The 72089-nt window shown below is 42.4% G+C and overlaps 2 protein-coding genes across 5 annotated transcripts in view; one reads left to right on the forward strand and one right to left on the reverse strand.

The window, feature by feature from the left end:
• The window catches only part of dpys (dihydropyrimidinase), a 14165-nt gene extending 7664 nt beyond the window's left edge, over nt 1-6501 (reverse strand). Inside the window, exons 1-3 of the mRNA XM_062538920.1 lie at nt 6114-6501; nt 1986-2144; nt 1558-1737 (exon numbers count right to left, since the gene is read on the reverse strand). Coding sequence (XP_062394904.1) covers nt 1558-1737; nt 1986-2144; nt 6114-6365 — 591 coding nt within the window. The 5' untranslated portion in view covers nt 6366-6501. The remainder of the gene's footprint in view (nt 1-1557; nt 1738-1985; nt 2145-6113) is intronic.
• Nucleotides 6502-11718: 5217 nt separating this feature from the next.
• LOC134082098 (meprin A subunit beta-like) lies at nt 11719-36930 on the forward strand. 4 transcript variants are annotated; one of them, XM_062537739.1, is made up of 18 exons: nt 11719-11836; nt 12033-12093; nt 12188-12212; nt 12363-12402; nt 12495-12528; nt 25338-25416; nt 25523-25640; nt 25728-25903; nt 27086-27304; nt 27445-27582; nt 28784-29005; nt 29316-29753; nt 30271-30438; nt 30797-30854; nt 31026-31058; nt 32238-32309; nt 33413-33493; nt 36019-36930. In XM_062537739.1, exons 1-18 carry the CDS (start codon nt 11829-11831, stop codon nt 36089-36091), a joined length of 2043 nt encoding a protein of 680 aa, XP_062393723.1. In that variant the 5' UTR covers nt 11719-11828; the 3' UTR covers nt 36092-36930. The 4 variants fall into 4 exon arrangements, 3 of the variants coding, with proteins under 3 accessions (XP_062393723.1, XP_062393724.1, XP_062393725.1); XR_009939567.1 differs by lacking the exon at nt 30797-30854 and having other exon boundaries at nt 36019-36064; XM_062537740.1 differs by having other exon boundaries at nt 11803-11836; nt 12194-12402.
• Nucleotides 36931-72089: the final 35159 nt, after the last annotated feature.

Here is a 72089-nt window from a genome sequence, read left to right on the forward strand (position 1 = left end):
AATACACCCATATGCACCGATATCTGTTCGTGCAGAAAAATGTTTCTGAATGTCATGATGAACAGGAAAATCATTAATGTGAACAACTTAGTCACCAACCAACAAAAGAACATATATGTCCAAATGCACGCATCAAAAATGACTAAACCAATTATAAAGGCACTTCTGACACTTCTGTTTTTACATAACAATCGTGCCATGAGAACATTTTTGTAGAAGCAGCAGTAAGAGCAGGACATCCAGAGAAAAAGCTTTCGTAGAAAGTGTTCACTGAAGCATTCTTGTCTGGTTGCAATTGCAGCAGCATGTTAATTTGCTGCCCTCTTGTGGTAGTTTTGTCAAACTGAATTATGAAGAATAAGTTGGTTTCATACAGTGTTGGTAATTTAAATAATAGATTGAATTCATACATACATGAATGAGTGAGTGAAAACATTAATGACTGAGCACTGTACAGATAAACTGATCTTAATAAACAGACTTTAAAAGTTAAACATTAAAACAACACCAACAAACACACGGCACTAGGGCTACTCAGGTCAGTGAGTCACCTTGGAGGGTAGGGCAGGGCTAATTTTTCAGGGGGGGGGGGGGCAAATTAGAGCAAATACTCTGACTCTGAGATCTACCCTGAGATTTGAGCCAAGACTGAGAGATGTTGTAATGGGATATTATACTCTTATGTTTACTTTCAGTGGCCATGAACACGGATGGACGGACAGCCTAGACGGACCACTAGCCTACTCCTGATAAGGCTATGTGTCTTTGGTGGTACTTTGCCTGGCATTCATGAAACTGCCTGTTCAAAGGGCAAATTCCTGTGAAGACCTACCCACTAATCCATACTTTTAAAGATATATTTCCTTCACATTTACATTATCACGTTAATTGGGTTTGGCTTTAACTCGTCTTTCATGACTTATGTAGAACTGCTGGATCTGTAGATGTGTTCTGAGAGATCTGTGTGTTCTTGTTCAGGTGAATTTCCACTCTGATCAACACAGAAGTTAATGACTTACTATTGGATTCCATGACCTCACAAGCACTTTTGTGAAAGACCATCAAAATCAGGATGACACTGCACACTGACTTGTCTCATTTTGGCAGCTACAGATGAATAAATTACATCAAAATACACTCTAGTTTTGTAATGGCTGATGTGTGTAGAGAACCTGGTTTTATTACTTAGAATTTCACAATTATATGTGGTCTCTAACTCTGAGGATAACGAACAACAATGCATAACTGATTGATCAGTTAGGCTACTTATTGACCACCCAACTGATTTAATAACGGTAACCTAGACAACACACACACACAGGCAAACACCTGTGTACCTGCTACTATGTGTCTGTGGCCCCACAAAATGGAAAATATTTTGGATATCAAGACCATGTTCAGATTCAAATTTCAATTTCAATTGCATTTCCTTTTCACTTATAGAGTGCCAAAACATACTGTAACACGTCTCACTGTGCTTTACAGAGTGTAAAACATTCAGAGCGAGCCCATGAGCAACATGATATAAATAAATAAGTTAAATATAAATATTCTCACCTCAGCGATCAAGTCTCCATTCTCTGCATGGACCTGGGCTATGGCACCGATCTCTTTACACTGGGAGAAGGCTGAATACAGCTCATCGTCCTGAAGCATGAACACTCCCTTATAGGCCATGAACATTTTGAAAGAGTTGACACCTTTCTCGCGAACAAGTGTTTCCATTTCCTTTTTGACCTATAATACAAACATGCACATGCATGAGCAAAACTATGATGTCTGGACACAATGAAAATCACAGTGACCAAAGAACTGATCAATAAATTAAATATTGAGGTAAAAGTAAGTTAAATTGTGCAGCCTTACTGGTGTTTACATAATATGACCAGAGTGTGTGTGCGTGTGTGTGCGCGTGTGTGCGTGTGTGTGTGCGTGTGTGCGTGCGTGCGTGCGTGCGTGCGTGCGTGCGTGTGTCTGAGACATACAGACTCATCCCACCAGGTGACGGCCACATGGAGGGAGTAGTCGCAGCAGACTTTGGGGTCGGCCGTGCTTCTCCACTTCTCGTAGGCCTCCAGGAGAGAAGCTCCCTTCTGGGGGATGACAAAGTCCAGGATCATGGTGGTTCCCCCCGCCACAGCAGCCTAATAGAACGCAGCAAAAATAGGCCATTTAATCTAGGCCTAATGAAAAGTAACAGGATTGGATTGTACAGTATTAATCAGAATAGTATTAATGCAAAAAATATATATTTTTTAATACTGTATATTGTAAGGTTCTGAGAAGAGAAAGAGAAAGTTCTTGTCTTCTTCTAACCTTTGTTTTAATAGACGTGTGGTAGCCTTATGAAAGAGTGTAATGTCGTAGCCTTTCACAGCCATATGCAATTCTATTCAGAATTTTGTGGGCAGGGTTAAATTTGGGCTGGCTTCCAGGCCAGTAATTGCACACATCATGGGCAAAAATTTTTTGCTGATTTAAGCTATTCTGAATCATCCTAAAATGTCCATTCTCAGAAAGAAAGTATGTGATTGCAAACACCTGCAAATGCCAACATACAAATCACACTAACTAAGAATTTAATTAATGTAAATGTTTTTACGAGGATTGACTTTATCATTTAACCCAAAAGGGAACTGTGTTTTCTATGGCATTACAGAGTTGTACTTGCTGCAGTGCATGAAAATGCACTATACCGTTATCCGTCTTCTTCCTCTTCTTCTTCTGACCAAAATCTCTCTAATTCAACCGCTTAACATACTGTATCATCTTTGTTCAAACTTTGTAACATAGGTCTTGAATATGACGCCTGTGTAAAAACATCCATTAATCAATCTGCCTATCAACATCCATACACTGTTTACATTCAACTCTTAAACAATACTGTACTCACTCTCAGGCTTTAAGCATAATTTGGCTCTCTTAAGATTACAGATCATTTTAAACTATTTCCTCTGCCCACAACTGTTTCAAAATAAAAATCCTCACTACAATAATTCACTATTAGATCATTTAACCATTTAAACCACTCAACTATTTAACTGTTCAGCCATTCAAACTGTCAGTTATCATGAACTATGCATCCAGACTATATTAAACCACCACCACCTACAGTACCTACAACAAACATAGAAACCATTGAAATAAAGCATCTATGCCAGTTTCCAAAACCATTGTAACTATCTCCACATTATCCGTTTTAACACTGTATTTTACATTGTGTATTATGCAAATAGGCTATGTTTTGAATTACATTTCCTACTTTTTTTTCTCATTTTGAATTAAACACGTTTGTCACATACATCATCATGTTCTATTTCAATACTACATTACATCTATATTCTATAACATAGGGTTTGCATAATTCAACCATCCTTGTGAACCCACTCTAACTTCCTCTGTTGCTATAGAGAGATTTTGAGAGGGAGTTGCCTAAGACGTGTCAGGAACAGCTGCCAATGCAAAGTTTAATCTTGATTCTAGCACTAACCAGAAATACTAAACCACTACCAGTAATTATTTCATACAGTACCCTCCTGAATTATTGGCACCTTAAAGTTGACTAAAAACAAATAATATAATATTTTAGTGATTTATCGTAATCTCAAGTATGAGGGAAAATACAACCCTGAAAGGAAGCAAATTTATTCTGAGAAAAAGAAAAATCTCATAAATAAATAAATATGTTTAACAAAATCGAATATTGGCACCCTTGCTTGAAATAGCTTCTTATACCTCCCTTTGACAATGAAACAGTTCATAATATTCTCCTACGACACCCTGTGAAGTTGGTGTCGGAATAACTTTTAACCTTTAGTTAACCCTTAGGTAACCTTAGGTCACGAGTGCATGAGAACTGGTGTGCCTGGTACGTGTGGAAATGTACTGGTTGAAGGGATGAAGAGTTGCGTCTAATATCTGTGGTATGTCTTCTATGTCTCCTGAGGAGTGTCGAAACTTGTGTCTGGTTGTGTTGAGATAGTGTGAGGCCAGGGGAGAGAGCGGTCGTGGTTTCAGGACCATGGCCGGCGCCTCCCCAGTTATTGAGCTCAGGACTGGCCTGGAAAACATGCCACAGATAGCAGTTGTTTGGGATACAACCTTGTGGGTTAACTTAGTGACAACAGTATGGCATACCATAGGGGGAGATGTCATGGTCAAGCCTATAAGAAGTGTATCTTTTTATTGTATCATTAGACTGCGTCTGTAAGCCAAGCAACGTAGGTCTCCGGTGCCGTGAATAAAGCTCCCTGAGAATTCTGGCTAACTGCTGACTCTACCTGAGATGAATCCTGCAGTTTTGTTTGGAGGTATTTAAGATATTTAAGACAATTCGTCTATACAAAATTTCTCCAATTCATCCAGATTCCTAGGTCCACATTTGTGTAATCTACTCTTTGACTCGTCCCACTGGTTTTCTAAGGACTTTAAATCAGGGGACTGAGATGACAATGGCAGAAGCTTGATTTTGCGTTCAGTAACCCATTTTTATTTGGATCTGGACATTTATTTTGGTTCATTGATCAGATGAATGATCCAATCATGATCCACTTTTAGTGTCTTGGCAGACCTTGACAGATTTTCATTGAAAATGTTTTTCTTGGGGTTCATGATGCCATACAATTTAATAATGTTCCCAAGGCCCAAGGGAATAAACAGCCCCACAATATCACAGTCCCTCCACCATAGTTCTCATTAGGCATAGGGTTCTTTTCAGTATAATCATCCTCATGTACGCCAAACCAACCTCAAGTGTTTCTTGCCAAAGAGCACAATTTTCAATTCATTTGACAATAGACCACAATTCCAGGCAAAGTCATTGTACCATTCTGTAACTCCTGCCATTTACATTAAGTAAATGTCCTCTAAATAATCGATAAGCAGAGAGGTCACTTTTGAAGATTGGAGACTTGGTGACCCCCAAGATGATACCATTTTCCGCAACTCTCCAATGGTGGTTCTTATGGAATGTTTTGCTTTTTTGTTAAAACTATTTACTTCTTAGAGATTCCCCTTTTTCTCAGAAAAAAATTGCTTCCCCTCAAGGTTGTACTTTGCCTCATTGTGAGATCAAATCACCAAAATATTGTTTTTTTATGCCTGTACAGTACATCATTATGCATATTAGCAAGATATTAGCCAGAATAAACTAGAATGAGACTTGAGAAAACTAAATTGTGTTGCCTGCTTTACTGATAGGATGCATTCGTTCAAGTAAAGCAGCCAGGGAACTATTAGATTTAAATACATGTGTGTTGCAGAACAGGTTTTATGTGATGTTTGCTATCTTCCATGGTTAACTAGAGTAAAACTGTGAACCAGAGATATGATGTGGGAATGGCCTTGTGTGAAGCTGTTTTAACCTTTGGACGGTGGTTTCATGTCAATGTTCATAGTACTCATAGAAGTCTGAGGTGCAAGTTATCAATAACCACTGCAGTGTTCTAGACACAAAACGATTGCATTTAAGAAAGTATTTTAAACAGCAGTGTATAACAGTGTGTTTAAAATCAGAGACTGTTTAGATGAACTACATTAAAAATGCTGGACCCAGTCAGAACTCAATGCAATATAAGTCATAACTTTTTTTTATATATTCACCTTTATTTCTAAAGACAAATGCAGTCTTCCTCAAAATGATGATGACTACAGTATTACACAATTTGACTTTGCTGCTTTTTGTTGGATTGGTTATGTGGTTTACCTTTCTCGTCAAGATACCCCAGGGTTCGACCAGTATTCAAACGATCAACAAATGCGTCTGAATTGCACGAGCAATTAAAATTCCCATGTCACCTACCACATGATCTTCAAGGAACGTACTGTAAGTGGGTTTCATCAGGTCCCTTTCCACAATGACACAGATGTATAAAATCAAGCATCTAGATTACGAATGCAGACTGCATGGTGCGTGATCTGTGGAAAGGGACCTGATCAAACCCATGAATAGAAGATGCAACATAGGCTACATTGATTTAGTTCTACATGTTCAATCAAACTGGGATTTGACACAACTTCGAAAGTGAAAGGAAATTGTGTAAAGTGATTGAGCCCTATGATTTGAATATAGACCAAGCATAGACTTGCCATCAACCATTTTACTTTGCCTTTACCTTTGTCCCGATGTGAAAATCATCCACAGCTTTCGTACCCATAAATGCCAACTCCATATGAGTGTGAGTATCAATGCCACCGGGTAACACCAATTTGTCCCGGGCATCAATAACCCGCACATTGCCGGGTAAATGCAGATTTAATCCGACCGCCACAATCTTCCCGTCTTCAACATAGACATCAGCCAGCTGGCTCACTTCTTCGTTAACAATTTTTCCACCTTTGATAAGAATTCCATTTGGGCTAGCCATACTTCCTTGTTGTTAATTTAGCCAAACTATGTGATAACCTACGAAGTGTGGGTACGTGCGGAAGACTTGTATCAACTTGTTAGCTCATATGTTGGGTATGTGGAAAACAAACCACCAAGTTATTGCAAAACCTGCCCCTGCTCAAAGCATGTGGACATATAGCCCCAGGTGGTGCTGAAGCACTTTGACCTCTGACTGAAGTATAGGCTACCCTTTTTTACCAAATATAAAACATGGAGTTAAATTTTTCCTCTTTTATGAGCGAGCAGTAGAACAATTTGAGCGCAGAAAACAGTTTTAAACAAGTACATAACTTATATTTGAGGACAAATGAAATGTGACGTGAAAATGAAAACGACGTGATGAAAGTTAGTGTTAATTGAGCGAACAGGAATCTATGTTGTGCTCCACAAATGATTTTGTGTATTTGCTAAGATAGTAGCCTGTGTGGAAAAACAGCCCCCTTTCACTCAGTTTCACATTGGCTCATATTTAAAGCGTGTGCCACCGCTCGCTCTGGAGATCTCTCTTGCGCTCGTTCAACTTCATCTGTCCGCTCGCTCAAGACAGCAGGGGATTCATGGTTGAAAATGGTTGAAATCAGAATCTTAACAATAATCACGGTATGCAGTCATCTAAAAAAGGCTGCCCTGGCGGCTGAAGTCCGCAGCTGTCATTTACTGTCAGTGGCAAACCGGTTTGTCTGGTTTTGCGTGATTAGAACACAGAATAGTTAGGCTGGGTAAACCCTGCCTGATCTGCTGCCGGCGGTTTGGATTTCGCTCTGCAGCTCAGGCTGAAAACCTGCACATCTATCTCACCTGCTTCCTGTCCACGTTTGCAGAGTCCTTATCCAAAAGGGGCACCCGGATCGTTGGACTATCCAAATGCGTACAGTCATTTGAGCTATGCCCACTGATCTCACCTCTTGTGCAGTAGAATAATGTTCACTCTTAAAATATTGAGTTTAGTATGGTGATGATGATAACCAAACTAGGGAGAACCTCCACTCTTGAAATCAGGTTTCTGAACTGGTTGCAGTTTCTGTTCTGGTTCCACGTGGCGCTTGCGAGTAAGTGCAGAATGAAGTCTGTACCCCTCAAAATCCACTTTCAGATATATTTTTTTGTCTAGAAATTTGAAGGATTCATTTGAAAGAAGAGATGTTAACGATATATATGTGACTCCCCATGACCACAGCAACCCAAGAATGCGAATGCAAACTGAGCTCCCTACAAGCAACACCAGAGACTTTTTTAAATGTGAATACATTTAAGTGACTTCCAACCTGAGCTGGACCCAAAACACTACAGCCACAGTGAGAAAAGCCCAGCAAAGGCTCTATTTTATACGCATGTTAAAAAAAGCTGGCCTGAGTCACCGCCCCCTTACACAAGCATACAGAGGACTAGTTGAGAGCATCCTCTCCACAGGTATTACTGTCTGGTATGGCAACACCACACAGGCCGAGAGAAGGACTTTACAACGTGTCATAAAATCTGCAGAGAGGATTATTAGAACAAAACTTCCCTCTATGGAAAGCATGTATGAACAGCGCTGTCAGAAGAGGGCAGAGAGAATCATCAAAGACTCCTTACACCCAGCCCACTCACTTTTCAGACACAAACACTGCACATACAACCTGCGTCAGAGCAGAGCGGACAGCATCTCAACTAAGACGGTCAGACTCTTTAACAGCTTCTTTCCTGCTACAGTCAGACTGCTGTCAAAATTAAAATACTGACATAAAAGACACAATACTACTAACATAACATACACATGCCACTTGGAGGTTACTGCCTGGAAATATGGACACTGTGCAATATTTTACACTGTATTGTATATGGGACTATGGGCAATACTGAAACAAGGGGACAATGTGCAATATTAGGGTAAACTAGGGTAACTTAATGTGGGGAATATGTGCAATATTAACAAAGGGACAAAAGGTGCAATATTTTTGTGAAAGACTCTAATGGGACAATGTGCAATAAGGAGATCAGGTGCAATGCTATTTGTTGAATGTCTTGTATGTGTTACTCTTTGTCATGTCTGTTTTAAATACTTGTCATGTCTGTTCTTTTTTTAAAATACTTGACTTGTAGGGCCTGCACAAGAATTCCAATGTGTTATGCACAAATGGCCAATAAAGTACTTTGACTTTTGACATTGTGCCAATCATTAGGTGTGTTTTGAATGCACCGTGCCAATCATGTGTTGTGATCTCACCACTGGCGAAAGGTTGGTGTTGTAAAGCCTTACAAATGCACTTTTCTTCCTGAAATAGATGCCTAATAAGTGCCAAAATATGGCCACCGAGTGGATGGACTTGCCTAAAAGGACTTTGGCAACACCCACTCGAGAATGCTCATTGCAGCTGGGTGGAAAGTTGTCCTGTAAATGAGGCAACGTGGGCTTGCTGCAAGGCGTTTGAGCTATCGACGCGGTTCAAACACTAAAAAATCAGGCCCGATCCGGTGCAGGTTGCTTGTTAATGTCGGATGGCTGTCGGTTATCGTTTTTCCAGTATTCCCGTTTTTAGACCCATGTAGTTCCGCCATGCTCCACCAGAGGCGTTTCCCCACTGAAATGAATGGGGGACTGTTCAGGCGTTTACATCACTGCCCCCTGGTGAGCAAGCCCACTCTTGCAGCTCCTACACGGAGATGCACATTTCTAGTTCACCTTATTCCATGTGCCAATAGGGTGAGGAGCATCTTTGCCCGCTTTCCAAACATACTGTAGGCTAGTTGGTTACCAAACAGAAAAGATTTGTGAGTTACGAAGTTTCTGTAAGTAGCCTAATTGTTTTGGTTTCAGATAATGCATTTGGGTTTAGGTAAAAAAGCACTTCATTTGATATCATATTTCAAAGAACATATTATGACAATTATGTATTGACATACTGTGCGGAGAATGCTCAGTTGGTCTCTAAAGTATACAGTATCTCCATAAAATACGGTAGGCCACCGTCACATACCACCTACCACTCTATAGAGGTGAAGGGCCTTGAATGGCATTTTCCTCCCAAGTTAGCCTTACTAAAACCGATTGTACCGATAGTAGGCCTTACATCATGAAAAGAAAATGGTAGAATGTTAATGTTCAATATCCAATCACAATTTCAGCATTGGTTCTATAGAAGAGTAGTCCAATTAAAGCCTAAAGAATTAAAAAAAAAAAAATAACATCTATGTTCATTCAGGCCCATAAGTAGACTCAGTTATGTTTTCTAACTGAATCACATAAGGCAGTGTACTGTATATACTGGGGGGGCGGGGGGTTGTCACAGTTACTAAAACATAAAACTTGGAATTAAATAAGATCATGTTTTTTTTATTTTTTTTTATCAAATACTGTGTTATTACATTGAACTGACATAGAGCAAAGCAATGCATTCATCCTACAAAGTTTTTTCATTGCATTAGCCAAGTGTCAAGCATCTCAGAATATACTGCACATATCTGTGTAAGTGGGATTGTCTGGCCATGTACAGTAAGTACCATGATGGTGGGATACTCTGGCTAAGCAATTTACAAAAATGAATGTACTGACATAATAAATAGTCATCTTCTTGTGTCAGATTAAAATAGAAGCATGTTAAAGGAGAATTCCGGTGTGATATTGACTTAAAGTGTGTTGAAACATGATACCGAGTGTGAGCGTTTGTCTCAGAGCTGATCTCGACCTGCCCCCACTCAGAAATCTGCCGCTAGATCTTGTTATCAAGTCGCGATAAGCCGACTGACGAGCACGAACGAACAGGAAGGACAGGAACATATTGAAAAGTAATTCCATAGGAAATATATACTGTAGTTATAAAATCTACAAGAGCATGATGAGTACACGGTATCAACGAAGCTCAAAATGTTTGCAATATGTTCCCCTATCCTTCCTGTTCGTTCGTGCTCGTCAGTCGGCTTATCACAACTTGATTACAAGATAAAGTGTGGAGCTACTTTGAGCCTCATAAATGGTGTAAAACAGTGATTTATTTGCATGGCTAAACCGATGCCCGAGGCACCCCCATTGAAAACCTGTTGGTAGCATCGGCTAACTAGCGGCAGATTTCTGAGTGCAGGGGGCAGGTCGAGATCAGCTCTGAGACAAACGCTCACACTCGGTATCATGTTTCAACACACTTTAAGTCAATATCACACCGGAATTCTCCTTTAAACTATTGTTACGCTGCCAATGTTCGAAATGTGTAAGTTTGAAAAGGCTCATGGGATATAGTTAAAATATGTACACAGTAGGCATACCTTTTTTAGTCTAAAACTCGTTGTTCCAGACGTAGATTGGAGAAATGAATGGGAAACGTAGTGTACTTCCGGAAACTAAGCTCCGAGGAGGGGTGCGACTGTTGCTCTCTATTATCGTGACATTACTGATCATGAAGTATCTTGTTCCAGTAAAGCAAAGAGTGATTCACAGCAAATAAACAATGGCACACGCCAAAGTAAAGCAATGACACACCAAGTAAAACAAAGATATGCTCCGCATATCCGTCTCTTTTAATCATTAAAATGAGGGTGATGACTGGCGAAATTAATCAAACAACGTTTCAATAAACCATTGTTGAAATTAATGAAAATGGTTTTAGATAATCGCCTATAGGCCTATCAGAAGGAAATAGCCTTCAGTTCAACCTGAAAGACTCGATAGGCAACCTTAGATTAATTCATTCATTCATTACGATTACAAGACCGCATTTCCGTTAATAGGCTATTATTGTCAAGTCGAAGACAAAAGAGATGGACAAGATGGACATTTAGGCTACATTTATATGCTAGTAGGAATACTTAGAAATGTGTAGGCCTACGCTATTTTAAAACGGAGGCATGTTAATTTTAACCGGCGACGCTGGGTAGGCTACATGTACCCAGCACTTGTTATCACAGATTTTGTCCCCACCACTTTTGACAACTGAAAATAAAATGTATTTAACAGAAATCTCTTTAATACATGCCTATGCTTGTCACTTTACTTATAACTGTAGGCTACAATGGGAAACGTAGTGTACTTCCGGAAACTGAGCTCCGAGGAGGGGTGCGACTGTTGCTCTCTATTATCGTGATTACTGATCATGAAGTATCTTGTTCCACCTTAACAATCTTTGCTTAAAGCACATGAAGATCTTCTTCTGTATGTTTGTATGTCTTATATGTAGAGCATTACAGAGCCTATACGGCTCTGGTGCTTTACTGCCACCAATTGACGGTACAGTGGCACTTCAGAGGCTAATGAGATTCAGCTGGAGCCAGTGCCCCTGTACTGTGGCCCCGCCCCTAGAACCGCCACTGCGTTTAAATCAAAGAACTGCATCTTTTTAAAGAGAGATTGGTACAGTAGCTTCTGGACACACTGTGCATTGGGTCTGTTTTTTTTTCTTTTTTCCCCGGTGTGCTCTGGGCTGATTTTGGACTGCAAAAAATAGAAGGGCACACAGAGGCTACCAGAGGAATGCATGGGTGAGTCTTATTCATAACCTTACCAGATCTTTTAAGTGCCGGTCAGTCACCTGTTTCAAAATGATACGTTATCCTACAGTAGCTTGGCTAAAAAGGTAAATGATAAAACATGATCAGTGATTTATCATTTAATTTCAGGCAGTGTGTAACTGTAACAACATCAAATGGATTGTATTGTTAAAATGTGTTTATCCAGGAGGATGTACATGCATATCTGCCTTATAATGAGTGTGGGAGGCCCAGCAGTAATGGCAATCGTACGTATGTTTAACTCTAGAAGTCTTTTCTGTCATTTTCATCTAGCACATCAACAAGTAAATTAAATAAATCAGTTTTCCTTTTTGCTTTCAGCCACAGCCACATACTGAATACAGAGGTAACTTAAGGTCATCAAAATTCCAAAGGTGTTATGTCAGCAAGTTACCTGATGTTACAACAAAAGCATATGCTGGTATTGTAGTTTCTATTATATTCCACAGGCCATCCTTCTAATTCACATTGTACTTTAAATCTTTTCTTTTTGAAGACACGGAAGATCAAGAACTGGACATACTACAAATCAATAAAGGAAAGTTGCATGTATTTATTTATTTATGTATTTATTACATGATAAATTACATGAAATGTAGCATCTATTAAAAAAACTCTCTCTCTTTACAGATTTAAATCTACTTGAAGGTGACATCATGGAGGTAATATGTAAAATTAATGAAAAGAAAACTGTTTAACTATCTCATACAATGTGTTTACCTGTGAGGGATGCACCCACATCTGAATGTTGTATACATATAAGCACAAATAATGCTACGGATACTGAATCAACCTTTCATTCATTCAATATTCTAGCGATGTGGCATGACAGTATTCAATGGTAAATAAGTGACAACCACACTTAAACAATTAAGGTTAAAGCTTTTAGTGTGAAACACACCTTAGGAGCATCTGCTGTGAGTGTGAACTGCTAGCATACCCTACACTTTGGTGAGACAATGGCATTTTGCCCATTTTCTAATAAACGCAAATTGTAAACCATTAACCTACTGAATCGAATTGCAGAAAGATTATTATTATTGCTTAATAAATAAATGTGGTGGGGCAGTGGTAGTGTAGTGGTTAAGGAGCTGCCTTGAGCAAGGCACTTACAGCAAATTGCTCCAGGGACAATGTAATGACAATGTTATCCCTTGTGATATAGTTGACGAAAGTCACTTTGGACTAAAGGAATGTCATAGGTCAAAAATAAATCTAAAGGATCTTTTAAAGAGGAACTATGCAGGGGTGCGTTTCTAGAAAGCGTCGTTTGCTAACTTGCGTCGCAATCTTGGGAGTTCGCTCCGTCGTTCTTGAATTTGGTGTTTCTAGAAAAGGTAGTTCAAACTCTCAATCGCAAACAAGGACGCAAAGTTTGGTCGTTTGAACTACTGCCCCTGGGCAGTCGCACCTGTGTCGTACCTTGGGAGTTCCAGTTGGTGATGTCGTCAGTGCAAGATCGCCTGACCAAAAATCACAAGCGCCCAACCAAAAATCACTAAGTTGTTGTTTTCTCGTGACTCAATGATTGCGCTATACTGTAGGCTAATATAAAGTAAAATACCGTTGGGCTCATTCTTGCTACGTGTGTTACCTTGCGTTCATTTGTGTGTTGGTTTGCGTTTTGGTAGGCTACTGTTATGATATTGACAAACCCTCGAGTCAAGCACACCGTTCATTAGTATAATGGTTAAGGCAGGTGGCTTATCATCACAACATCGTAGGTTCTTTTCCCGTAGCCTATGCATCACACATGCTTTTGTTTCTGACTAGTGAAACGTGGAAATAACCCTAAGTAATGTCGTGGAACTATTAAACTGATGTCGTGTTCCTGGCCACTCGATGTAAAGCAATTAAATATATTTAGGGTCTAACCTATTGTGTGTGTGGTATGCCTGCTCTTACTCAAAAGTGACATGGAGAGGTAAGATGCGAACTTGGGCCGCGCGCGCAATGTACTGACATGCAACAGCTGAACCACCAGACACCGATTTAGTATTGTGATAATTTGTAATTAGTCTAGGCCATATATATTTTGTACAGATATTTTTTAGATATTTCACACAAATAAGTACATATATTGGACAGCTTAAGCAAACTGTTTCATGTGCTTGCATAGGTTTACGTTTTTTTCTGATAGCAATGATAATGCCAGCATGAATCACTTTGGGTTTAAATTAGACTCGTCGACACATAGTGGGTGCCTCTCAACATCCCTCCTCGATCCTCGGTCCTCTATCCCATTGTTGCCGCCCTATCATTCAGTGAGGACGAGGATCGAGGAAGGAAAGGAGAATCTATAAAATACAAGTGATAGGCATCCAGTGACGGAGCATTTCTAGTGGGTGGGGTATCATACGTTGACACCTTTTCCACCAATGAAATGTGCCGCTGGGTCCTCAACAACGTTGTTGGAACAACGGTGTTCGAACAACGGAGGTAGCGAATTGCGACACAGGTACGATGCTTTCTGGAAACAGGTGTAACACTGTCGTTGTTTGATAGCAAGTTGCGTCGCACCACGGTGGTTAAACAACGCTGTTGCTAACTTTTCTAGAAACGCACCCCAGGATTGGCGATTTCATCTCTGGTTTCGGTTTTGTTTTTCGTTTTCGCTCGTTTTATGCTTGCATATTTCTCTGCAGAGCTTCCCCGACAGCTTTAGCGTGTATATATATATAGGCTATATGTGACCTACAGCTAGAAAGTATCAAGCACGCAGGAAACAGTTCGAGACTGATACAAAAATATATATTTTATTATTCTCTTTTGTTGTTGTTAAGAGGTCCAGTTCAGAACAGAGTCTCCATTAAAACATTCAAATTTATTACTTCCAATATATAAAAAGCTCAAGGTCCAGGTATACAATCCAAGGGCCTCCACAAGGGCCAATCAGAACTGGCTACCTCACAAATAATGTGACACACACAAAAAAGAAAAGTAAGCAAAGAGTGATTCACAGCAAATAAAGAATGGCACAAGCCAAAGTAAAGCAATGACACACCAAGTAAAACAAAGATAAGCACAGCACAAAATCATAAGTGAGGAGGCCTACGTCATAACCTTATGTGGATGGACTTAGTTTGATCTCGAATCTTCTTCCACTGTTTAAGTAAGTCCAAGACTACTCTGGTTTCGGTGGCCCGTTCTTCAGCAGAAGGAGGTCGACCTCTCTGCCAATACACCAGGAAGGAGCGGATGACCGGGTCTGCTGCTTGCAACGCCACTAGGTCCACTGGTTGGTGCACCGGGAAAGCATCAATCAGAGAGATGGTGGTGGAACACTGTTGGCCAACAGATGACGGAACGGAGACTCCAGGTGCCACTTCCTCCATTGTGACCGGGGCCGGACAATCACGTTGGCGGGACAATGCATCAGCATTCTGGTTTACACGCCCAGGATGGTACTTGATGTCAAAGTTAAACAGGGCTAGTTGGGAGACCCAGCGCTGCCCAACAGCTCCTAGCTTGGCAGTCCGCAAATAGCTCAGGGGGTTATTGTCGGTGAAGATGGTAAACTTGGCCCCCAACAAGTATTCCCTGAACTTTTGACCGCCCATTTTAACCCGAGGAGTTCCAATTTCATTGAACTATAATTTTACATGTTCCATTCTGTTGCGTGCAGTCCTCGGCTGGCGTAGGCGACAGGTCTTTTCTTCCCCTCCTGTTCTTGGGAGAGCTCTGCACCCAATCCTGTGTGGCTTGCATCTATGTCTAAAACAAACGGTTTGGTGAAGTCAGCATAAGCTAGCACCGGTGTAGTCACCAATTTGTTTTTCAATGTGCAGAATGCTTGTTCACAGGCCTCATCCCACTTCCCTCCCAACATGGTGTTCCCTGGTCTCTTCTTGCTGCCTTGAAGCAGGGCCACAAACTTTGCAATTGGGCAGCGTGCTTTGCGAACTGATCTACAAATCTCCTATAATAGGAGGCGAAGCCAAGGAAAGATCTAAGTTCCTTCACCGTTACAGGGCGCTTCCACTCAGAAACAGCTCGGATTTTCTCAGGATCCGTTGCCATCCCAAGGGGCGAAATAACATGGCCCAGGTAACGAACCTCAATCTGAAAGAAGTGGCATTTGTCTAGCCTAAGCTTTAAGTTATGTTGTTGTAGTCTTCCCAGGACCATTTCCAAGCGTTGCAAGTGTGAAGAGAAAGAAGGAGAGAATATAACTATGTCGTCGAAGTATAATAACAGGGACTGGTACCGCTCATCTCCAAAGATGCTCTCCATCAACCGCTGGAATGAACTTGGAGCATTACAAAGGCCGAGGGGCATACGGTTGAACTCAAACAACCCAAATGGGGTGCAGAACGCTGTCTTTTGCTTATCTTTTTCTGCCATTGGAACTTGGTTGTATCCACTGGTTAGATCGAGAGTAGAAAAAAGCTTAGCACCAGCTAATGCATCCAAGGATTCTTCTATCCATGGTAAAGGCCAGGCGTCTTTCCTGGTCTTTGTGTTGAGTTGGCGGTAGTCTACACATAGGCGAATGGCCCCGTCCTTCTTTTGTACTACTACAATTGGGGCCGAGTAGGGACTGCAGCTCACCCTCACGATCTCTCTATCCAGCAGGTCCTGAATATGGGCTTTGACCTGTTCATACTGGGATGGCGGAAGGCAGCGGTAACGCTGACGGACTGGTGTATCATCTAACAGTGGGATCTCATGTTCTATTAAATCTGTGCACCCAACATCCCCCTCCCTTTGGCTAAAAACTGTGCTATAGCGTTGCAGAAGTGCTTTGCCATGTTTTTCCTGATGAGGAGCCAATGTTGGCCAGGACAAACTAGACAGGTCCAAGGTGTTACATTCTAGGCTTAGTGACTGTACTACTGCAATCCGTTCATTACCATCAGACTTTTCTTCAATTGTTATTTTCTGACTGCTTATCTGTTGCTCAACAATGGACAAGGTACCCAACAACATGCGCGCAGGTAGCCAGACCTCTCTCGTCTCCGCATTAACAACTGGTACCATTATCTGCCCTTGATAAGGAGAAAGAAAAGCTCTAGAAAGTAAAATGCCAGAAGGGAGTTCATTGTCAAAGGGCTCGAATAAGACAGACTGAACTGAAGGTGTCGAATGTTGATTGCTAGTTGTTTTGACCAATTTAAAAGAGCCTGCTGGGATACAAACAGATGTACGTCCTGCTACCCTCACCTTGCCCAAACAACCCGTTGGTGGCAAACAATCAAGATGATGACATTCAGTGAATGCTTGCTTCCAAACCTCCCCTGCCAATTTGACAAGAGGGGACTGAAACAGAGCAGATCCATGTTGCTGAAACAACTCATTGTAACACTGACTAATGACGTTCATGCCCAACAACCCCGCTACTCTGGATTTCTGTGTTCTAGTGTGGAGGTCAGAAGAGTCTCGAACAACCAGGACCCCCATTTTTGGTAGCAATCTACCTAAAACATGAATATCCACCTCCAAATATCCTAAGTATGGGACTTCTAAACCATTCGCTGCTCTGAGTTGAAGCCAGTGACAATGTTGGAGCTGATCTGACAAAGAGTAAAAATATTTGTGAAAAAATTCTTCTGTCACTTTAGTAACCATCGAACCAGTGTCTAATAAACATGGAACAGAAACTCCTTGCATTACAACTTCCACCAGCGGACACTTTCCCATGAGTTTAGACATGCATTCAGATGTTGCTATTGAGCCCTCATTACCCGCACCTGATGTTCGACTCGCTACATCAGAGGGCATTCGTTTCCCTGTGGCTCAGAAATGTAGGCTGTTCAGTTCTGTTAGCTGCACCATCCAACCCCCTCCCCACTCGACAAAACCTTGCAATATGTCCAGCTTGATTACAACGGTTACAAATAGGCTTTCCCGCCGCATCATACCGGTACGTTCTAGGTGGTCTACTCATAGCTGGTGTAGCAGTTGGTCGTTGGTTGGTATTCAAAGCAAAATGTTTCAATAAAAGATCTAACTGAGCTTGTTGCTTCCAGAAACATTCTTTCAATTCTGTCAAGTCATCAGTAGACTTAGTTACAACAGTCTGGCTGTCTACATTACACTCAACCACCACCTCTATCTGGGTATCACAGGAGTATGCACGGGTCCTTGGATTACCAGTATGATCACCTTCTTCCACCCAACGGATAGCTTCACTGCGAATAGTCAGAAAAGACACATCAGGATTTAGCCGTAAAGAACGTTTCAACTCTCTGCGGAGCATACTATCACAAACGTGTTCAATAAATTGATCACATACTAGGTGGTCAGCATTGGAAATGGCAGTAGGGCTTCTTCGCTTAATAACTTCCATTAGAGATAGTAAAGAATGTGAATACTCACACATAGATTCCCCTTCTAACTGTCTACGTTGAAAAAACTATTTTTGTGGGCCAATATATTGAGAACATCCATATATTTCACCCAAGATGATTAAAATTCTGTCAGGATTGCTTTTATCGGCTGGCGGGCGGAATTTTATTTCAGTTTTAGCTTCACCATCTAAATGATCATATATAAACAAAGCTTGCTCAGCACGGGACATATGACGGCTCTCCAAGGAACTGCGCATCTCCTCTACCCAATCTTCCACTGGTAAACTATCAGAGGATTTGCCAGAAAATCTAGAGCATTTTCTCTCTCTAGGCATAAACACAAATCGGTCTGGGACAGTACTAGGAGTGTCAGAAGTACTACCACGACTAGGATGTGGTGTGGGGTTGGAGCTAGCCCTTAACCGGTCATTGTCAGCCTGTAGCTGTTGTAAACGCTCTGTCAAGGTTTTAAGCTGTTCTTCCATGTCACTAGGTGAAAGGGACATAGCAATATACAGTACAAACAAGAAACAAAATCAGAAAAAAAACAACCTCACAAAGAATGTGACACACACAAAAAAGAAAAGTAAGCAAAGAGTGATTCACAGCAAATAAGGAATGGCACAAGCCAAAGTAAAGCAATGACACACCAAGTAAAACAAAGATAAGTGTAACCCTACAAGACTGAAGTTATTAAGTTATGACTAAACCACAGGTCTAGATTTCCCAGAATTCCTACTAGGTGTATTCAACTGAATGAATAAGGGAGGAGACTGTACAAAAATAAACTCTTTTATTTTTTTGAGTTGCTGGTGACGGTAACCGTTGGAAGGAGAAGTGTAATTAGGCAATATGTTTACGAGCACCAAGTCTTAGTCAGGGTATCTGTCACACACCCAAAGCAAACAATCAAAACAATAACTTTCAAAAGGTGATTGAAACCCCCAAATAGGGCACACAAATAATGATGGGGAGGATAAAAGGATATCAAAGAAAAGAATAAGTCTCACCAACAAAATATAAAGAAAACAAACACAGATTGGAGGTGGTTTCACACAATGTAGAAATAGTGTACAACTAAATACCGGCCTGGTGCCGTAGTATGGTGAAGTTCAACAGTAATGCTGGATAGAATATCAATACGCTTCAAGCTACCAGTGTGGATAGACTATCAGTGATGCTAGGCTTGGATATCAAACAAGCTACCAGTGTGGATGGGATATCAGTACGCCTCAAGCTACCAGTGTGGATAAACTATCAGTAGTGCTATGCTTGGATACCAAACAAGCTACCAGTGTGGATGGACTAACAGTAATGCTTAGCTATACAAAGCAAGCTACCAGTGTAGATAGAATATTAATACGCTTCAAGCTACCAGTGTGGATATTCTATCAATAGGCTAATGCTATGCTTGGGTGTCAAACAAGCTACCAGTGTGGAAGGGGCATCAAACTGAACAAAGTTATGCAACGCTAAACAGTGGTGGGAAAAACAGTGGCTACAGATCATTCCTGAAAGTAACAAACAATTGCAATCAGTTTCCTGCTCACTACATGGTTTACATAGGCAAATATATAAGTTACACATTCAATACCAACAGTTACCGTACACATTCCCCTTATTAAAATGTACAATGGCTTTAATTAGTTTACCTCTAAAACTCCCCGCGACGGCATGCCTTTAGTCGGCTGCCCTTTTGCTCGGACCCAATGGATACAAGTGACTACGATTAAAATACACAAAATCATTAGTTGGTCAAGCACTACGTTTGTTCCGAACAAGACAACAAACTTTTACTACCTGACGGTAATACTGCACAGGAGCCCAGGGAAGCAGACGAGCAGGAAGACTGCAGTGTACTGTAAGTAGAGCGAATACGAAATGTTGATAAGCATTTTAACCAACTATATGCGTAAACAGCTTTAGAAGAAAACTTCCCTTACCCGCTCGGGTAAACCACCGCCGGCAAAAGAGTCAGACGAAACATTGCTCTCACCACTGTGGTTTGCTGCGCAATGTGGTTTAAACAAAGAACATGCAACCTAGTAGCCGTCTACTTGTTACCGTGGGTCACATGAATCAACGTCAGGGGGATAAAACGTCAGGTGACTAAATCAGGTGACCCTCTAGCCTTCTCCCCCCTCTACGGCTCTACCCATCACATATTCCCCCACTTTAAAAGGCCACCGTCCCGGTGCCTGCTAATGCCATGGCCGGAAATAACAGTTGAGTGTGAGTGAGTAGATGGAGTGTTGTTGGCCCTCCAGGTGTTGGGTAGCCGACTGAGGCAACCTAAAAGGGTTTGAGTGTTGGCCTGCTTGTATTCGCCTTGGACGTCTCGGTGGGTCTTCCTAAGAACTGGTTGGACTCTGGGACCGTTCTTCGGTGTCGGGGAGGGCCCTGCTGGCACCGGTTTCCCTCTCTATCAGGGCTTGGTCTTGAGTGCCATCAGCTTGCGGCTTAGAGGTGGGGGTCTGCAGCTGGTCCAAGATAGTAGCTTGACCTTCTGCATAGCCGGGCGCTATCCCCTGTTGTGAGTCGGGTAACACCCGGATCCATACTGTGTCTTCCTCCTCATCACTACCCGGCCTCCCGTTCCCATATTCCGCGTCACACCTTGGCAGGTCTGGAGAAGATTCCCTCAACTGCTGGATTTGGGACGGCAACACTTTTAGCTGTGAGCGATGTATATTCTTGTCTGGGCCTAGTCCATCTTCAGGAGTGATGTGGTAGACTTGAGTGGTCTCATCAAAGCATTTGACAACATTATACACCCTGGGATCCCAGTGACCCTGTATTTTGTGTCGGCCCAGGGGATGACTCTTTCTATATACTCGTGTACCTGCCGTCAGAAGCGGTGGGGGTGGCCCAGGTCGTTCTCGGGACGCCGCTGCTGCCTCCAGGTGACTTTTGGCACTGGTGTATACTTCCGCCAGGTATTCTGCGTGGGTTGTGACCCAGTCATCAGGGGGAACACTTGTTGACTTCTCCCACTAGGCCCAACAAGAAATCCACAGGCAGTAGAGGCTTTTGTCCAAACATTAATTCATAGGGTGAATGCCCTGTAGACTGATGGACTGAGGTATTGTAAGCAAACAATAGGTGTGGAAGCGCCTTGGGCCACCTTCTTTTTTTGTTAGGAGGGAGTGTCCGCAGGAGGTCGTGGAGTGTTCTGTTGAAGCGTTCACACTGCCCATTTCCCTCGGGATGGTAAGGAGTGGTCCAGCTCTTTTGTATGCCATACAATCTGCACAGTCGCTTCAGCAATTCACCTTCGAAAGATCGGCCCTGATCTGAATGAATGCGTTTGGGCACCCCAAAGGAATAAAACCACTTCTCGGTGAGCGTCTTGGCCACGGTTTCTGCATGCTGGTTGGTGGTGGGATAGGCCTGCGTGAATTTTGAGAACACATCAGTTACGATGAGCACATTTTCATGGCCGTCGCTTGCTTGGTCCATGCAACCTAGTAGCCGTCTACTTGTTACCGCGGGTCATGTGAATCAACGTCAGGTGGATAAAACGTCAGGTGACTAAATCAGGTGACCCTCTAGCCTTCTCCCCCCTCTATGGCTCTACCCATCACATAAGCACAGCACAAAATCATAAGTGTGGAGGCCTACGTCATAACCTTATGTGGATGGACTTAGTTTAAGGCCTGACGCCACTGTCAAGCATTGAATGCTGAATGTTCACAGTAGGGGGATACAAGGTAAAGAATGGTATTAAACCTAATTTAAACTAATACAACATGAGGCATAGGTCTAGGCCCCTATGCCCAAGTGTAACAGTTCCTGTGTGAATCCACTCAGTCTATGGTATACAAGCAAATATGCTAGCTCCTGTGTGAATCAGCTCAGTCTATGATATACAAGCAAATATGCTAGCTCCTGTGTGAATCAGCTCAGTCTATGATAGGCCTATACAAGTAAATATGTTAGCTCCTGTGTGAATCAGCTCAGTCTATGATATACAAGCAAATGTGCACTAACACTGCCGAAGGTATAGACCCCTATGCCCTCGGAGTAATTAGACTACCAGTGTGGAAATGCTCTTGGAGATGAAGACATCAAATAGATTGTCACGATGTAACAGGCGGTCTGTAGGCTTACCAAACACAATATCAAGACGGAGTATGGCACTCGCAAGTAAAACGAAAATTAACCAAAACAAAACAGTGGCTATTATCACTACCAGCACAGTCGTTCCTAAAACAGATACAGCCATGATTAGTAAAACACCACTACACGCTGCGAATGCAGTATGTGTAAACTTCAAAAGTGTGTACCTGCTCGATCACGGCAACAGCATGGAAGTGAATTCCCAACCTCCGCATACCTCCGTACAGACACAGCTCGAACTGTAACAGTTGTCAAAAGCAGCAACTGTGACAACTGAATCGAAAGGATAATAGTTCGCACACTTAGGATAAAGCAACGGTTCATACCTAATGGCCACAGCAAAGAGTAGGCTACGGAATCTCCAGTGTTCGCTTGGCATAGCACTTGTCCGTCAACGTTACTACACGCCCAGTCTAGAAGCATTCATTAAGTTAAAAACACTCAACTATGACTAGCTAAAATATATTTCTATGTCTGCTCAAACATACATAGCGTACCTGTGTGAATCCTCTAAAACACCACGATGCTACCAGCGACGATGCAGTGCACAGGTGTTGCCCTTGGTTAGGCCTACCAGCAAATGCCAAACGGGAACAAACGATACTTTGCTATCGGCACGAGACTTTATTGCTCATGCACGTACGTCACTGTCAAAGTAAAGCCCCCACTCCTGAATCAGCAGTCAGCTCCCGCTGCAGGCTACATCTATATAAATATATAAATTACAAGCGCGGTTCTTCTTGTTCCTTACGCGTCTCAGACTTCCAGATGTAAACAAGGAGCGATCGTCTCCTGCAGAAACTGCAAGGTTGCAATAGCGGATAGGGACACTGGGGGCGGGAGGAAATATCACTGTTTTCGATGAAACTGGTCAGTCAAGCAAAACAACGATTTCTGAGCGATTTTATGGCTATGAAAAAGTTGCATAGGGTCTCTTTAAAGAAAGAAATAATGAAAGACAGAAAAAACTGAAAAGGGATGAAGCAGATTGAAATCAGACAATAACAATAATGTAGGCCTAATCCAATAAGTTTTCTCTTTTCATTTTCACTATTCATTGACTGATTTGGACATTTTTGGTTTCTATTTTGTTATGCAGTTGAAAGTGCATCATATCCCTAACAATGAGTTATTGTTAATAAGATAATTTAGGAGTGGTGGTCACACATTAGTCAACAATTATATTCCCAATTATATTACCGGTAGGTTGCAAAAGGAAATATCTGCCCAATTTAACACAATTTCTGACTTAAGACACATCCTTTTCCGTTTTTTTCTGTATATTGTATTTTCTGTATCTGTATATTTCTGTGAATACAGATATATACAGATAATTTTGTTGGTTCAACAAATACAGACATACAGCACCCTCCAGAATTCTTGGCACCCTTATTTAAGTGAAAAAGGCTGATTAAAAAATAACCACTACTGTTTATCACATTTTGTCTTTATCCAGCAAATAAAGGACAAACTTACAATCATTTTGAGTTCATTACCACATGAAAAAAGTCACAAGAGATCTCTTTTAAAAAGTCCTCTCTTGTAATGTCTTATAAGACTTGAAAGCACATTGGAAGGGATTTTGGAGTCCTTGATCATCTCATGTGCACCCTCTTCTTGAGTTCAAACCACAGTTTTTCTTGAATGTCTAATAGGGGGAGAACGACCACTCTCTAAATGCTTCCTTATGGTACTGCAAGTAGAGGGCGATCGCGAGCAAGTGGAGGATGAATGGAGGTGAATGGAGTTTCTCCTAAAATCCACTTTTCTCTGGATATATTTTTTTGTGTAGAAATTGGAATATTGCATGCGAAAGGAGGGTCAAAGAAAATACACACAGCTGAGTATTAGATTTTTGTAAGTCCCTTGATTGTTCTAAAAAGCCTTTCAAACGTGTCAATGACGTCATTCATTAGCAGGATGCTAGTGTGTTATGGGCAACAACGACCAAGCCTATGAAAAACCAAAGGGCCATAAGTAATTGTTCATTCAACTTTCGATGACAATCAGGTGAAACAGACCAATTTAGCCGTCTAGCCCCATAGACCCCCATTGTTTTTGCACTTGCTCGTGATCGCCCCTATCGGAACTGCAACAGGAACTGCAGGTACAATGGAGTTAATAGCGAGTGGACCGGCTCTCCCTGGGCTCTGGTTTGAGCTTGCTCAGTCGGGGCTAGCTTCAGAGCTTCAGTGAAGAGATTCTATGAAGGCACTGCTTGTAAACAGTCTTTTTTAATAAACTTCCTGTGCATTTCCAAAGTTCTCAGTATCTCGTTTTAAATGTCAGGACCCTCAGAAGTCTACCAATGCAGTGTGGAGTTACTTGGAACCTTTTTAATGGTTTAAAAATAGCGATTTAGCTGCATAGGCTACGTGATGCCCAATCTAATAGATTCAAGCCTACTGCAAGCTAGGCTGAAAACGGAGGAGTTCGGAATGCTGGGGGTGAGCGAAGGTGCGTCTTACAACACGTGTGAGTACACCTTAACATGTTTCGGTACAGTTAAGCTCAATTTCACACCGGAATTCTCCTTTAAAGAGGAATTATGCAGGTTTGGCGATTTCTTCACTGTTTTCTCGTTTTACGCTGGCAAGTTTCTCTGCAAAGCTTCCATACAGCTTCATATTATACACTATTATTTACACTCCTCAATCGGTCAGTTCACCTTTTCATGAGGATGATTTGCGAGGCTGCAAGACTTTCTGTTTGTAAGTGCACCGGCCCGCCGCCCGGCACAAAGTTGCAAGGGTGGGTTTTCCGCTCACAGATACTAGGTGGAAGTGAAATGGCCACCATTCAACCCGAAGACAGAACAGCATCCCTAAGAGCATGCTCTGTGGGGGTACCGCAAGGTTCCATTCTGGGACCGTTGTTTGTTATTTCTTATCTTGTCTTAACATTCTTTTTTATAAGCCTTTTCAGCCGTCTTTAGCAAAGGTGCCAATAATTCTGAAGGGTACTGTATGATGTCACAGTGAATCTTTTATACCTTATATTTTACCAACTGAAATAGTAAGGGTCATAAATGGGTATCAAAATAACAAATCTCCTGTCTCCAGTTTAAACAGAGGAGCTCTATTTTGGGAAAGGAACATCTTTGGGAGTTGCCAGTGCCCTATGTGTTACACCCCTCTCTTGGTGAGTAATGTCAAAATAATTTATATAGAATGATGACATTGTTCCACTTTCACATTTTTACTTATTATGTTGTTTCATTGGTGGTTTACCCATTTACTGCATATAGATATGAATGCCAAAGGAATCATTTTGCGGGCTTTTGAACAATTCAGACTTAAAACTTGCATCGAATTCAAACCCAGGCAAAACGAATCATTCCACATCTCAATTGAAAAGCAATCAGGGTATAATCCATTACATTTCTGTTAAATAAAACATTTTACTTTTTGGTCTGACATGCATAGAAGTTGATCATCCTGTCCCTCTTTCAGTTGTTGGTCATATGTTGGGAGACATTTTGAAGAACAACCACTTTCCATCGGCCCTTCCTGTGATGACATCAGTATAGTTGAGCATGAGCTTCTCCATGCTCTGGGATTCCAGCATGAGCAGTCCAGATATGATAGAGATGATCATGTCACAATCAAGTGGGAGAACATTCAAGAAGGTTTGACTCAGTTATGTGCTATGGAGAGAGCTGACTGACAGTTAATACGTACTATTTCATGCTCTAATCAAGCAAAAGGCCTCAGCTTGCCCTGTTAAGATATAGGGTTGCCAACTGTTCCGTATAATACGGAATCATCCCGTATTTGACGCACTTTGTTCCGTATTTTTTAGAAAATGCTCAAAGCACACACACTACAATGAAAAACACACAGGGGGGAAAATCTAAAGATCTACACCCTAACGACACATTAGTGCAGCGTTTCTCAAACTATGAGCCGCGCAAAGTGGAGACTGGTGGTCCACGAGGAAATTAGGCCCGGTGCTTCACCTTATCATTTGCTGCGCAATTCAAGCAACTGCGGACCGACAGAAAAAGCAAACAAACATTTCTGCAATCAGGAGGAAAAGCTTGCTAATTTGATGTGATTTAACAGCTAGAGAACCATACAATAAGTGGTGGTATTGTGTTTCCTGAATCCTTACATTCGGGAATTCAAATGAAATTTCATTAAAAAGCATATACATCCTTTCTCCATTTGCCTACCTGAGCATGATGCTTGCATGAGGGAAACATCCAATTGCTGTTGTTTTCGTCAGCATTTCTCATGCAACCACGCAAAAGCAATGAACTAGTGTAATTATGTCTAACATTAGTAAAGCAGGCCTCTGATGTGCATGTTTTCACATGCATTTGTGTTATTTTCTTAAAGTTGGCAACCCTAGATATGTAGAAATCACTTGTTTTCACAGATTCCTAAAGTAGCATACACAGAAATCAATGCTTAACACGTGAATGTGGCCTGGCCCCACCCACTTAGTATCTCTGTTCATTTTAATTACACTGAGATACTAGTCTGGCATCTGACAGTACACTCCCTGATCAATTTTCATTTTGTTGGTAAATTATTTTTTATTATTAGTTTGAATTTTGGACATACTGTAAGACCACATTTACAAGTTAGCCAGTGTGGTATTAATGAGTGGAGACCATTTTCAGCACATTTCATCCAGTCCTTCTTGTTGCGGAATATGCTAGTGCAAGGCTCAACAGTATGTGCTAGCCTGCTACTGTACTTAAAACAGTCTTACCCACTCCAGAGTACACCCGAGGCAAATCAATTTACCTCAGACTATCGATGTTCATGTCTGTTTTGATAGAATTGATTTTGTGACTCAACAGACAAAAGGTATAATTTTAGAAAAGAGCTCAGCAACACCACCAGCACCCAAGGCACTCCATACGACTACTGGTCTGTGATGCACTATGGACAATATGCCTTCAGTAATGGACGAGAACCAACTATCATCACAAAGGACGCAGAGTTTCAAGATGTGATTGGTCAGCGACAGGACATGAGCTCCCTTGATGTTCTGGAGCTCAACAGACTCTATGGATGTAGTAAGCACTCATTTGTTTTTTATAGCATAAACTATCTGTCCTCTTCTTTCTAAACAGAACGTAATGATTATTTTAAATGTTCATCTGATGTTAAACAACAGGGCATTAGTTAATGACTGAAGTCACAATTCCGTTCCCAGATGACTCAATCTCCTTCCTGGACCACTGCAGCTTTGATGAGGACATGTGTGAGATGACTTCAACTGGATGGGAGAGAGTGAGCCAAGCTGATGGAGGTCCCCAATCTGACCACACCTACCTGGGCACAACATCAAAAAGTAATGTTCAAACACACATCTAAAGATATGTTTTGTCGTATCTATGATTAGTGTCACAATGCTCCCAGCTGAAGCATGATTTTTTGTTCAGCTGTTGACATCGGTTTTATTAAATGTGGTCAGTATCAGACTCCTATCCCAGTGTTGGATACTTAGGAGCCATCACCTAAACGGTGTTAAAGTGCTGTGGAACATGAACAGGGTCCTTATAAAATGGCATATTAATCCCAATCTATAAATCCAGTGTTACATACAGTACATACTTCTGTTTCCCTTGGTCGCTTCTTGTGGCCTAAAGTCCATATTGAACTCATGTCTTTTCCCATTTCCACTGAGACCAAAACGGGAAAAGTATGTAATTGCATTACAATGGTTATATTAATATTAATGACTATGTAGCAACAAGGAAACAGTCCATATGATTGCTGAGCTGGCACAGCAGCAGTAGTGTTACTGGATCTACAGTATGGAGGACCACAAATGACTGATAAATAAATGAATGCAGAAATGAACTAGAAAAGCATAGCCTGACGAGCCAGAACCACATCAAGATGTAGGGTCTGGGAACTCACCGTAGTCAGGGCTCAATCGGAGGGGAGGGGTAAACAGTTGTCTTTCAAATTCCCTCTCCCCAATAGGATAACGCTAAATGACAATGGCCGGGTTTCCCAGATTTGTTAAGAAGCTCTTAAGTGCTAAGAACTTCTTAGGAGCGTTCTTAAAACATTCTTACAGCGCTCCTAAGAAGTTCTTAGCACTTAAGAGCTTCTTAACGTGTTTGGGAAACGCGGCCAATATGGGAATGTGGGAAAAGGCATGAGCTTGACTTTGGTATGCAAGCAAACAGCAAAAGGAAACGGTAGTATGTGACTGCCTGTACAAATAGTAGCTACAGTACATTTGGAGTCAATTAAAAGGCACAAAGGCACAGTTTGATGCCCCCGGAGCATAGCTTTGTCGCCACGTATAGTAGCTGTACTTGCCATTGGCAGCATGAATCGACCGACCAACTGTATTCGTGACCTTTGTCTATGTTAAAAATGTCTATGTTAATAATGACCTGAGTTCTCCTTTAAACATTAAAAAGGTTTTTTCATCCACTACAATCATAACACCTCATCAAAAACAAGATTCAAGCTTGAAACAATCCATCATTTGTTTGATTACTCATTTCTTGTTACTTTTTTTCCAACAAATGTAGATTCAAGCTTTTTCATGCATGTCAGCACAGCAGTAAGAACAGGGACCTTTCCCACACTACAGACTAGGAGGTTGATTCCTAAGAGAACCTGCAAGGTCCAGTGCCTTGAGTTTGTGTATTACAATAGTGGGAATGAAACTGATCAGCTCAACATCTGGATTACTGAGTATGACAGCGAAAATGACACCACTGGAACTCGCAGACTCATGAGCCAGATTACAGGTGATTGTTGCTTAGTTGCACGTGTGAAAAAACATTACTACAGCAAAACATAGGCTGTTGTGTAATGCATACTGTATACAGTACATGGTGTGTGTGTGTGTGTGTGTGTGTGTGTGTGTGTGTGTGTGTGTGTGTGTGTGTGTGTGTGTGTGTGTGTGTGTGTGTGTGTGTGTGTGTGTGTGTGTGTGTGTGTGTGTGTGAGTGACTTTCCACAATTGTTGAAATCACATTGAAGAAAAGTTGAAAATAAAGGCCTATCTTGTGAGAAGTTGAAACTGAATAAGATACCTCTTCCTCTCATCTTTCTTAGGTTCTCCAGCTGATAACTGGCAACTCCACTATGTTCCTCTGAATGCCACTAAGATGTTTCAGGTGGAGTTTGAGGCCCGCAAAGGAACAGGAGAGTCCAGTGGTGGCTTCTCTGTGGACGACATCAACCTGTCAGAGACCGAATGCCCTCATCAGACATGGCAGATCAGGAACTTAGAACAACTTATGATTACCAGTGCACCTAAGACATTATACAGTCCATCATACTATACCAGTGATGGCTATAGATATCAGATAATACTAGTTCTGAATAGCAGAAGTATCTCAGTACAAATTCGTCTGGTGTCTGGGGATTTTGATGACCAGCTTCAGTGGCCTCTGGAGTGGAGGCAGATGACTTTCCTTGCCCTGGACCAGACCCCTGACGTTAGGCAACGCATGTCCAAACAGCGCAGCTTTACCACACAGAATTTAACAGGTGCGATAATTGAAAATCCCCATGTTATTTTCCCATAGAAAAAATCTCAAGATCTCCTTATTTGGGCAAAGATGGTAGCTTTTTTGTAGGCGAACTTCAGAGGTCTATACACTGAACAAAATGTAGTCTCTGTGGACAGGCAACAAAAACAGCCTGGTCCAGCCTGGAACATGAAACAAACGGTTCCAGACAATTATTGATGAGATGCGAGTTTTGGACAGTTTCAGTTGCACGGGAGGGAGGGAGGGGTGAGCTAGCTCTCTGTTTTGTTTCAACATTAACAGAAGTGATGTGACCCAACATTGTAGAAAGCACCTTTAAGCCTGTTTAATTCAAGATTTTTCTTTCATATAAAATACAATAGTTTTTACAAGATGGTTACGGTTATGGTTATGGTATTCAGCAGAATCTTATGTCCAAAGCGACATACAAAAACGACACAAAATGTACTTTTAATATTTAACAATAAACCAAAGTTGTAACTAACATACAAATCACAGGTGTTCATTTTTTTCAGGTGTCTGGACTAATCCCAGTGTTACTGGATTGAACGAGACCAATGAAAATGGTGAAACTGAGTATTATAACCAACCCTTCGGCTGGACCACTTTCATGACCCTGGACAGACTTAGAGGCAGATCTATCCTGAAGGGCGGGGACTTTTATCTTTTGTTTGACGTGAAAGGTGAGTATGCCTTTTCAAGGATTTCCCACTCATGGCACGTCATGCACCATCTGTAACATCTTGCTCTGATAGCACCACATAAACACGTCAAGATATAAGATTAAAGCAGAGGGGTACACCACATACAGGCTAGTACCGTGTTTGACAGCTTTTTGATTGTCATTATGCAATCACGTTCATTTTGAGAGCAGTGATAGACTATAGAGTGAGAGTGTCTACATTTCCAGGTCACCTGTCATGTCTCTGCGCCCCTCACTTTCACTGAGTTGAGAGACCACCTAAAATCTCACAGGAACACCTTAATTATAATTTCTGGCTACGCCCCTGCTTTAATTTTTCACTATTCTTTTCTCTTTAGATATATCAGATCTTCTTCAAAATGATTCACTTTCATGCGCATTTGATGCAACTTCAAGGTTGGGATAGTTAAGATTCATTGAAGATATTCATTTTATATCACCATGGTATATAATCATGGCATATCAATGATACCATAACAAATCAATTGCCTTTAATAAACTTCTTTTATGGTCTAGTTGATCACCCATAATATAATAGACACCTAACTTTTATTTAATCTCATCCAGAGGTTCCACCACAGAGGATGGCAGCACTGTCAGGTAAAATCATTAGACACCATGTGACTGCATTATGTAATAACTTGACAGTATGTAATAAATTGTCACAATAACACCTAAATATTTTACTAATCTGCGACATTCTGTGATGTAATTTATTGTTTTTAACAATAGCACACGTGCGACAATTATTGGCACTCTTCTATTTAAAATGTAACTCCAGTGACCAAAGAGTGTTTCTCTGAAGGAAAATAAATCATATACCGTATTCACCCCTAATAATACTTATCAAAGATGGTCTATTCATATGGAACTAAACACTAAACTACAAGTGCTAATGGTGTACAAATAACTAATTAAGTATTTATAATACCAAATATGTTCCCTAGATTCTAAAGTTGGGTCTTAGTTCACATTTAATTAACAATTACTTTGGCCCTTATTGACCCCCATGTGTTCCCTAAAATAAAGTTGCCTCCTATTCACAGTTATTAACTGTATTAGCACTTGTGGTTTAGTGTCTAGTTCCATTTGAATAGACCATCTTTGATAAGTATTATTTGGGGTGAATAACTGTTATTGTGGTACTACCACCGTACAAGCCCCATACTGAGCCATGCATATTTAGGTCATAATTCATATGCAACAAGGTATTTAATAAATATGAATAAGGGGTAATTAGGTGCTTACATAGGGGAAATTCTTAATTAAGGGTCTAGTAAGGGTAGAATAAGGTCTTTCAGAATGAGGTATTAATTAGTGACTTATAATGACTAACAAATGGCTAGTATGCTACTAATATACATGTTAGTAAGCAGCTAATTAATGGTGAATATTCGTGTCTTAATATAAAGTGTTACCGAATTTATTTGTCTAAGTAAATTCACTCATATCTGTGTTTATACTATTTGTTATGCAGGCGAGACATTCAGAAGTTTTAGATGTTAATATATTTGGGGCTATCAGGTAGGGAGTAGAGTTTTGCCATGTTAACCTATGGAGACTGACAGCGTGTGGGTCATGAAGGGCACCTATTTGGATGTGTGGTGTGGCCTTACCCACGTAAGGCCACCACACGTTTCGGTATTTGGCCAAATCTTAAATACAGGATTCGGTATTCAGCTGAACCTTAACAATCAGGATTTGGTGCATCCCTTTGTGTTATTATTGCCATTTGGCATATATGTATATTATTTTTTGATTTTGCCAAAATCCCAATAGCACAACAACAACAACAACAACTACTACTGAACTACCGGTACTACTGGAAGTTTTGACTTCGGAGGATGGCAGGTAAAAACATAAAACCCCATGTGACACTATATTACAGTATGTAATAACTTGACAAAAAGTGATTGTCAATTCATTAGTACTGTAAATCACATTCCCTTTAGTAATAATCAGAATTCTGTGATGTGAAAAAATTAAAGGCAATGGGAGCACATTTTTGCGATTTTTTTCATGTTTTTTTTAACAAGCACATGTGCCACTATTATTGGCATTTCTATTTAATACTTTTAAAATCCTTGCGTTGCCAATAAAATGGCTGTTATTCTACTTCTGAGGAATAATGTTGGAAAAGACCCTCAACAGATTAAATACTGGATTCTGGATTCCTACATCATTGAATAGTCTAGATTGCTGCTCTGCTCCAATCTGAGATTGGACCTCTGGAATGTATGGACTTGTGTGGGCATTTTTTAGCCCCAGTCCATCCATTCCTATGTGTGTTTGGGAGTTGCAGTGGCAGAAGTCACTCCGCAGGGGAACACAGCAGGCTAGGGGGATCATAGGCCTGTATAAAAGCATTTAGACAAGTGGGAGCAGACTCAGCAATTACTGTACTTTTAAGGCAAGCATCAGTACTTGAATTTAATGGGTGGCGAAGGGTAGCTCACAACTGAGTAACTGAGTTGTTTTCAGAAAATGTTTGATACAATTGTATTTACTTGCCATGGATACATATCCCATTATTGAGGATATGTAGCTGCTTAAACCTCTAAATATTTCTTCTTTTGATTGTTCTTGATGGACAGGTGAACAATACTTGTTATTCATGTTTTTGTGTCCGGGTACACCGAATTCAAGGTTCAGTTTCCGATTCGGCTAAATCTTAAGCTTTTTGATGGGTTTCAGATTCTGCCGAACCTTGTTCTATCAAACAATCTTGTAAATGTAATTTTCCAATTTCACAGTTTTTGGTAATGTTTACTGAATTTATGCATACATCACAGATATTACTGGGATTCGGTATCGGTTCGGGATTCGGCCTAATCTTGGATACAGAATTCGACAGAATGTTAAGAATCAGAATTCGGTGCATCCCTATGTGTTTAAATGACCATTTAGCACATTCATTTATTTTTTTGATTTTGCCAAATCCCAACCCTCATTAGCACAACAACAACAACAACAACAACAACAACAACTACTACTACTTCTACAGAGGCGGACATTTCAACCACAGAGGATGGCAGGTAAGATTATACAATAACTTGACCAAATGTGATTGTCAATTCATTATTTATTGACAATAACCCCCAAAATAATTGTCCTAAATTATTTTTGTGTACATTTAGTGACTGTACACTCATCAGCCTGTAGATGATGGTGTTGAGCGAAGGGTTGTTGGTTTGAGATGATACCATCACACACGCGTGTGCGCACGCACACACACACACACACACACACACACACACATTCATTCACGCACACATAAACACAAACACACACACTTACGCACACACACACACACACACACACACACACACACACACACACGTCCACACATACAGACACGCAAACACAACAACCTTACATACACACATACTCACATGAGCTGCAAGAGAAGGAGATATATGCATATCAATTTCACAAGCGTAATTTATTTTTGTGGAGAGAATGTGCAGAACTGAGTGGCGGTCATATTTTGTACTGTTATGTGGTACAGTTAAGCCCAAAATGATTAGCCCCCCTGACATTTTGGAACATTACTCTAAAATTCTCCCTAAATGTTTCATCCCTGATCAAATTTTAAAAATCAAACATTCGCCAGTGTTATTATGTAGAATCTGGTGCATTTTGGAGTGTTAATATATTATTAGGAATGCTTAATCTCAAATTGTGTGAAAAGTGGAGTGGTCAAAATTAATAGCCCCCATGTGATTTTTTTGCTTTTAAACACACACGACCAACCTGTCACCTTTCAAGCCACACCTTTGCAGTTAGTTAATGTCCAGACAACACCAGAACACCCAACCAGCATTGATTGTTTACCTAAAGACTTCAAGGAACAGGCCTACAGGCACTTGAACACCTGTCTGAGAGGGGACTGCCTTTACAGGCATACTGAAGATAAAGGAAATCTGTCTGGACCTCAGAAAGAACATCATTGAGGCCTATAATATGGAGAAAGGCTATACTGTAATCTCTAGATGCTTCACAGTCTGTAGAACAGCCGTGCAAGGCATTATTGCAAAGTACAAAGAGTTCCAAGTTTGTGCATAACAAACCTAAGTGTGGATGAAAATGCTAAATATCTCTATCTAGAGAGAAAAATCATCAGGGATGTTAGCAAGCAACCCTGCACATCCGCCAAAATGATAGTTGCTGACCTTGAGACCTCTGGAGTTAAAGTCTTGAGGAAGACAGTAGCGAGGGATTTTTATTGTGGAGGCCTCCAAGGTGATCGGCTGAGAAAAAAAACATTACTCCAAAAGGGGTGCTTCAAAGTCAGACTGAACTTTGCCCATGCACATTTAAAAGCTAAAAATGAGTTTTGGAAAACTGTCCTTTGGTTTGATGACATTAAACTGGAGCTGTTTGGGCACATGGATGTTGCCTATGTTTGGCGAAAAAAGGGAAGGCCTACAACCATAAAAATACAGTTCCCACAGTGAAGCATGGTGGTGGGAGCATCATGTTATGTGTCTGTTTTGCTGTCTCAGGCACAGGGAGCCTTGTTTGGGTGCATGAGATCATGAAAAAGAAAGATTATGTTGACCTTTTGAGGGATAACATCAAGACGCCTGCTCTTAGTCTAGGCTTAGGTCACCACCAGGTCCTTCAGCATGATAATAACCCAAAGCATAGTGAAAAGTGGTCTATAACGCCCTAAAGGATACCAAAATCAAGGTGCTGGAATAGCCTACACAGAGACCAGACCTCAACCCCATTGAGAATCTGTGGCACGTGCTTAAAGCAAGAGTCCATACAAGAAAACCATGCAGTTTGGACGAGCTGGAGTGCTTAAGAGATATGTGCCAACCTAGTAAAAGACTATTCAAAGAAGTTGTTGTCAGTTGAAGCATAGAAAGGCTACACTATTGACTATTAATGGTCTGGGGGCTAATAATTTTGAACATGTCAATTCTTGCTTTTCTTGTCACAAATCAGAGCATGAGTAAACAATGATCATCAAACTTTGTGGGCATACTGTCTTTGCGCTTCTGTAATTATATAAACTAGGCACGTTTTTGGAAATGGTAATTTTCATGTATAAACAAAGGATTATGTCTGAATTCATAAGGGGGGCTAATAATTTTGGGCTTAACTGTACATCTAGTTTGGGTGTGGGGTATTTTGAACCACTCAACTGTTATGACCCTTACAATGAACAAAGCGATTAAAGGTATTTAAAGGTATTTAAATTAGCCTGGTCCTCAAAGGGTTTCAATGCACCACATTCTTTTCATCAAAAAATCTCAACTCCGACATTTGTTCATTAACACCATGACAATAATGTATTGCAAAATGTGGGGAAACTTATAATATATTGTATTGCATACACAGCATATTATATCCGGGAGTTGTTTTGAAGTGAAAACATATTACATGTTCAGGTATTGCGAAATGTGGTTATTGTACTGTATAATGCAGTGCCACAAAATATTTTGTTAGCTGTCATGTTATCAGAATGTAGTTGAAAACCATGATGTTACTTATTATGTGATAAATTAAGCAATGCTGTGTTAGAATGTAATTTGTTTGCTTTGTTTTGCAGTGCCAGTTCCAAGATGTCCTTCTCTCCAGTAATCCTGGTGGTGTCCTTGATTTTGTTTTCAACTCTTTTTTGAACTCAAAATGAAGTGATGTATACGTTTACTGCCATGTAAGACTTTGGGTGTAGTGTCTATTCTACTTCTGTTACTCACCAGTTAACAACTGAAAGCCATTATGCTTACTAGTTAACTAGTAAGAATGTGTTTCACCTCACGTGAGGCCACATAATGTTTACTACCTAGTACAGTAAATGCTGAATTGTGCACTATTTAACTAGTTACAATGTGTTTGCACTGTACTTGTGAACTAATAAGGTGCAAAATGACCCAAAGTGTCTCATGTGCACTAGCTAACTAGTGAAATGTTTAGCTTGAATGTTTAATAGAAATGTTATCGCCATACTAGTTAACTATGCCCAGGTCGTCAACTAGTGTATGATTTTACTGTAGGTGTTTTACTAGCTTGTTCAATATGCACTTACACTGTAGTTCATTAAGCGCTTCTTATGCTTATGATTTGTATATTACAGTGTTATTTTGTTTTCATTAGGCTGTTAATTAAATTGACGTTGTTTTATATTGCTTAACATGCCATAGTTATTGTTATTATATGATTGATTGAATGACTTTATTGTTTATTTACTATTCTCCCATATTCATTGTTTATTTTAATTTGGTTTGCTAGGAATTCATATTGTTTATTGTTTTATTGCTATTCTCCCTAGTTAGTCTGACCAGTTTTTGCATTTGTTCACAGTTAGATTTATTATAGTATTGTTTTTTTATTTGTATGTCACTTTGGACAAAGGCGTCTGCCAAATAGCATAAGCGTAACCGTAGAACCGTAACTACTAGTTAGATGTTACTGTTTAAAACATCCTCTCTAGAGATTTGGGCTGGGTTTCCCAGATTCGTTAAGAAGCTCTTAAGTGCTAAGAACTTCTTAGGAGCATTCTTAGAATGTTCTTAGAGCGTTCCTAAGAAGTTCTTAGCACTTAAGAGCTTCTTAACGAATCTGGGAAACCTGGCCTTGGTCCTTACTTGTTATCAAGTGACTCTTTATGCACCTCACTAGCTAACAGATAGAGTTGAAATTTCCATCACTAACTAGTGGACATTTTGCCCCTTACAAGTTAACTAGTTATGCTTCTTGCGCCTCACTAGTAAACTCATTAGGTTGAAATGGCCTTGCTGGTATCCAAACTTCCAATTAATTTGTCCAAATTTCACCAGCAAGCACTGCTATCTTGGAAAATCTGCTACCTGCACAATTTCTCCCCACACTCTGACTTTCTTTGGAATAACTGTAAAATCATCAGCAAGAACAAATCTGTCATTCTTCAAAACTGGTGTGAGAAGGGTATCAATCGTGATGTAGATTAGTTAGATGGTAAAGGGGACGTGCTGTCTCATGAACAATTCATGGCTCAACATTGTTTCCCTCTACCTTTGCACCTGTTTATGTTTGTTTGCCTGAAACTGAAGAAGGGAGAACCCTGAAACGTCTGTTCACAGGCAAAGATAAAGAGAAAATAAAGAGAAAACAAGTTATATGACTAGGAGTGCAGCTGTACTCTCGCTTTCTTTGCTTTATCTCGTATGGGCACAAGCACCCAGTCAGCTAAAACACTTTGTGAGTTGAGCACGTTCTATGCACTTCATTGGTTCCCTCTACCTTTCAAATAATATAAGTTGTTAACAAAAGCTATCCCTTCTGGCTTGTTACAACTACTGAAAAGGCATCTTTGTTATAATGCAATTAATATTACTCTCCACACTTTCACTAAATTGAAATCCTATTACTGACAAGAAGTGCAGTAACAAACATATTCCAGTTATGCTTCACAAAAGAAATTATATCTCTCCTAGGCGGGAGTTTTTGGGTGCAATAATTGGGCCCATTAACTGGCGTAAATCCTGGTTAACTATTGCATAAGTAACAAAGTCAAAGAAGTCTTCTTGCACACGATTATATCTTCTTGTTTTTAAATATTGTGATACCAAGGATATATGTATGTACTTTGTGTAAGGTTTCATAGCGAAACTTTGAAACATTTGTTTTACAGTTGTCCTATCACTACTAAATCATGGGCAGACATTGTGAGCCATTGGTTCTCAGGAAAATACCCAGATCTTCAACTTTCTTTGAAAGATGTCCTTGTGTACTATGAAAATAAGGAACTTAAAATGTATTTGTAATTTTGTTATTTTGATAATTAGATTTTACATACTCAAGCAAAAATTTGCTGTAGCCACCCCAAATGTACAGCAATTTAGCGCTGAACTTGAGTCCTTTCTTGACATTGTTGAATGATCGGACAACAAAAAAGCTACAACATTGCTTACACATTGCAATAATGTGCCTATTCCCTAGATAATAGTTTTTTTTTGTCCTCTTGTCTTTTCATTTATTTGGCCTACTTAATTCTCTTTGTGCACCTTGTAGCCTAACTTCATTTTGTGTAATTGTAAAACTACTGTTTCACATTTGTCTTGTTGTCTTATCTTCTTTTGTATATTTGCATTATGCCTTTAATAAAGCAGAAAGAAGATTGGAATATTTTAGTGGCTAGTTGGTTACTTTTGTTCCCAAAAGATCTTGAGTTAAAGCAACACTAACTTTGTTTATCCAGCAAATAATAGACACGGTAGAATATGTTGTATGATTTTATGAAAATATGATGTATTGCGACATTGAAGCAAGTCAAATTTGTAGTTTCTGATGTCTCATTCAATCGAACTACAGATAGGCCTACACTACCCCACCTCGTAAAGTTGCATAGTGCGGTTATAGCCGATAGAGAGCCGCGAAGTGAAATCAGAAGTGCCGTTCACCCTATTACGAGTTGATGAACCGCTGAAATGATTTTGGGAACATTATGGGTGCGTTCGTAAATTGCACTCTGAGCGCTCCGAGCACACTCTGAAACTTTTTTAACCGTTCGTAAATTCAGAGTGTGGATGGAATTATCGTTTGTTTATTCAGAGCGTCACACTCTCGGAGCGCCCAGAGCGTACTCTGGGCCAAAGCCATCGATATCTCAAAGTTGCGACAGCCGTTGACTTCCATGTTAAAGCCAGATTAGAGCGGTCACGTGGTTAATGGGTAGACTCAGTAGTTCCCTCGGTCCCTGGTTTACTACGGGATTGACAGCAGCGATCGCATTAATATTTACGGTAAATACTCGATGAAAATTACTATAAACTGCATTTCCACATACATATACTACTCAATGAAAATGCATTATTATGCACACGACTATAAGTCATGTAGAAAAATCTTATTAGATATTCATTCATTCTCAATGGAATAGTTCCCGGAAGTGCCGCCATTGTTTGTACACGGGAGTGTCGCAACTTTGAGATATCAATGGCTTTGCTCTGGGCACTCCAGCTGAAAGGACAGAGTAGCAGAGTGTGACGTCACATCAGTCAGCTAGTAACGAATCTAGTTACCTACGTAACGTTAACAGGTTAGCATTTTAGTGCTAGTGCTAGAAGAACGTTTCCAACTTGACATTACAAGCGTTGCTCATCAAGATTATGTAGACGGTTTAAATAACTGCTCTCACATTGTTCTTCATCATCACTGTCAAGAAAGCTCTTGCATCAGTGGAATTGAGTTTTGAATAATACATAAACCCTGTTTCAAAAGTGCCGTAGTGGCGTCCATATTGTAAACATAAACACAAATAATCGTTCGTAAATTCACTGGGAGTTAGAATGCTCGTCTTTTTCGAACTTCAGAGCGTTATTCTATTTTTCAGAGTGTCAGATTGAATTTACGAACGCACCCTATGTAAGGGATAATGTATAGAACGCCGGTCATTATCGGAAAATAATTCCCGACAGGATGAACAGAACCCCGACGCGCAGCGGAGGGGTTTTGCTTCGTCCTGAAGGGAATTATTTTCCGATAATGACCGGCGTTCTATACATTATACCGCTTATTATACGGCTACTTGCCAAAACGAGAAATGAAACTTAACTCAATGTGTCTTTAGCAATGACTTGGCTACCGTTTGTTGGCTTCCGCTAACTTCTAGCAAAATAAATACTTCGCCACAGTTGACAGTTGTTAGGTGTTGCCTGGCAACATACTTGGTAACTTTCAATGAAATTCCATTGCAACCAGCGAACGGCTTTGTTGCGGATTGATATGAAAGACGTGAATTAGAAGCACAAAACCCGTTGCCATTGACAGCGGTCATTATATACTTTCACCGGTGATTATATATATTATTCACCGGTAGAACGTTGGAGAGGCCCATTCAAAGTGAATGGGAGCTCCCTCAACATTCTAGAGAGCCGTAAGTAAGGGATAATGTATAGAACGCCGGTCATTATCGGAAAATAATTCCCGACAGGATGAACAGAACCCCGACGCGCAGCGGAGGGGTTTTGCTTCGTCCTGAAGGGAATTATTTATATGGTTAAAAAGATTGGTTGAACATTTAACCAATCTTCATTAGTTGACAAAATAACCATTAATGTACTGTGATGTTTGTACTGAATAGCAAAGGCATCATGCACACACAGTGACATTATAATGCTACCTTATAATTTATAGCCAAGTAGTTACAGTATTATCACTCCTATAAGAGGCATTGTTTTCATTGGCTGAATCTCACATGAAGTGCAAGAACTGTGCAATGTTGCAGATGTAGCATAACAGTATTGTGATTTGTACGCTCTAAAAACAGATTAGTTGAAGTAACCATGAAAAGAGTCAAATTTAACCAATGTATGCTTTACCAATTATATTAGTTGTTTGATAACCAATGTATTTGTTTAGTTGCTACCAATATCTTAGTTAAATCAACCAATGTATGCTTAACCAATGATATTAGTTGTTTGATAACCAATGTATTTGTTTAATTGCTACCAATGTCTTGTTAAATTAGCCAATATGTGCTTAACCAACAAGATTAGTAGTTTTTTTTTTAACCAATCTGTTTTTAGAGTGTATAGTGTATAGCAGTACTGTTTCTACTGAATTGTTCTATGTCTAATTAAAAAATCTTAAATGTTTATTTATTCTTTATTGTCATGATGACCAAAAGTACATGACCATGATGTGCCTACATGTCACAATGTTTTCATGGGGTATTATTTCCAACCACTTGGAGGACAATGTCATGCTTAAATTGAGAAGCAAATTCCATAGACTCCTATGTGAGTGAATTGAACTTAACAACCTCAGTCTGTTTTGAGGATGTGCTATGCCAATGTCACTAGCATCTTCTGCAACTTTATTTGTCATTGTCTGTATGAAAAAAAAAATACACAAAAAAAACTTCACAGAGGAAAACAAAGATGCATGCATCACTGAGATAAGCAACCCTACCGGGCTTAGGAGCGCCTCACCTTCACCAACACAATAAACAATAACCAGTGACTTAAGAGGATTTACATAAGATGCGAGAAGCAATCAGTGTCGAAAATACTAACGAGACTGCCACGGCATCTCAAGCCTCTCAAACAGTTGAATTAACAAATCTGAGATTGAAGTCATTTTAGAGTGCAGTGCAGCTGCTGTTTTTGCTGCATTTACATATGCAGAGTATACACATCAAGACTGCACTCTGTCAGTGAAATGAACATGATGGAAGTGTTGTGTACATTTAGAATGCTCTGCTCTGTGGCAGAACTAGAAACAATCATTACAAGGAGGGCTAACCGGAACCGTGTGGTTGCTGAAATATGACACCACTGCACATTGTTACTATTTCCTGTGATTTGGAATGAAGCTGTTCCTTGACAACCTTGCTAAGACATCAAATGCAATTCTGTACATGAGAGCATTCAGTGGAAAGTGGAAACTGTTAATAAAATGTAGGTGATTTACCATTTATAAGCACAGCTGTATCTGTTAGTATTATTAATACTCCTCCTGTTTGTGAACAATATCAGAGTATTTTATATTGTAATACTTTTGGTCCAATCAAAAGGATTGCCTAACAGCCTGCACTTCCACCAGTTGGTGTGCAGATGGCAGCATTCTCACTTTTGGAACACAACTGCAGAAACAACAACACAATGTGAAAGAATGAATTTGAGCATGATTTGTTCTCTACATTATTGTGCAAAAACAGACACATTGACGACAATATCAATTGAAACATTACTTCACCGTTCAGTCCTTTTATTTGTTCTTGTTAGGTAGTATACATCTATATTGACACTCAATTGAATCCTCTTAGGCCTACTGTAAATGAGTCACATTGATTTTGAGATCAGTAATGTAAGGGTACTAGTAAATCTGTTTTTCCTGTTTTTTTCCCCTTTCTTTTTGCAAACATTTCGTTACCCCGTGGCTGGCCCAGTCCCTTGTTACAACAGATCAGCAGACTTTAAAAATGTTAAGCCTTCAACAATGGCGTGGTGGAAAAATGTGCAGGGAAACAATTAAATTACGCCTTGCATGAAGTTTGCTTTTCATTTTGTGAGGCAAATTTAGTGCCGCGCTTAATCATTGTGCTGTCGAACACGATTTGCAAAAAATATTCAAGAGCTTTACGTGCCTCACTGCCCCTTCTGTATTGAGAAATAATGGGCCTCTATCCAATTAAAAACTGCATTAAATCGCGAAAGTGTTACATGCACTTTACCGGTATCTTCCTAAATAGGCCTTTCTGCTTGTGCAGATGTTGGCGGTACCTTCGGAGAGGGATCTTTTGAATGCATGGTCTCTGTGTTAATCTAGCATTATTTAAGTCGGTTGCATTTTTATGCATTGCTGTATTATGGTGTGCTTGCAGGGGACAAAGGACATTGTTTACTATAACATAAATGCATCATGTATGGCACACATCACATAATGTAATATGCATTGGCATGGAAAATATGTGAGTAACCACTCTCTCTCTCTCTCTCTCTCTCTCTCTCTCTCTCTCTCTCTCTCTCTCTCTCTCTGTGTGTGTGTGTGTGTGTGTGTGTGTTTAATTTCCAGGAACATGCCCTGCACACCTTCCTATGGATCCGTCTGATTGTGGGTGAAGAAAGAAGCCCAAATCACTGGGAGTGCACATGCTTCATGTGCACCAGCGCTGACATACTTCGGCGTATGAGGCGCCCACTCGTGTAATACTCCGGTGGCTTTCTCTCCATAAAGGACTTCTACCAGGTACTGCCCCCTACCGCACCCTTCCAACTGCTGCAGTTTTAGGAAGGCTTGACCTGAGAAAGTGAACCAAATAACCAAATGACTAGATGACTAGAGTAATTCTAAAAGAACTGAGCAGAGGACAAAGAGAGCTGGGTCTGGTTCTGAGAGGGTGGGAGAGGGGGAAATTAAGTCAGTATGAATGCCTCTGCTTGTTGCATTTAAAGCTCTTTATTTCACCATGTGGTGTTGAACAGCCCACCCCGTCGCCATCTTCAAAGCTCTGCATTAAAAAAATATTGCTGTAGCATAGCTAGTATTAGTTCAGAAATCCACGCTTCTTCACTTTATGAAGTGACTGATCACCAAACCTTCTGTGAGCATCTTGTAAATTTCTAGTTTGATGACAGGTTTGCTGATCAAATATACAAAATTTTCACAACAAGGCACATTGGCTTCAGCCTTTATATTTGGATACCTAATTGAACTAGCAAACACTGTAATTTATAGTCATTTAAAGAAAAAGGAATTATGTCTGTATTTCAAAATCTTGCTGTTTGTAGGAGATGACTCTCAGAAAACAAACAGTGTGTATCATTTGTGTGATATTAATTTAAAGGGAATATGTAAGTGTCACCATCAGAGATAATTATTAACAGAAAAAGAAATGAACAAAATAACAAACAAACAAAACAATTCCACAGTACTACCCCTGTACCACAAATATGTTTACCACAATCAATATTTAGCAATAATAGCTGACCATACAATATTTCCAAAGTACTAATATTATTGTGCCCAATAGTCTGTAGAGTAGAACAGAGGTCTAGTTATAAATCAATATCTGAAGACTTTATTGAAAATACAAAGGAACAATAATGACTCCTATCTTGTAGTAAAGATAGTTGCACAATATGAATATCAGAGCTGGTAAATAATGATTCTGCACCTATATGGGGAGACATTCACAAGGCAGCCAGCATACAAAATCCCCCCTTCCATAATTGGAAGCAATTCCAGTCTGCCCTTCATTTCTTCCTGTAACATTTTAAACGTGGCAGAACAAGAGTGCGAGAGAGAGGCAGTTGTCACGCAGAAGCCATACTATCTATTTTCGCTAATTAAAAGATTTGCAAATACACATGTCAGCTGATAATCACGTACACAACTGTCTTCTGCAGTCCCTAGTTGCATCAGTATTCCGGAACTCATTTGCCTCGGCAATCTGATGTTTATTTAGAATGAATCAATCTACTTACCATTGAGTTAATTAATTGATATTTTAATGCTATTCTTATAATTGGAGCGGGATGAATCCGAGAACAAAGCAAGCCGATGAACACAAATAGAAGTGATCACTGTAATACACACATTTCCCTATTATTTTCCTCTCGGCTCACGAGGGGGGCAGCGTGTCCCTCTCTCTGTCAGCTTGGGTGGGGAGTTCCTCCACCACTAGATGGCACCGTTGTGCAACAGTGTGACTCCACACCAAGCACCCCCCCCACACACACACACACACACAAACACACACCCCTCTCTCTCTGTCTCTCTCTCTGTCTAACATTTTTTTCTCTTTTCATTCATTCCTTGCCCACATATTGGGGCGCAACGGAGTATTTGGGGGGGGGGATCTTTTATGACGCCTTCACTTTTTGGAGACACCTTTTGCCCTAAACGGATCAGACATGAAGGGCAAAGCAGGAGATGTCAGCTTGTGTTTGGAGACCATGCAGAACTCAGCATCCTGTTTAGAGAGGACAAGCTAGCTGATATTTACTTATCGACAGGAAATCAAAGAGGACATTTTCCCGTGTCTTAAGCCGGCTGATAATGTTTACAGTGTCTCGTTACTGAGAGGTAATAGCAGGACTACTCTATCAGAAATGTCACAGGGTGTTCTGGAGAAAGCACAGGTACACACTATCAGAAAAGGGTGCAGTGCAAATGCCTTTGCAGACAGCCTTTATACCAGTATATTGGTCCTGTGTCAAAGTACGCTTATTTATTTTTGAAGTAAATGTTTTCAAGGTTTTAATGGCATAGCTGCTTGAAAACATATTTAGCAAATACTGTTGTAAAATGACTAAAACAAAAGGCTTTGAGCATGCGAGAAATATCACATTACTTGTATTCGTTCTATGTTATCTATATCAGTTGTTTATCTTCAGCTCTGGGGTGATTTTGCACATTCAACTCCAATATTTACATAGCAATGAGGGACAAGTGTAAATATTTAATGTCGTTATCAGCATCGCGATCAATCATTTTAATCCTGGCTTTTTGATCATTGTGAATGCATCTCCGTCTCGTCTTTTTTGTCTGATAATGTTTACAATCCTCCTTTCCAATGGCATTCAACGAAAAAAAAAAAACCTTGTCACATCCTTTATCTGAAAGGACAATTATTTTCTCATCCCTTTAGCTTATCAGCTCCGATGATCAAATCAGATAGATGTGACAGCTAAATAAATATGTAAACGTGTGGCAGCACACCAGCACTGATTCCCTTCTTAGATAGTCACACTCTCACACGATGCAAGGCTGCATTGCCTCGCAGGATGACAAGTGGCGCACCAGGGGAGCTGGTGATTGAGTGATCCCTCCTCCCTCTCCCTCCTTCACCTCTTTTCTTATCGTCTGATGATCCAGATATCATTTGCAATAAATTATTTACACTGTATGGTATTTATCTATATGTAAATGAGTGTGATTGGTGAACAGGTTCAGAGATAGGAGCATTGTGAGCAGAGGTAGAATGGGTGTGCACTGCACACTGCCTCTGATTGATTCTTTTCGATTTTTTTCCTCCTCTGCGCTGCTCCTGTGATAAGTGATTGATTTTGAGCACTTGTGCCAAAAAACATGGGGGATGGGGAATCAAGTTACAGTACTTCATGTAATTTCATATTTTCATTTCATTTTTTTTTATTATATTTCAAGTGCTACACTTTCATTACAATAATATTTTATTCCTTGGGCATCTATTTCAGGATAGTATACTTTAAAAAAAAAATACTTTAACGATGACTCAGATGCATTTCATAAATCTGGCTTCGGTGGCTGAGAAAAACCAAAGAAAACAGAAACAGATCACAGATACCACCACAGATATTTTGTTCATTTTTAAAAAAAAAAAAAATCCAGAATTGAAAAAAAACCCTATATATTTACATACATATAAAGAACATGTCTTTTGCTGCAGATCATCTGTGTAGACAGACCGTGCTTACAGTAATAGACAGCATAGCCCTCTAAAAATCCGGGTTCCCATATCACTTGCCACTGAGTGTCGTGCAGTGTAAAGACATGCTCTGTCTTTTTATAGCATGCTGGTGAGCATCTAAGCTTTAATACTTTGGGTTGTCGCCTGCTCCCCTAGTCCCCGCATGCTTTGAAACATGTAAGTCTCTTTTCAATCAGTTTTTGAGCCCAGCATCGATATTGGACGGCGTCCGTGAAAGAAGAGGAGCTTTGGCCGCTTGATGTGAGGAAATTGCCACGGGAGGGGGATTGGCTTGACCTAGCTTTCTACGGCCAAATGAAAGAAGCAGAAACAAAACAAAAAAGAGAAAAAAACACCACTATATTTAACCAAATCTGCGGCTTACTCCAAAAACACATGATAATGATATCCTCTTAACATGCCACGCTGTAGAATTACTGTTTGTGTGACAAGAAGAAGCCAGCATCCAAGATGGCAGGAGACAACAGTTCCTGCCATGACCAAAGCATGTTTTTTTTTTCTCCCGCCTCTGAAATGTGCCATTTCCTAAAGATGAAGTTAGTACAGACAAACCGCTGCTGTTATCTTTGACCAGTAGTTCCCGTCGAATAGAATACGACACATTATTTTAGTTTTCTAGCTCAAAAAGGCAGTCGTTCAGTTTTAATGACCTCCAAATGCAGGGGAAAAAGGTCGAGAGAAGTGTTTGCCCACTGTAGCACTCTCACTCCCTGCTATAACAGGCTTACGCTTGTTCACGATTAGCTTAGCATGGGTGAATTGCCGCCTTTTGTTTTTCCCCGCATCTCTAAAAATAACATCTTTCATGAGTTTCCTGTTGTTTCTCCAGAATCTTAATTAGCGATTAGTTGGAATAATTCTCAAATCGCCTGATTCATTTTCCCCCCTTCTCTCCTCCTCCTCCTCCTCCTCCTCCTTCTCTTTCCTCGGCAGCAGAGACTGTTATTTTAATTAAGCAGGGGTCAGATGTATTAACGCAGTGGGAAAGCGCCGAATGATGCAACCCGCCACAAACGCGCTGTCCCCGGGATGCCACGCCTGCTCCTCCCCAAAAACAACGAGGAGGGTGGAGGAGACGGGGGTGGAGGAGAGGAGGGTGGAGGAGAAGGGGGTGGACTCGTCAGGGGGCAGGTTTATGTTCTCTTGTGCCGCTTAATGATTCTTTTTGATTAGATGTTTCATTCCGGTCATGTATAGGCTAGGATGTGTGTGTGTGTGTGTGTGTGTGTGTGTGTGTGTGTGTGTGTGCGTGTGTTTGATGTGGGGTGGGGTAGGGATGCAGGGTTTGGTAGGGTGTTGCCTGGGAGGGAGAAATGAAACAGATATAAAGAAAGACAGCGACTTAAAGGCAGAAGACTCTAACGCGCCTAGCAGAGGAGACTTGATCAGGCCATAAATCAAAATGTCCAGGTCCTATCTTGATTCAGATCTTTTGACAGTAAAATTGCTTGCTCCCCCCCCCCCACCGCATCGTATTATGGCAGGGAGGCACATGGTAAATATAGAACCATCAGACAACAGATCAGTTGAGCAGATTCAACCGTTGCGAAGACGACCAACTCAACTTTAGGGGTTAAAAGGAGCGATAAAAAGTGGCAGAGAAACAACTCAAACAATCTCGCCAAACTTTAGAGGTTTACTGTGCGGTCGTTTTAATCACAGCACAGCAAAGCCGTAAAAACATTCGAACATAACAACCTTTTCAGAGCTTCGTTCACTTGTCTAAAATAAGGCCTTCTTAGCCAGCTGTCCTGCGAAATAATGCACGCTTGTCTACCCACCATAACACGCAGAACAGATTCCTTGACATGTCGGGGGGGGGGGGGGGGGATCCATACATGTACAAAGCGCTGGCCTTTTCCTCTGTTGCGTTATCGAGTGTCGGAGTATGATGAAAGACAAGAAAGGTCTGATATTAAAAAGTGCTGGGGGACTGGGGCTCGGCAGCCTGGAAGGCCCCAATGCTGACTGACACCCTCTCATTGATAGTGAAATCTAGCAGGTGCGTCTGCGTGCACTCCTCTGATCTGTACACCCGCCGCACTTGTCTTCTTAGCGTGCTCTGTAATATGCAGCTTCAAAGATCAGTATGTACGCTACGCGGGGCGCGATAAGATCTGCAGTGTGGAGTTCTCCTTCCCTTTTCTCGGCTTCCACACCACCCCCTCCCCACGCACACACACTCACACACACACACACACACACACACACACACACATACACACAACTTGCTCTCAATCTCTCACTACCCCCCCCCCCCAACCAGCAACCACCACCACCACCACCGTCTTCACTACCTAAACACTCTTTTGGTTGTTCTTAAGAAAAAACGTCAGTTTAATCGCATCTTAATGCTTTGATAATGGGCTCCTTTTTACTAGCGCGAGGAACCGCCACATCGGTGTCTTAAAGGAGCAGGCTCGAAGAAAGACAGAAAGAAAGAAGGTGTTTTTTTTTTTTTTTTTTTTTTTTTAAAGTAAAAAATCTTCGTCCTTCGGTTTTCTCCGCCGCGACGGGCAACAGCCCTTCCTCTCGTCTGGCGGCCGCCGCGTCTGACCTAACTTGACCGTCCTATCGAGTCATTAATTGTTTCACATAAAGACGCCGAGGGAGATCAGACAACTGCGATGAAGTATCCGAGCACCGCGGCGCACGCTGTGCGGAAGCGCCACAAAAGAGAGGGGGATATGATTAGGTGTTCCTTAGAACCAAAGTGTGTATCTTCAAAGGAGTGAATGACTAGCATTGTCTGGGCGGTGAATAATGTTTTGAAGATTGCCTGCGCGCCATTTGCACTGCATTACCACGACTTCACAGAGAACTCCACACTGAGTGTATGGAGGACGTATACAAGTATACGAACACAGTGAGAGAGACGAGATAAGATGCCCCTTAAGTGAGCGCGCCATTCTCGCAGAAGCCATTAGCGCTTAGGTGGTGGCGATTCAAACAAATCATTTTTGTTTCTTTCGCAGATTGGTGTACATCCATGCAGCTGCTGGGCTTATATTATGTTTTTTCTCGTCTTTTTTATCCTCCAATTCCGTCACGGCTGTCAGTCAACGTGACAGGCAGGTGAGGTTGGAGATGTACAATCCCTGGCGTCCGGCGCCATCGCAATCTCTCTTTTTTAACGATGGCCGGCCCCGGCAGACATGAGAGGACAAAGTCGCCGCAGAACGAGTGGCCGAGTCACCTGACGGATTTGCGGAGTGAAGAGGAATCGGTCAAATAGGCCTTGACAACTTTGGGAACCGTAATGGCCAAATTGGACGTGACTGTTACCTCAGCCGGTACTGTATGTGTGTGAGAGTGTGCCTGTGTGTGTGTGTGTGTGTGTGTGTGTGTTTGTGTGTGTGTGTGTGTGTGTGTGTGCCATTCCGAGGGAGCGAGTGTAAATGTTTTCACACGTTTGCTCTCTCGTTTTTTCTCTGTTGAAAATAAGTGCGGAATGGCTAACCTGGCGGCGGTCCGGTCCAGCTAATCCCCTGGAGCGCGCCCCTTCACTAGCGCAGAGCTGCAGCGCCTCTGTCCCAGTCTAAGTCCATCTGCGTCAAACCAAATGGTGGGCAACATCAGCCAGTCACACACGCGGGGCTTTTGACACACTGCAACATTACTCCTGCGGTCGAGCCACATTGCCTTTTCCTCCCCTTCAACCCCTTCTCTCTCTCTCTCTCTCTCTCTCTCTCTCTCTCTCTCTCTCTCTCTCTCTCTTTTCACACACTCACTCACTCTCACACACTCTTTCTCACTCTCCCTCTCTCTCTCTCACAGTCCCTCTCTCCTTTTCTCCATCTCTCTCTCTCTCTCTCCTACACCTCGATGCGAAGCGCAGAGTGAACCCGCTTAGTGTAATCACTCAGTCAAAGCGCACACGAGGCCCACTGAGGGCAATGGAGTCTGGGTACACAACATTATCTGCGCCTCAAGATGGATCCTTGACTAATCCCACAGTCTGCCACGAGATACTCCCCCATGATGCTCAGGGTTGGGGAGGTGGGACGCTGGCTGAGTCGGGGTGGGGTGGGGCGAGGCCCCCCCAACCCCCTCCCAGTCGCCTTTCCCACGCACTGGAGGCTCGGCTGGGTCCCGGCCCCTTCGTACCTTGATGTCCAGCCGACTGGATCCACCGGAGCCTGACCTTCAGATCTCGGTCTCTGGGCCTGTTTTATCGATTAGGTGTCGGCAGCACGATCGCTTCTTGCTCTGCGCTACGTGTAGACAAATGATTTTTTTTGGTTTGTTTTTGTCGTTGCTTTGTTTTGTTTTCCAATTGCTTTTTTTTTTCAAGCAGTAAACCATCCCCAACCCCACCCCTCATTCCCCACACTCCCCCAACACCACCCTCCATATTACTGTCGGAGCAACAAGACCCCTCCTCTTCATCTCTTAATGAGCTGGATTGCAGTGTCTGTCATAAGTGGTGGATTTGGCGGTTATTTGGCGAAACACAGACTGCAGTATTGTGTGGCATCACGCTCCGCGTCGCCGTTCCTCTTTGATTCGGACTAATGGTGCCCCACCAAGCAGCACAATGTGTGTGTGTGCCGAATCCTCTAATTCCAAATCGTCTCAAAGAGCCGCGCCTGGAGCAAGAGAAATATCCACACAATGACACACAAATGAAGTGATTGGAGAAGACCCATCCCACCACCATCACCCACCAAATGATTGTAAACATGAAAAATCAGTGTATTGACACAATCGGCAGCCATTATTGAGCTGACACTAAAGAGGAAGCGACATCATGCTGATTCTCTTTACACAGTTGACAAACTCGATGTAATTAAATTCTATTCTGAGCATTTAGAACTGAGAAGTGTGCATGTTTTTTCTTTCTTTTCATTTGCACATAGATTGGACATCCAGCAAAACACAGAAAGCCAGCAATACTCATTGAACCACTTGTATTTTGTCAATAGGATTATTTACTCTGTAAATCCAAAAGAAACAATGTGTTTTATCCTGAATAAAAACGAGAAAACAAATATAAAGTAGTTCAAAAGAGCAATTGAATGTAAGATAAAAAAAAAAATCTATCAATTTTGTCAATGAATCGTGTCTTAAGTATGGCTCAGCATGCGAGGAGAGTGCGCTTTTACCACCCTGTGTCAGCAGAGTGATACCAAAATGTCTGACTTGAGCTTGAAACATCTCCGAAACTGGCCAGTGAGTTATTTTTAGCGTTGGGCTGAGGGGGAGAGCGGGAGAAAGAGAAGAGAAAAGTTTGCGAAGGCACGCAAGTAGGTCAGCCTTCCACACCGAGGTGCCTCCAACCCGGTGCTAGTTACAATTACACATCTCGGAGTCCAAGTCTTAATCCAGTCTGAGCCAAACCCAATTCAAGCTTCCTCCTCCTGGCTCTTATTACAGCCAGTGCAATCCGCACGGTGCATTCAACCAAAGGCACTCTCAGCTCCTCGGCAGTAGGCTGCTTCGCAAACTCGTTTTGGAAGGCGAATGAAAGTTTGATTGCTTCTGTGTAGCCGAAACGGAGACGAGACGACGACGCACTTCAGTGTCTTTAATGGTGTGAACGGCTATAATTTGCCTGTGCACCGCTGATGAGGGAATAACAAAACGCTGTTGTTTGATAGTATTGCGCACCTCCTCCCCAGGGTGTGATTAAAATTAATGAGTCCCGCTTTGAACATGACAAGGCTGCTACATCCGCGGCCGCGCGATACTTCAGATATTAGAAGGCAAAAAAAATGAAGCTTCCCTTAGCATGAGTGACCACGGAGTGTATTTCACCTGGTCTCTATGCAAGAGAGCCAATATTGATTCATAAAAATGATAAGGAAAACCTTTCATCCTAAACTATACCATCACCACCAACCACCATCTCTTAATAAAGTTCTTCAGTATGCGAATAAATAAAGAGAAATACTTTTTTTAAATTCTGGATGTCAGAATAAACCAAAACCAACCAAATATACCAGAGTAAACCAAAACTAAACTAAAGCAAACAAAAAGTAAGAAACAGAGAAACACACATAGTGCCTTTCATCACATAACCATTACACTGTTGCACACACAGCCTTCTGCTGCTAAAGGCTGGGAGTAGCCACAGATCCCCAACCGGGCTTTTGGAACCCCTCACTGCCTGAGCTGACTGACTGACTGACGTGCAGTGCCACCAGTCAAAGTCCTGGCTGTGTTTACAAGGGAGTCCTGTGCAAGCTGACAGCTCTCTCGCGGGGGCTCTCTGTCCCTGCTCCCCGAGTGCAAAGGCACACCAGGTGTGCCTGCAATTAGTCGCCGAGTGATGGATGGGATCAGGCCAGGATGATGAAGCCGGCGTTATTACATTACATCTGGATGGATCCCCGATTTATTTATGAAGCGACAGAGAGAGAGAGAGAGAGAGAGAGAGAGGGAGGGAGAGAGAGAGAGAGGGAGGGAAAGAGAGAGAGAGGTAGAGCAGGTGACCGCGCCGGAATGAAAATGATGAGGTTTATGGCGCCACGGCCTCCGTTTGAACTGCGACAGGTAAACAAACTAATTGATTTCCTGAGCCTCACCGTGGAAGACTTGTCACACATGCATACAGTATACACACACACGCACACACACACACACACACACACACACACACACACACACACACACACTCACACACCCCAACACATGCACAGTGCCTGCCACACGCCCCTGTTTCCACTTACTGTTTGCCGAACAGACGAACTCATCATCTGTAGCACTGAAAACATGTCAATGTGGAGCGAGTAATTTGCACTGATGAATGACAAGCACAGACTCCTGTTCAGTAGTCGGCGCGCTCATTAGAAAACACACTTTCAGATGTCACCCAGCTCCTGAGTTTTTGTACTTGCTCTGGTTTGTGTGTGTTTGTATGTGTGGTGTGTGTGTGTGTTTGTGTGTGTGTGTGTGTGTGTGTGTGTGTGTGTGTGTGGTGTGTGTGTGTGTATGTGTGTGTGTGTGTGTGTGTGTGTGTGTGTGTGTGTGTGTGTGTGGTGTTTTTTCCCCCCAGTTCTGGGTGGGGGTAGGGGATGTGGCTGGTATGGTGGCAGAGAAATAAACAAAATACCGCTTGAATATTGCAATGTCACACGAACGAGCAGAAGGACCTCAAACCTCAATTGACACGTCTGGTGGAACTGAGTCGCTCTCGTTCTCTCTCTGTCGCTCTCTTTCTCTCCCTCTCCCTCTCTCTCTTCCTTACCCTCTCTCTCTCCCTCGCTCTCTCTCTCCCTTTTTGAACGCTGACAGCCATCTGTGTGGATTCCTTTCACTCCCGCTAATGAGCAGTGCGTCGCTCGGGCCCAGTCTCCGCAGTCCGGTCCCAGGGGGGGCCCACTACAGCTGCTGGGCTTTCAACACGCGCCACCAGCTCCCCAGTCTGCCTTCCGAGAGTGCACCGCCAAAAAAACACAACCCAACTTTCTCCCACTCAAAGTTGTAAACAGAGCGGCGAGCCCCTTCTCTGCACACATCTGCAGCCACGCGCCACTTCAGCGCTACGCCAGTGAAGGGGAAATATGAAAGGCTGTCTCGAAGAAGAAGAGGACTGGGAGAAAATGAGTAAACAAACAAATGCAGAGGGGTGTGTGTGTGTGTGTGTAAGTGTGTGTGTGTGTGTGTGTGTGTGTGTGTGGGAGGGGGGGTGAAAAGATAGAGAACGTACTGTACAGGCACAGCGATGTGGAGGGAGAGTGTGTGTCTCTAGATTCCAAAGTGGACGAGTAATGACCGCAGTCTGAGAGAGACCTGCTCTGAACTGACAGGAGGATTAGCCTGGGAGAGTGGGTGACAGTGTGTATGTGTGTGTATGTGCGATTGGGAGTGTTGTATATGTGTGATTGGGAGTGTTTAGTGATAGGGAGAGTTTACATACCTACCTTGCTTGTTTGTGAGTGTGTGTGTGCGTGCATGCGTGCGTGTGTTTTACGCTTGCACTTTTGTGCAAGAAAAAGAGTTTATATATAACAGCGAAAGAGAGAGAAAGAGTTTATATATATTTGTATGTGTCGTGTGAGGATGTTATGTGATTGTACAGGAGATAGGAGGACAGTACAGGACAGGACAGGAGTACATAGTATAGATGCCACAATGTATTATCAGTTAAACCCAGGCCATTGTTATTCTATTTCAGCATTCATACCTTCCATACTTGTCATGCAAGCAAGCAGAAATGCATTGAAAATTGCAGAATCACTGATCGCTCTTGCATAGAAAGAGAGAGAGAGCGAGATGGAGAGAGAGAGAGATGGAGAGGGGGGTGGAAACGAACAAGATGCTCTGCAAACTCAGGAACTGAAAAGAGTTAACAAGAGGCACGTAATCAATGGCTTCCGGAAACGGCCGCCTGATTCTCCTTTGGTTGTCTTTGTAAATACAAGCCTCTTTAACATCACAATGCGTTCCATTATCTCGACAGGCAAGGTAAGTTCAGGAGCTCACACAAAAACATACATTTTCCTGTAGCTCCCAAGATCACTGGGTTGAGATCATAGAAGTCATGCAAATATTACTGACAAAAAAAAATAATAAATTCAACCCGACTCATTCTAATTATTCCATATCAGCAGATTTGCTGAGAATAAAATTTATTATATTTCTTTTAAAAGGGTGGGAAGACTTTATGATCAGCCATGCCCGAGAACGGCTGTTTAGGAATTCACCGCATTTTGATCTAATCAGCCAAATCAAAATATTCATGAAACACAATGATATCTCACGGAGGCAGGCAGGCAGCCATTAATTTCGAAATTCGGGTAATTTATTAACACTTATCAGAGGCTCCAAATGCCTTACCTCTGTGTTTGTGACGTGGGCAAGAGAGGGCGAGGGAGGCTGCACAGCCACACGGACAAAATGATTTATAATGGCGCCCGGGTGCAATTTGAACTGGGGATTCAATTAAACTGTATGTTTAATTTTGGCTCGGAGATCTCCAGTTAAAAAGACTGGGAGCCTTTTGCACGCGCACAGAGACAGACTGACACACACACACACACACACACTCACACACACATACACACACACACACAAGCACACAAACACCTCAGCACTCCCACTACACTCCAAGCATATCTATTATCTCCATGTTGAGGAACTGTGAAAACTTCCCTGCCTACTGCCTCTCCCTGTGAGATGCTGTCATGATTCAAGGAGTCTCTTTATACTTTCATTTGCAAGTCTGTCAGGGAGGCACCCGTGCAAACAGCAAGCACAGCATGGGGGGGAGAAGACAAGCATCTATAGGAAAATCTGAAACATATCAGCCGAGGTTATCTGGCAAAATAGCCGAGCTTTATCCTTATATTTATCACCGGCACCATCAACATCCTAATGTCGCCCTTGTCATCTCTGTCAGTTTTTTTTTAAACATTAGTCTAATTTTACAGCCTCCTTTTTCCCCGTTTTCAGTTTCTGCATCTGAATATAGTCACTGAGTCTTTCACCTTCCACAAAGCCAGGAGGGATAGACCAGTTATTTAAGGACTGAGGTGAACTGTTTTCGCCCAAAATAACCTCTCACTGCTATTCTCTGCACAGCCTACAGGTAGAGAGGACTGTTGAGAGGGTTTCTCCTTTATCAGGTCATTCTCCAGCGTTAGGGCTGATATATCTACATCCGCATTATCCGCACCGCATTATTTCCCACCAAAAAAAATACAGAAACATAGATTTTATTCGGGCAGAATGGGGTTTAAATCGGTAAGTAGATACGGTAAATACAAATAAAAGTGTGGGGTTGATGTAATAACTGGCGCTGTGGGGTATCTTTGTCTTTGGCGGAGCAGCACAATGCATTCGGAGGCTACCGAGCGCTAACGCTAAGCTGGGGGCCGCGCGCACCGATCGGATCGCTGATAACTGGCAACATGGATCAATACGTGTGTTGTAAAGGTTAAATGATGTTATGTTGCGGGGTCGTTACTGCCCTGCACACGTGTCGGGTGGAATGATACAGTCACTTTTACCGCTCAATCTCTTCTTCTGTGGCTCTTTCTCTTCAAGGGGGTCAAGTCTCACCCCATTCACCTGATACTTTTTTGTCAAGGAGGACTTAAACGAGATAAGGGGATACCGTAAATACTACACCTTGGTCAGATGTTTGCCTTTGAGTATCCCCCAGAAAAACCTCTGCCTTGAATCCTGCGATACATGAAACATGATGGTGACACGTGCCCGTGTAGGAACATTAATTATTGACATTTTGCTGTGCGCTCGTGGGCTGAGATTAACACCATTGTCTTAGTTCAGCGGCGGCCTTCGGTGAGTTATCCGCGTAGCCGACCACAACTATTGTCTCCGAGGTGTGTTCGTTACTGACTGGGCCTGCTGGGATTAGTGGCGCTTCCTATTACATAACCAAACTAATGAGACACACAATCCTACACAGACTCCTGCACAGCACAGCAATCAGACATATATCCCCAACCACACACACACACACACACACACACACACACACACACACTTACAGTCCCTGTGGGGCCCTCCAGATGCTGTGAGGACAAGGAGGAGAGCCTCGGCGGCTCCCCCAGGACTGTGTCAGTCTCAGCGGCTCGTCTGAGGCCCGGGCTCTGGGAGAGAGAGAGAGAGAGAGCTGGAGGAGCCACAGACGAGTGGGGACACAACCGGGAGCCACTCTTCTATACAGCTCATTTTAATCCGTTACAATATTGGTTGTTAAAATATATCATTTTTTTATTGGATAATTTTTTATTCAACAAAGCTTCACTTTATGCACCACTATTGGCCTTATCACATAGGATAAGTGATAAAGTAAATGACGAATATTAGATCTTTTCTCATCTGTCAAATCAACCAGAAACATTTAACGCGCTTCTTAATTGCATGCAGTCATTTTTCAGATATCGAGGACAGTGTTGATGCGCATATTTCACATCAAGTGTCACCAAAGCTGGAATAGCGCTGAGTATGCTCACTGTGTGCCAGATATCCTGTGATCTTCCTGCAGAGGGCTTATCTTTTAAATGATCTCATGAAACTAAAGCAGGGGCCTGATAGTGGAACAGACTGTTTGCCTCTCGGACGTGATGGCCCCCAAATGAAATGAACACGTGTGCCTCCCTGTGCTCCATGGACTCCAGTGGAGCACAGGGAGTCTCCCAAGACGTGTGTGTGTGTATGTGTGTGTGTGTGTGAGAATTTGCATTAATGCCACAGAAAAATAAGAGAGGGCAAAAAAAAAAAATAGTACCGCGTGTCTCCAGTCCCATTGCATTTTCTAAATGCTCTCAAGAAACTCAGTTTTCCCATTACACGACGGAGAGTGTTTCTCCATGAGGGGGGACAGGGCGGACGTCTCTGTCATAATGTTGACCTGAAATCGAATCCACCTAAACTTTAATTCTCCCATAATGTGTCATCTGTGAATTCCCATAACTGCCCGCCATGGCTGGGGGGGGGGGACTCGAAGCGTGTTTACCAACCGCTGCACCAAAACTATTCTATTATTGACACGACGCGGCGGCCAACACCCAAATCAAACGAGGCACTCTACTATGGAAGGACACTTAGTCAGCAAGTACCTTTCCCGCCTGTGCAGAAAATTGAGGTCATGCCGCCATTTGTGTTTGCGGTAATATGCCAGGCCCGGGTTTGTTTAATTTTTCATGCTCCAGATGTGCGGCATATTTCGACTCGTCCACCCAATCCATTTTGCATGAGCAACTATGTCATGCCAATATCCTGGAGAGCGCAATGCAGAGATTCGTGTGAGAGAGGGGGGGGGGGGGGGGGGGAGACTAGATTTACAACCAAATTGTTTGGGTATCGTTTTCCACGGAGGGAGCTTGAAGGAGGTCTAACTCAAACACAACCTCCGCTAGTTAGCATATCATGTATTTAAATATTAGTCATGGATGTTGGCTAGGGTCTGAGTTATTACCTGTTGTATTTAGAGTATATGGCGGCACTTGAGGAAATGATTCAAACATGAGAGGCTTTGATGATTAAATATGTTCTGGTATTGAATTTTTTGCATACATGTAATGATTACAGAGTGCGGCATGCATCACGGCGGGGATTAATACTTAATGCAAAGGTCTCAAGAGGAGCCCCGGTGAAATGTATGTATACGCGTCATGCAGGGTTCACTTGAAATTCTTTGAACTTACAGTGCGAGGTATATGAATTAATTACAGAAATCGGTTCAAAAGGATGGGTAATTCAGAGATCTGATCTCTCATATCATCTGTCTCTAAATCATGTTTCAGCGAAGGTCACACATATTTCCGTAAGACTTTGCTAGATTTGCCAGAACAAAGCTGTGGCACAGCGATGGCATTCCTCTGTTGTAGGACATTTATTACGAGTATATAAGACTATTTAGTACATCACCCATTTAGTTTGCTGTGGATAAGAATAGCAATGGACAGCGATTTACAAGACAATAAGCAATATGTGAATTTTGTCAGTTCTTCAATCTGTAATGTTTAGATTACATCAACATTCTTGAGACTCATTCCAATAACAATGCGTACGTCTTATGTCAAAAGACTATTATGAATATAATGTTTAACTTCAAACATAGGACTGCCCTTTGGTTTATAGAGTTGCTTATGTTTATTTATTTATTTTCATTCTTTCAAAAGTATTGAAATGTAGCAATTATTTAGACCCACCGATCAGAGTACTATTAATCATTCTGTAATGCGATTAGTCAAAGGTTAGTTCAAATGTTTTCTTATCCTCTGAACTCATGTTAGATGAAAGTTGGATTGCAGTGGGGGTGCTGACTAAGTGGTGACAGCCCAGTATCCCTTTATTTGAGAGAAAAAAACACACACTGAAGTGAAATGAATACATATTAATTCCCTGATGGATAGTGCATGTTTTTCTCACCCCACAAATTAAAACACCAGTGCTTAGGTCCTTATCACCATGGGTGCATTACCTCTTCTGTGAACAATTAGGCTCTTTTTGGGGGGAGAAACTTACCTCTGTGCGCTAATTGTTTTTATTTGATTTCAGTCACACTTTATCGGCGCCACCCGCTAATTAATAGCAATTGTACCTTAACTATTAAGTGGGTGCCTTGTTAATTAATGGTCTGAGATGCAATTAAATTATAGATGCACACATCAACTTAGCAACCAACTTCCCTTTAATCCTGTGTAATTTCCGAGGGATTTAGTGAAAGGAAAAATGCAGCTCAATCACGTTAGCTAGGTGTTAATTAAGCTAACCAGGGGGCGCATCTGCAGAGGCGCGCCACGGGAGCACTGTGGCAGGGGAGAGCTTGCGCATCAAAAACTGTCTGGAGGTCCATACCACGCAGAGCAGGGGTGTGTGTGTGTGTGTGTGTGTGCGTGTGTGTGTGTGTGTTGGGGGCGGGGGGGTTGGGGTAGAGGAGAATTAAGCTCCAAGCGTGGCTTGATGCCTGCACACGATCTAAGCATTGGGTGTAAGTAAAGGCATTGTCTGATATCATGATGCCATTTACGGCCTCTTGCTGTGCAACATCAAAGTTGTTGGTAAATTGACATGGTAAGACATTGTGTTTGATCACATTTGATCTCTGCTCCATTTTATATGTAATTCTTGACTGATCAATGCCTTACCTCCTGATGCCTTCAAATAGAAAAGAAATGTGAACTCTATACGAACTAACACATGACACATTGGCTGCTTATTTACATATACTTTAGACTGGGTGACACCTGCATCACCCACTATAATACGTTTGGACTCATTGACTGACATCGCACATCTGAGCATCTGAGCCCTGATTTAAGCAACTCACTGTCGCAAAAAAAACTAACTACAGACAGACATACAGACAAGACAGACAGCTCACAGACAGCTCACAGAGCTCCCAGCCATTTGCGTCAGTGCTCTCCGTCCTCCCTATACTCCATCTTGAAAATCTCCAGATTCTCTTCACCTCTGCAGCTCCCTGCACATGTCACTGTCTGTGCACACTGCCTCATTAAGCCCGGAACAGGAGGCTCCTCCCGTCCGTACGTAGCCAGCAACTGCTTCACAGAGATAGGGGGCTGAGGCAAGCCTCGGCGGACTCCCCCCCCCCCCCCCACTCCACCACTCTCCACACACACACACACACACCTCGTCCTGCAGTACACAGTAGATGGAGTTTAGATTTTTGTTTTGAAATACACAAACACACACACACACACACACACACACACAAACACACAGAGAGAGAGACTATGTTCTGATGGTGTCCTTTACAGAATGAGAGGGGGTGTGTGTCTTTTTTTTTTGGGGGGGGGGGGGGGGCATTGACACACACACACACAAACACACACACACACATACACACACACACAACACACACACAAAAGGACACACACACTGGCACTCCAATTATGGGCAGGATAAATCCTGTTATGTGCCTCTAGCATAATGCCTGAGCATGCAGCCCTAATAAATCTCATTATCGGGTTGGGACTTTTTGGAATGCAACCAGTGCAAGTCTCGTGTTTAATGATGCACAGATTGCTGGAGGATTGCTTGATTTAGATTTTTTCCTCTTTCTTTGGAGAGGGGAACTGCAGCTTGCCAGTGAGTGTGAGGAGCGCATCTCTGTATGACATTGATTAGAGCCGTGTTGTTACATGCAAATACTATATTCATTTCTTGAAAGTATACTGCCTTATGTCAAGTATGGAGAGTCAATGCATTGGTAAATAGTCAGAGTCAAGGCCAAAGCATAAATTATACAAGCCTAATCTAGGATCCTGTAAAAAGATTCATTATGATTCACAAAATATGATTCATGAGCTCTGATTTGTAGTAGCTGCCTTTACATTCAACAACACTTCAGCAGCAGCTGTTGTTTCATTACTCCTGTACCAGAAGATCTCAAAGATCTCAAAGCCGAATGTCCTCCCTGTTTAAAGCTGTCAAGAAGTATGACGCCTCAGGTGTGTGTGTGTGTGTGTGTGTGTGTGTGTGTGTGTGTGTGTGTGTGTGTGTGTGTGTGTGTTTGAGATCCTGTGTCAATCTAATCTGATCTGATTACTCATGTAAACCCCCATCAACTTCTATTTTCCAGTTCTATGGTAACAGTTTGGAATGCTGCCTTTAATTCCGACTTTAACACCTTTAAGCTAAGATGTTTTTAAATGTCACAGAGAGTCTAATTTGATGGACGTTTAATAGTTTACAGACATGCCCTAAAAGCTAAATATACATACTAAGATCTCTTTTCACAAAGAGACGCCCTCCAATGAGATTAGGGATGGTATTCTTGTCATCAGTGTGTCTGTATCTGTCATAAGTAGCTGTCAGCTCAGCTGTCAGCTGGTTAGTTAGCAAAAGTTAATTCGATTTGTAGGTTTTCTTCAAAGTGAATTGGCACAGTAGCTATTTGCATTTGTACATTTTAAAATACAATGAAGAGTAAACTTCCCCAGCAAGATATACTGAATACTGTAAGATCTCGGCAAGAGATGTGCTCATTGAGTGATCTAAGATCAATTAATATCCTGAAAACAAGTTGTGTTCTTGTACTACTAAGGTCTGGATGACAGCATCCACAGAGAGAATAACAACTTGTTTATACATTTGTGCTCAGAACGCTTACTGTCGGGGGAAATTCCTAAATCGTCACTTATCAGGGAATTCACAGTTTCGTAATGATCAAAGTCCATGTATACAAACACATTGATGGATGTTTACCATCTTGAAAGCATACACAAACACAGCACAGAGAGAATCCTTCACATAATTAAAATGATGGCATTCACTACTGATTTCCTTATGTGACACAAAGTATTAATGATTGGCTTAAAAGGAGCACACAAGAAAAACAAACAAACATATATTTCAACTTTTCAAGCCCAGTTTGATCCCTCTAGACTTCCTATCAGTAACATGTCCCCCGATCAGCAAAGAAACTGCAAAAACATAGTCAAGCCACCAATTAGCGCAAATTAACAGACATTTTCAAAAATGTCTTTGCTCGAAAAATGGCTGCTTTGTAGTTCAAAAAAGCCCCACTTTGGCCTTGGAGTGGGAGTTTTTCCAGCAATTGCTTAAATCCTAAAATAAGTACTGCAATCTTCTGGCACAGACACACTGTAATGCTTTAAAAACAATTTAGCAACTGTCATTGCAGTAATTACAGTAACTAATTACCATCCTCTGCAAACAAATAGCTTAACATAATACGCAGGCCCAATCAATTTTGAAGAAATGCAAATTCCAGAGGCGAGAGAAAAAAAAAAACAGGGGGCATTTTTGGCAAACCTGAAAAGAATCCAGGGAAATAATACACTTTGTTTTATCCACACATAATTCCCAGGGACTATCATATCATAAATATTTGCATTCAGTTCTTATCAGGACATTTGCATTTGTCTCTTATCAGTCTGCAAGCCAGGCACGGACAGATAGCGGGAGCGGCTTCCACGCCATACACACATTTCTAATGAGTCACGTCCCAAGCTGATATCATATTTTGGCTAGAACTTTATCACCCAAACGAGGAGGTCATTTTCTCGTGGAGTTGGCTCATCTTGGAACTGTCTTTGAGATTTTTTATTTTTTATTTATTTCCCCCCCTATTTGATGTGATTCAACTGAGATTCATTTTTTAAAGCCCACAAAAAGGATTATTTTCTCTCTTCCCCCAACTGCAACAGCCTGGTATCAGTGGCACGTAGGACTGCAATGATTATCACTCTGTCATAAAATATTTCAGTTTTATCTGCGTATTATTTTATTTGCCACAGCATCCCTTCAAAGGGAGAGGGAGTGAGGGAGTGAGCGAGAGAGACCGGCAGCTCATCTGCATGAACAGTCCTATTCGCAGAGCCAGAAAACACACTGCCGTGCATGACCATTTCTTTTGGTATACATATGCAACAGTTTCCGGAGGGGGAAAAAAAATTAAAGTAATTGTTTGATAACATTTTCAAAAAGGTATTCCACAATAACAATTTCATGGTGCATTCCCGAGCGTAATTATAAATCAGCCATTTTTTCCTGGACGGCAGAGAATCACTGGAGGTCAAGTGATGTATCCTAGTCGAACCGTAGTCTCATTAGTGCAATCTGTTTTTATCTGCTAATTATTTCTCCCACTCTCCAAACTGCTGCGCAAGCCTATATGCAGATGTCTTTCACAATGAAGTGGTGAGACAAATCTTCTTTTGAATGGTTGTTTCGGCAAATGTGTTTTTTATTTGCATTCATTACAAGGCGATGTGTCAACATGTTAAGTATTCTTTTGATGTCATGTAATTCCGAGAATGGCAAAACTGCTTCCGTTCTCACTCCCTCTAAACTTGATGTTTTCTGCTAGTTATTGCTTTCTTGCCTTGTGCTAGTTTTTGGAAGCAGTTAAATGACTGACGTGCATTAGAAATCACACACCCGCACGCACACACACACACACACGCACACACACAAACACGCATAGACACATAAAAAAAATCCACCAGCGCCAGCAGAACTGAGCGAATGTGACACAACAAGCTTCCACATCAAAATACATCCGGTTTCAGAGAGCCAAACATACTGTACTTGTATATCATCATTATGGGGGAAAATGTTGACAAAGATAAGGAATTCAAATACATGGAGCTGATTGGTGTCCCCCTGGTGTCAGCTGAATCTCACTCCCCTGCATGAAAGCTGTGCAGAGGGGCTAAGAAGGCTTTGATGGCTGCATGCTTGGCAGGGCATGAAATGTCGGGCGACACAGAGGTAAACACACATCCTAAAACACTGTACTTCTCCGACATGCACAGGATCTGGTCGCCATGGTCTTCCTGTGGTTAAAGCCTCGGTGAGAGGGCCCGTCTCTCACCTTTTTTCTTTATGATTTCCGCCCGGTCTTATCTCGGCCTTTGTTTAGACAGGGAAGGCCAAGACATTCCATCAGCATGTCTCTGTGGTGCACCTCTGTCTCTTTCCTATACGTCTTTCGGAAGGGAGCCACCGTCGTATTCTGAGACGTAAAGACTGCCACTGCAACTGAAACTTACATAATGACTTAAGTACATCAACACTTAGAGCTTGTGTCATATACCCTGTTATTTGGGATAAAATGCTGGAATCTCAAACTCAATTGAGTTATAAAAAGAATGACTCGTGAAATGGCTTCACTAGGCTTCTTCTTACAGTAAGACCATGATGTTCAGCATCAAGGCAGAAGCCAAAAGAGATGATGATCCAGTGTGTAAGGAAAGCGCCATATATTGGATTGTACATGTGCAGCAAAATCAAATGATTGCACAAAAACCTATGCAAGGTTATGTTAATTTGGTATCTTGTGCATAAGATAGTGTCTACTTCTGTTTCAACTCATCAACACCTCAGACTGGTGATATCATGCAAATCCTATGGTAGAAAAGATTCTAAGCTAACACTGTTAATCAACACCATTTCTCAATATTGACACTGATATCTTCCACAGTGCAGTTACCTTCGCACTTGTTTGTCTTTTACATAGTTCTGATAATTCCTCCCCATCATGAGATAACATTCTCCATTTGCCTTCATACATGTGGTATGAATTGCATACATACTATATAAACAGCACCTCAACCTCATTCCTACTAATGAAGTGAATGGCTCCCATTTGACCATTGAAATGTCTAAATACATGTATCAGTAAATTCAGTCAACAGTGCAAGCATTATAATGGAAATAGCAAAATGACTGAAATGAATATATTTGTAATGTACACATACCAATGGTGCACTACAAACACTGTGAAGATTTCCATTATCACCAACTGGTCCTGAACATCAATATACTGTACTGTAAGCACTATTGTAAGGGTCTTTGTGTTTGAGATCTTGGGGAGGCAGAGATGGATCAGCTGCACACGTGTGTGCTGCATGTGGCTTCGTTATGCACTCTACACTTAAGGAATGGGAGACTCGTCAAGCATGAAATAAAGGACTAGCACAGGGAGATGTGGAGAGGATGTACTGTGTGCTATAGGCTATAGATCTGTTTGAACACTCTCATTGCAACGGTGCACAGACACACGCTCCTCTCGCGCTCCCACATGACTCTGTCACAGGGGGATGTAGTAATGAGTAATGCACACAGACACCACACACACACACACACACACACACACACACACATGTATACTGTATACAGTATATATATACTGTATATATATATATATATATATATGTTTACAAACACACGAACACACACACACACACACACATACATATACAACAATCATATCTACACACAAACACAAATACACACACATACACACAAACATACAGTATAGACACACAGAGACACACACACACACACACACACACACACAGAGTGCAGCCGGTGGCACTGGGGACGGCGTCATCTGGAGGAGCAGGTGAGCCGCTGCGGCGCTGTGTATCAGGGTGGACAGAACCGTCCTGTCGGAGCTCTCCGCCGCGGATGGGACGGACGAGGGACACGGGACGGGCTGGGCTGGTCGGATGGCGCCATGTGTTTCCCGATGGAGGGTGGTACTGGGGAGGGGTGGTGTGTGTGTGTGTGGGGCGGGGTCTGGAGAAGCACATGGAGACGGGCAAGCCCCACAATGCACCAGGCTTTGGCCCGTCCCAGCATGGTGCCACCGGCTCCGACTGCCTTTTCCAGCCTGGGTCCGTCCACATGGCTCACTACGTGGCCAGCAACAACCGGCCTGCCTGTCTGTCTGTCTGTCTGTCTGTTTGTTGTATGCGTCTGTGCGTAACTCCCCTCCCCAGTCATCTGTTCTTCTCGATGCATGTCTCTTTAAGTCTTTTCACAGTCTGTAGTGCTGCTCGCTTTCCTCTCGTGAAACACAGATTTCCATATTCTTGTGTTCTGTCTCGCTCCATACACAGTTCATACTCATCTACTTGTAAGGCAGAATTTCTCTCACTCATCCAACTCCACCCAGTCCCCCTCTTCTCTCACACATCCCCTGTCAATCTCTCTCCCTTTCCCCTCAGACTCTCTGTTGACTTACTACTGTATGTTTGTCTGGTTATACTACTCTATGTCTCGTTATGTTGAATGTGTCATGGCCTTGCCTGGCTCCTCCTCCTGTCTGTGTTTATGTCTCTGTCTCTCTCTCTCTCTCTCTCTCTATCTCTCTCTCTCTCTTTCTCCTACAGGTGAGCTATGCACAGGTGTTTGTTTTCCTGGTTGTCACTTCCTGGTTTGGGCCTTTTGTTTTGATTATTCACATTAAACTGATTGCTTACACTTTTCATTTCCAAAGCCAACACCATTACGGACTTTACCCTTCTCTGCTTAGTCCTATTCATTTAATAAATGTAATATACAGTACAGTGTGTATATATATATATATACATCGCTACTCCCCGTGTGGCCCTACCTTCTCTGTTACCTTGCCCTGAGCCAGGCTTGTAACGAATGACAGATGATTATTTTTCATGCCCCCCTTTATGTCAGTGTGTGCATATATCTATGGACATTTCATCTCCACTAACACATACTGTATGCCTGCATCTGAAAACCAGTGCTCCTTTGTGAGCATTTTACACATGTACTGTATGGAATGTGCAAAGTGTTTCCTCTACAGCTCTCTTCTCTCAACAATGCTGTGCTATTTCAGGTGTCCATGCAGCGGATGCTAAAGCAAGTCAATAGCATCACAAACCAACAAAGCAGTGTCCAGGGATCCACTCATGCCTGTGTACCGGTGGGCAGACATGGGAACCCTGGCTTCAGAAAGTAAGTCCTAACGTGTATTCATTCTACCTGTGCACCCCAAAAATAAGTGATGTCACTAATTGGCTCATTTACCTGGCTGGTAAATGAGCTGGTAAATTTAGCAAATAAAAAATCAGCTGTTTTTTACAAAATAGTTGGAACAAATGTACTTTTACTTTATAAAGCTGGGTTTCCTATCTCTCAAGTGTTGTGGTAATTTGTAGCTGGCTCGTGCACTTCAGGGAGGTGCAGTTTAAGTAAATAAGTATTTTATTTATATAGCGCATTTCTCAGGCAGAGTGCAACACGAAACACTCCACACACACACACACACAAACACACACACACACACACACACACACACACACACACACATACAGATGGAGTGGCGAGAGATGCCAGCGTACCCGTATAGCCACCCAGTGTGGTGGGCATCCTTAAGGGATGATAGGATGTCTTTTAGCCTCTTCAGCGGGGACTGAGCATTAATACTGTAGACTGAACCAAAGCGGAGCTCTGGACATAGAAGACCTCCATTGTGCAATGAGTGGAGGCGTTTACATGGACATGTTGGTGTTACTAGGGCACTGTGACTACGACTCCCCAAGGGGTCAAAAGGTCATGGGCTTGTGTTTATATTTTGGTCAACCCATGATAAGGCAAATGGAATTTGCACTTTAATGCAAGCAGCTGATATGTAGGGGTTTTTTTTTATATTCTCAATTGGTATGTCATGCTGGAAAGTCCCAGGTCCTTACACATACACAAACTCAGAAGCATGCACACACAAACACACACACACACAAACACAGAGAGAGAGAGAGAGAGAAACAGAAAATTGACTGTTTAGAGTGTGGAAACAGCGTATGATGGAAGACAGGGACAAGGGGAGGTGTGTGGGCGGAGTTGTGCTGATGAAGTGATTGGAGAGAGCGTCCGCTGGCCGGCCCGAGCTCTTTCTTCAATCGGCCAGATAGCATCGTCCCCGGGCCTCCGCTATCAGCGCGCGCAAACTTCTCTTAAACATTCCCCTCTGCTCTCTCTTCATTACATACTGTCCCCCTCCTTTGGCACCCATTTTCATTATGCCAACTTATCTCCAAACACCTCCCCACACACACACACACACACACACACACACACACACACTTCCTGTCACTCCGTTTATTGTGTGGTAGGGATTTTCAGATTAGCTGTTCTCTCACACACACACACACACACACACACACACTCTGTCTCTGTCTCTCTCTTGCAGCCGCATTGTATAATGAAGGATTCCACACGCTGCCGAGGGGCCGGTGAAGGAGCAGGCACTAAATATTTATTTATGGAAGTAAATTAATTGGACTATGTCGTGTAAAGATAGGAGGTGGCTGTGCATCTCATTCAAAAAGGGAGGCGCTTGCTGAATGTTAGTTTTCCGCGCGGGCCCATCGCAAATACTGTATGTGGCGGATCAAAACAGTGTGGCATCTCGGTTGGTTATTTGCACAGAGTTTTGCAGTAGGGGAGGTTTTGTGGATGAGTATCAGAGGTGGAATGGGGAGTGGAGGGGTGTGTGTGTGTGTGTGTGTGTGAATGTGTGTGTGTATGAGAGAGTGTGTGTGATGGTTCTTTCATTGACGAATGAAAAAATTTTTTTTTTTTTATTCCGCCATTACACACTGGCCTTATTAGCCCTGGCTTGTGTGTGTTTCGCGTCCTGGGATTTAAAGCCCACCAGCGCTCACGCACGGCCTCCGCTAATGGAGACGCGGACCGACAACGAGACTCCCGCCCGCTCTGCCACCACCGTCCACCGCGCTGCCACCACCGTCCACCGCGCTGCCACGCGACGTGCCCGCCCGCCCGCACGCATAAATTCAGGGACTCCCTGAAAGTGAAGGGGGATTATAGCGCCAGGCAAACGGCCTCTGCCGCCGCTCCCGTCACATGTCTCCACATATGCCTGGAGATCCCGCTCAGTGAGATCCCATTGCCAGAGCCACAGCAGATGATCTGCCCGATTCAAAGGAGACGCGCGGAAGGCAAATGTGTACATTGCATATGCACCGCCCGCCCGGCCTCTGGAAGATCTGCCGAAGGCTTTTTGAAGGCTGTTTATGAATAACCTATATTTCTGACCCGCGGGTTAATTGGCCCTGCTTTCAGTTACAGTCTACTTATTAGCCATATTGTCTGCGCAGTCAAGGTTGAATGTACTGCTCAAACACGATGATGTATTGTACACCGGCTCTTTCCTTCTTCCGTGCGGCTGGGATGGATGGAATTTATTTTTCGGTGCGTTGACTTGCTTGTTAACCTTTCGAGCTTGCCTCCATCTTCACAGCCCAAGAACCCACAGTACTGCGTTCACAGGAAGTATCCCTTGGGAAGATGAAAACAAACCTCAGAATAAGCGCACGCATGCACACACACACACACACACACACACACACACACACCGGCACACACGCACACACGCGCACACACACACACACACACACACACACACACACACACACTGATAGGAATCCTACAGTAAGCGCACGCAACCTCATAAAATGGCATTAATTCCAAACTGCCATTGACCTTTCCGGAACAAAAAATGAATATCACCCATTGAGCCAGATGTTATCTTCAGTGCTTTATTTCCAGGTAAGAGTCGGCGAGTCAGCCCGGAGCCTCCTTCAATCAAATCTTTCCACCTTCTTCAGACGCTTCGCACTGGTGTCTTTTTCATCTGCGCCGTATCACCCATGTATTTGCTCCGGAAAATGTAATTGCACCATTCAACAAGCAGGTTAAGAGGAAGGCTGAAGAAATTAACATTTTTTTCCCCCCCTTCCACATCCATCGAATATTTCCCCAGTTGTTTTAATACCCCATCTCAGACCTGTGATCTAATCAGTCTGCGCTGCATAAGTAATTAAAGTTCAAATTAATTACTTCCTGCGCTGATATTCTAATAACAGCTTTGGAGTTTTTTTTTGTCGCAGGAAGTTGATATTTTGTCATGCGTGCTTTATCTCCGGTGGCGGCGGCGGCTGCGCGATTGTCTGTACTTACAGATTACGCGTGTAGCCAGGAAGAGAGCAGGAAATGGCAGATAAAGAGAGAGAACTTCCACGTTTCTTTTTTTCTCCTAGCTAGCTCTCTTTCTCTTGTTCTCTCTCTCTCTTTCGCTCTCTCTCTCTGTCTCTCTCTCTCTCTCTTTCTGACCACAGTGCCCCTCTTGACAGCTTTCACCCTCCTCCCCCTCCCTCCCTTCTCTCCATTCCTCCTCCTCCTCCCTTCATCTTCCAACCCCCTTCCCCTCTTTCTTTAAGCATTCCTTTATCATGACAGCATTTAGAGGGGAGATAGGAGCAGGGCTGAGACGGGCCATAGGACTGCTCTTGATGGAAATTAGACAATCGTTCATTAGCGGCTTTGATAATGTAACCCCTCCATCGCCCCCACACACACACACCCCTCCGCCAACACCACCACCACCACCACCGCCACCACCACCGCTCCCTTCATCCGTCTACACACCCTCCTCCTTCTCCGCCGCCGCCCGCACGTCATCTCCTCTCTCTCTCTCTCTCTCTCTTTCTCTGTCTCTCTCTCTCTCGCTCGCCACTCCCACGGGGACTGCGTTTAGCTTAGCGCTCGGAGTGCTCGGCGGAAGAAAAAAAAAAACACGTGGCACCACGGGGGCCCCCCTCGCGCTGACACCCCGGTCCCAGCTGAATGTCTCAGCGCAGAGGCACCGCCGCAGGAAATGTCATCCCAGGCGGAGGGGGAGCTGTGTGGTCCAGTGCACTCCGGCACGCCGAACTGGGGGGGTATGGGGGGGCACCTCCCTCCGGGCTGTGGGACGGGTGGTTCGGGCCTGGGGGGGTGGTGGTGGGGGGGGGGGGGGGGTCTAGGGACGAGGACGGGGATGGGAAGCGATCCCGCAACTGTCTCTCCACCCCCCGTTGCATCCACTCTACGGCACGCTGCCACGCGGGTCAAGTGTCAGACTCGCTAAAGGACTGTGGTTGGTGCTTAATTGGTGTTGGAGGAGATAGATGTGGGGGAAAAAGTTCTGAGTGCTTTAGATTGTAATGTACTCTGTGACTATCTGATCGAGACCTCCAGAAACTTTTCATGGCCCGTGTCCAGTTACATGAATTCTCCAGAGACTGCAGGTTAACATTCATCTAAGGGCTCCAGCGGAAGATCATATTTCGGCTTATCACCTTAGAGATAAAATAGATGCTGTTGTACATACACCAAATCGCTCTCTATATGAACCTCTAAAGTTGCCAGGAAATCATAATCTTGATAGAAAATGATATAAAAAGCTTTTCTACTCGCCTTACTTACCAAACTCTACTCTTTTTGGCTGAAAGCGTCTCCTAAATGAATCGAATTGTCGTCATGTACTGCCATCCCCTAACGTAACATGACGGGAAGAGAATGTCACTGTATACGCAGCATACAAATGGACATGTGCTCTGTGAGTCGAGCGTTGCATGCAAATAGATTTTCCTGCTCGTCATGGACTTGCCAGCCCCCCCCCCCCCCCCCCCCCGCCCCCGAACACTGACCACATAGCCTCAGACCATGAAAAATTGAACAATGGAATCAAATACATAAAAGTAACCACATTTCTCTTTGCCAAGAGCAAAGTTTAGCGACAAGCAAGTCTGTCTCTCTCACCACTTTTCGCCCTTTCCTAAGGCCGTCCCTAAGGCGATTTTGGACACACAGAAGATCAACTGTTTAGAGAGACCGAAGACCGGGAGACAACGGCTTAGATTCCAGCCCGGATCAGAGCGGACAGAGAAAGGGACGGCCGCCTCACAATCACCGACGGAGCCACACTGGACCAGAGTGCCCTTTCACGCAGACGCTCCACTGCGGAGACACCCTCTTAGCCCTTTGCATTCCGCCCCGACATCACAGACTCACTGACCGGTCCCCCCCCCCCCCCCCCCTACAGAAGGAGGCAGAAACCCAAAAAAGTCAGGCGGAAAGTTCGGCCGAGAGCTCCGGCGCGCGCGCGGGGGGACATTTTGAGAGAACTGTCTGGATGAAAAGCGCCCAGGCTAAGCTGGTGG

This window comes from Sardina pilchardus, chromosome 6 (genome assembly GCF_963854185.1).
Source record: "Sardina pilchardus chromosome 6, fSarPil1.1, whole genome shotgun sequence".
In the NCBI taxonomy this organism is placed as follows: domain Eukaryota; kingdom Metazoa; phylum Chordata; class Actinopteri; order Clupeiformes; family Clupeidae; genus Sardina; species Sardina pilchardus.

Excerpts from the sequence above, each read along its gene's own strand:
- LOC134082098 (XM_062537739.1), top strand. Across the intron at positions 12,213-12,362 it reads GCCACATACTGAATACAGAG|ACACGGAAGATCAAGAACTG; the intron begins GTAACTTAAGGT and ends TTCTTTTTGAAG. Across the intron at positions 32,310-33,412 it reads TTGACTTCGGAGGATGGCAG|CACAACAACAACAACAACAA; the intron begins GTAAAAACATAA and ends AACCCTCATTAG.